A 72,089-nucleotide genomic window follows, 5' to 3' on the forward strand; every position below is an offset into this window, starting at 1 on the left:
TTCATTAAACTCAGAAGTCAAAACAAGGCAAAGATCGAGCTGACATGGCCATTGTGACCCAGCCGGTTGCTCATTATGGTTGGTTGGGTTAATCGACCGACTTGACTGACCGCCCCCTTCTCGGGCAAAATCTCAAGTTCGAATTCAAACTTTTGATCACCTATCCTCGATCTGATTTTGGGATGATCCAAATCTGAATTTCGTCCTTAATATTCCAAAGAGTTCATCTCATTCTAGAAATACAGAAGAGGAAGATTTAGAATCTGCATCATCTCTTTCAACTAAACCAACCCTTGATTCGGATATAGAAATTCATCTTCAGGCGTGATCTAGTCGCGATCATCGATAGGAAAGATCCTAACCATCTCAACTCACTATCTAAAGAATCCTAGAGGAAAGAAAGGCACACTAATAACAAAGAGAGACAAGTAGGAAGAGTGTGTAATTAACTAAGCTCCAAAAGATTTGAAAGACCGAGTGAGAATCAGACCTTCTCCGTGATTCGAGCATTCTTCACCACCAAACACGTGTACTTTACCTCCTAACCGCTCACAATAGCCTCCACGAATAAAATAATAAGAAATTAGGTCATGGATGGCTATTTATAGAGAGTCGGGGGGCAAAATAAGATTTAAAACTCGTAAATAGACCTGGCCGGTCGCTTGGGGCGGTTGGTTGGATCAATATGCCGCCTTAAGCAATCGCCCCTAGTACTTTTCAATACTTGGGTGCTTTGCTCAACCGGTTGATCCTCGACACCAATCTAACTTAAACCAACACATGGGGGGGGGGTCCTTACCTTGATTTCAAACATCTTCAAACCCAACTTGTGTGAAATCCCCCGGATTTCTAACCCGTTAGCCCGTGATTTCAGAACCGCAAACCCGGGCCTCAAGTAGGCAACAACTGTCGACCATGTGAGTCGAGCCCAAAGGTTCGGAAGAGGACCTAATGATCATGGATGAACCTAGTGATGATTTGATAACTCTCATGGAGTTTAAAAGAATAGAGAAGATTAATCACGATGGTGTTAAAAGGCGATTTTGGCACGTCCATAGATCGGCGAAGGAAAATCCAATTGACGCGAATAAGGTATCAAATCAAAGATCGTTGAAAGACCTTTCCAACAAGCCAAAAATCACTGTCCAACTGGGTCGGTTGGGCCGGTTGGATGAACCAACCCCCACCCCATTTTCTGTTTCGGGGTACAAACAGAATTCCGGGTTTTTAAGCCCTATTTTAAGCTATAACTCACCCGTAACCGCATTTCTTTATGCTAGAATGAGGTTGAGGCTACCGGAAGAGGAGAAACCAAGAAGAAGAGCGGTTCCCATCCTTCCGAAGTTGTTTTGTGATGCGAATTTTCACGAAAACATTAGGAAATGTGAGATTTACTTTATCCTTCTCTTAAACATAGTTATGTGAACAACTCTCTTCTCTTTATTCGTGGAATTGTGGTTGTAGGAGCGTGTTAGGGTTATTGTTACCCTTGTTTTATTGTTTTAATATTCTTTTCTAGTTTAAGAGTAATGGTGAGTTCCATTGCGAAAGATTTTGCATTTTGACTCTCCAAGTCACCCACGAGTGACTCGGAGAGCCAATTTGGGAGATTTTGATCTAGGTCAAATAGGATCAAATTGATGACACCCTTATGATATTTCTAATGTCAATTAGACTATCTCAAGGTTTCGTTTCGTTTCGACTTCGAATCAATGGCAAATTTATAACTTTTAGCCAATTTAGGTTAAAAATGCGAGTTAAAACCTAATTTTTTTTTTGAGTTTTTATGAGAATATTTTGAGATACTTTTCTAAACCCAAATTAACTTCTACTTTATTTTTGTTAATCCTCTTGCATGATTAAGGTAAATTATCTTTTTGTCACCTTCTTGTGGGAATGAATTCTTGATATTTGGAAAAGGAATCCAGTTGAAAGGTGAGGAATAACCACATTATGTTTAATTAATTGTTGTTATTTTAAGAAAGAAAGATAGGAAATCGGAGAACAACGAAGGATCACGCTCAAAGCAGACAAGAGACAACGCACACAGGCAAAAACAAACAAGCTACATCAAGTGATTGTTTGGTTAACTGAAACATTCACTAGCTATATTATTAAGGGAAACTTAAAAATAAGGGTAATTTCATCTAGACCCCCTGAAGTTTGGTTCATGTCATTTTTAGTCCAAATAAATGAACACTTTGCATCTGCCTCCCCTAAAGTATTTAATAAGATCAATTAAGGACAATTTGTGATTTTTATGACCAAAATACCCTCACACCTATTCTACCATAAGATTTGCATATTTTCTTCACGTGGATCATTCCAATCGAATGAACATAAATCCATCTGAAAAAATATACATTTCTAAGTCCCCAATTCTCTCTCATCTCCTTCATCGTCTCCATCTTCGGTCCAACGTCGCCGCCATCTTTGCCTTTTTTTCCTCTTCAACTCCGGCAACAAAAACAAATGGAATGAAAATGTGGCTACTTCGAAATGGAACGAATGAAATTTTCAATCTTTTACCTTGAGAGGAGACAGAAATAAGAAGCCAAACTTTTCTATCCCGAGCAGGGAAAACCTTGCTTTCTAGGTTTTTTCCTGAGAAAGAAATGAAACAGCTACTGTGGGCACTGCTAAAACAAAGGGAAACAAGTAAAGAACTCCACAGAGGAAAAAAAAATTAGATTAGGAACATTAAATAGGAAATGGGGAACCTCAGGAAAAAAAGACAGTTACAGGAACAACATACAAAGAAAATGAAGGATGAAAATAAAGACAACAACATAAAACCTCTTTGTTTTTGCGGGATAAAACAAAATGCTGAACAAACAAAGGAAAGACGAAAGCAATGCCAGGTAAGAACTATAATGAAACTGAAAAACATGGAGGGCAAAGAAGGGTCATGACCGTCTAGCAACTTTCTAGTACATGAAAACAAAAATCTACCCAAATCAGCAACAGGGAAAACCCAGCTGCTCGGGAGAAAGGAAAAGAGAAGGGCAGAAAACAGGGAAAGAAGACAACATTATTACCAAAGAAACGCGCTCTATCATGCCCATATGGACAAATCCTGCAAAACCACAAGGAGAAGAAGAAGAAACATACCATGGAGGAGAAGACAGATTCTCGGACGTCTACCATGATGTGTGAGGAATAAAAAACAACCAGAAGCACTGAGACCAAAAGAGAAGCAAGAAAATGAGGGATTCTTAGAAAAAAGGCAGAGAGGGGGGGTGATGCCGGAGACGATGAAGGAGATGAGAGAGAATTGGAGAATAAGAAACGTATATTTTTTTAGATGGATTTATGTTCATCCGATTAGAATGACTCACGTGTCTAAAATCTAACGGCCCACTCTTTTGATCTTCACTGTCAGATTTAATTGTAAAGAAAATATGCAAATCTTACAGTAGAATAGATGCGAAGGTATTTTGGTCATAAAAAGCACAAATTGTTCTTAATTTATCTTATTAGATACCTCAGGGGAGGCAGATGCAAAGTGTCCATTTATTTGGACTAAAAATGTCATGGACCAAACCTCAGGGATCCAGATGAAAATTACCTTAAAAATAATTAATCACATAATTTTTCCAATTAAAATTTTAAAATTAATTAAAGATAATTTCGTGAAGTTATTGTCTATATATAGGTTTGTTGCCTATGCTAAACCCACTGCGGCATTAGGGTTTTCTAAATTTTATCATCAGTTGTTGTGAGCGCTGATCTCTGTGCAATTTCTGAAACACTTCTTTAGCAGAAGTTTTCTTTGTTTTCATTTTCTTTCGGAGGTTTCCAGGTTTGCTAGTGTGTTGCGATGATGAGTATTTGAAGATATAATCGAAAGCACCCATTTGGGTGCTGATGTGATGCTCAATCCTGAGCGGTTACCTGAGCAACACTGTTATTTTTTCCTTCCTTTGCTTTTTTCTTGTTGATCTATGTGGTGTTTTAGATTTCGTACTTCTATTTCGTTTAAATCAGGGATCTTAATCTGAGATTTTACTTTTTAATTTTTTTCTTCCTTTGAAACGTGAGATTCACTTCGTGTTCATTCTTGATTCATTTTAGTTCTGATTATTTTGCGGCCAAAAAGTCTTGAGAGTAAAGATTTTTGGCCAAAGAAATTTCTGCTTCAGTTTTGCATTTTGATTAGGTAGCTTCTTCTCGTCATTAACAGATTCTTGAATGCTGTGGTTTTTCAGATATCCTGCGTTTCCAAAACTTTCTCATGGCAACCTTTATTCAACTTCAAAGTTAATCTGTGTACTCTATTTCCTCAATTCCCCATGCCCCAATTAGTAAACTCTTCTTGCTTCTTATTTGATTTTTTATCGGTTGACCTATTAATCTGTTTTTGTGTTTTATTGAAATTTCTTGTCTCTTTCTTCTTCGATGATGCCAATTTATTCAAAAGCTGAACTTACGGAAGAACAGTTACAAATAGTAGGCAACCATGAAGAAGTAATGGGCATTGTGTCATGTTTCCATCTGACATGGTCCTCCTAGCAAGCTCAGCTATTGAATTCCCTGAATGGGTAACATGGCAAAAAACACAAAATGGAAACTTAAAGACTTCGAAAAAAGAGAGATCATGTATTAGAATGGGTTTAACAGAGAGGGTTTAACCGAGAGGTGAGCTGAGTCCCTGTTCTTGCTTAGTGGACTGAGTACTTAACAGCAGTCAAGTATATAATCCATCCCTGCTTCTAGAGCTCTAACCAGTGTCCTTACAGCAATTGCTTCCCCTTCTCTACTACTGTGATCCTTATTCTGCTACTGCAAATACCGGATTGCCTGAAGAGTCCCTACAGACGGAGACCACCAATGCTACCCTGCTAACTTTCTGGAATGCTGCCTGGCTCTTGTCTCCATTAGCTCCTCCAATGCTTCCTTCCATTCTAGATAATATCTAGAGGATGTTCATTCGCACCAAGAAACATAAAGTTATTTTGAGCCAGCTATATGTTCCACGCAATAACTCTAGCTGAACTTTTAAGTTCGACCATTTTTTTATTGATGTGTTCAAAATCTGTTTCAACCTCAGATGCCCGTGAAGATGCCCTTGAAGTTGGCCTGCAAAATAGAGTTAGACGTGGACTATGGTTGGACTGCCAACTTCGAAAGTTAAGTTAGAAAGTGGAATACCACAGAGCCATTCGATCTTAGGGTGGTAACCTTCTATAACATGATCACACGAATCCTATGGGATAACACTTATCTTCATAACTGTAAGGATCCTTTTCCTAATTGATTTTGGTTGGAATTCTGGATCGGTCTCGACCATGATCGACCTGTCCCGACCAGAGTATGCCACCCAACATGGTTAAATCCGATTTGGTGTTATGCCACCCAAAATCCTTCCAATACTTCCATTATTCCCCGTGATGTCTTGAACTAAAATCATTCTCAGCAGGAAACGCAAATAAGGCTTCCAAGCCAAATCGTCTTAGCATAAGGGTAATGTAATATAATGTGGTTTGGAGTTTCAACAAGATGACTGCAACAAGGACAGGAAGGATCCTTAGATGGTTTGCGAGCTGCCAGACTATGTCCAATTCTAATGAATCCTTAAATTTTCAAAATTCCAAATCCAAGGAAAATTCTCTTTCATCTTTAGAATCTCAAAATCTAGGTATTTCATCTTTACTATAAAGTCTCTAAACATTTAACCATGATTCAATAGATGTTTTTTCAAGATGAATATACAGATTTCATTCAAAAGATTTAGGCTAACCAAACAATTAATTTTATAAACCTGACTCCATAAATTTGAAATCTATAAATTTCAAGTCTCTAGATTTTTGAAATCTCTACACTCAAGTAACCAAACAGGCCTTTAAAGTTTTTTGACTTGGGTGTAAGGTTATGAGATGAACAAGAGTTCCATGGAAGTATATAAATGAGAAATGAAAGATGAGAAAGGGAAGACAAGAAGGAAGACAGAAGGAAACAGAAGGAGAAGACTAACCTTTGGAGCATTTTGCTCTGTTTGTAAGCTCCCTCTTTTTTCTTGTTCTTGTAGGGTTTAATCCCCATCTTTATTGAAATTGCTTAGGTCATGCACATTACTTTGTCAAATCAAGATTTTGAACCATCAGATTTGAAATCTCGGTCAAAATTGAATCTCAATCGTTGAATTTCAATGGTCGAGATATCAAAATTACGATCGAGGAGAACTCGCAAATCCCATCTTTAGGGGGACCCAAGCAAAATCCCATCTTTATGGGGGATTTTTGGTAGGGTTTTATCTCTTTGATATACTATGATGTAATAGAACCATCGAAACGAGTCTCTCCCTTGAAATAGGGGATTTGTTAGGTGTGAGAATAAAAGCCCTTCTAGTAGTTGTCTAACTGATTTTAGTCTAATGGTCTTCCACCCGTCATCATCGTTGATGTTTCCATCTAATATCCGGTCACAAAATTTTACTGATACATCCATAAGATATTGCAAGAAAAAGAAAAAAAAAAGTAACAGCTCTAATTTCTCCCTTGAAATTTGCAGAAACGAAGTTTGGTTTCATTGGAGCTGGAGCCATGAAATGAAAGTAAAATGTGGATAATAAACAAAAAAATTTGCACCTATATTTTCATTTGAATGTCTCTTGTTATCTTCTTCCAAATGTGCTTGCAAAAGTGAAGTTTGCACCAGGTAGCCTTTCCTGCCAAGAAGCATGGTCAATATAGTTTAGGATAAATAGGTACGTAAAGAGACATCTTTTTCATTCTAGCTATTGTTCTTTTTTTTGGGTTATTATATGTAGGTTTTGATTTAGTCTCTGAATTTTGTTTTGGTTAATTCAAGTGAAAGGTGAGGAATGACTAACCATGTTTTATATAATTAATTGTTTCTATTTTAAATTCTATTGTTGATATAAATTGCTGTAAATTTCTATCTACCATGATATGCTTGTGTGTGACTTTGCGCGAATGGAAGGTAAAACTTATTGTTTGAGTATTTTTCTTTGCTTTTGAATCCTATATTATTGATATGAAAATGATATGACAATGTATGAGATGAAAGATGAAGAATGATATTATTCCCCTTACTTTGCATTTTCAACTAGGGTTGTGAGTTCACCCATTACCCTAGTGACCTTATGTGGATGCATCTAGACCAAATTACATCAATGATAGACGTCTAAAAGTGTTGGGCTAGGAATCCTTATGAGTACTACTACCCTTCTGGTAGGGGTATTGAAACTTGTTAACCCATGATGTTAGTGGTTGGGTCTTGAGTATTGAGCAGGCCCACTATCATCATAGAGAGGTAAGGTTGCATATAATAAATAAGGGCTCTTGGACGCTCAAGACCGATAACCAACCCGTGAGAGGACATGGAGAACATCCTGTCTATTATATGTGGATGACTGCTTGGTTAAGGAATGAGATCCAACAGATGCCTCCCGTTGAGTATTTCATTAATAGGTGGGAAGGTATTGAACCAAAAGGCCACTAGGCATGAGGGGAGATATCTGGACCATATGTAGCACGAGACCATATGACCTTGAACTTGGTTTAGGATTATCTTTGACATGTGCTAAATCTTATACCAAACGGTGATGTGAGAGAGTGGTGACCTATACCCCATCCATGGCTCGATAAAACTTTACCCAACAACTGCGGAGAACCCAATAGATGTCTCTTGTTGAGGGAGAGTGATTGAGACCGCCCAAAGAAGATTGGTGTTTACACTTAATGCGTGTCTACCTTAGAGAATACATGATAGAGTTAGGAATATCATATCATCATCATGCATCTGTTTATTTACATTATAAATTGCATGGTTATCTTATGAATTATGATGTGGAAATTGGATGAATGTATGACATGGATGTTAGTTAACCTCATTGAGTTCTGTGAACTCACTCCTTTATTTTTGTTTGTTCCTTAGACTTTTCTATAGGTTATGAGGACCCCACTTTCATTGAAGATCCTTTGTCGAGTAGTTACCAGGAGGGTATAATCGGAGAAGAAGTGAAAGCACATGATGCTTCTTGTTCATGTTAGGATTGCATCTATGGGAGTCACATTTCCTTAGATTATTTTCCACTGCAGACTTTAGATATTCTTTCTTTCTTGAGACTCTAATGTTTAGCTTTTGATTGGAAGTTTTGGACAACTGTAACTCTTTTATTTTGGATTTGATAGTTTAATATTTGAACTTGATTTATTATTGTCCATTTTATTATGTTATATCATGTGTTGTATGGAATTGTCATTGAACCTAGATTTTGCAATGTATCACCTCCACGGGTACTCAAGTATGACCGGATCCGGTTGGGTGGGGTGTGTCAGAGGGCCTTCAACACAGTCTATTCTCCTCTTCCATTCCTTGCACCCTTCGTTTCTATTCTTAATAAATATGGGTTTTAAATTCTCCTTTTTAATAAACTCACCATCATTCCTCTCTCCCCTCAATATTGGAACCTTGGATCTCCTTCTTTATTCAAGATAATTATCAACTGTTTAGTTAGTTTTCAACTTATGATTGAATTTAGCAAATTATTTCTAATAAGTATGTTAATCCCATGCTAATCTCGTCTTTAAGCGTATTATTTGAATAACAATACAAAATGCCTAAAATATCCTTATACTTCTTTAAACCAAGGAAAAATTTTGGTCAAAACCTAAATTTCAACCCAAGCAAAGTCCGAAATTTTGATCGAAATTCCCTGAAGTTTCAAACTTCAATTTTGTATCTAGATTTTTTGCTCCTACATATTTCAAGCATAATAAACACTATAGAACTACTAGTTTACCAAAGAGACCATTGAAAAGTTAACATTCAAGTATATACCCCCATATGAGAAGAATCAAGAATATTATCAAGTACAAGTAAGAAACTATATTACATTACAAGCAACTTACAAAGTTTTATACCATCATGTGGTAGGTCTAATACATGTCTCCCTCTTCCTCTGCACCCCATACCAAGCATAATACATGTCCCATGATGTATGGTCCATACTCATCCACATGCTAAGATGTCCTGATGGTGGGAAGTTCAAAATCTCTAGATAATCAACTGATTCAATTGATGATGGAAGGGTTGGATGTGGCTATAGTATAGATATAGTGTGGAAGATTTGCTCAACAAACGAAGAAGCACCGTTTTCATTAGCAGGGACAACTTAAACTCCATGATTATAATAAGGTCCCAGTGGCTAACTTCAATAGCTAAGAGTGGGAGGGACACCATAAGCTCCATAAGCTCCATGATCATAAGGTTCCATTGGTGTCTGACTTTGAATCTGATAGCTAGGAGGGACACCATTAGGTCCATAAGTTGACCCAGAAGTAGAACCAACACTCTCCATAGCAGTATTATATGACTGAGACCCTATGGACCTATGCCATCCAGATCCTCTAGAGGTGGAGCCTCTAGAATCATCTATGCTCATCAATATCATAAAGCCCACCAAGCTCTCCGCATTAGCTGGATTGTAAGACCCATATGATGGTGGGTCCTCATGCCATATCCTTGTTGTTTCCCCCCCCTCCCTTGAATATGTCAACAAAACATTGCAACCTTAAGATGTAGCACCACCATGGTCTGAGTCCTTTGTTGCATGGGTGAACTGACTCTCAGCCATGTATCTCGATGGTTGACCTCCCCATCCCTCACTCTTATGTACTACTAGTGGTGGTGGTGGTGGCTGTCTCTAGAATCAGTTGAATCCTGATCACAAGGTCCAACATCCTCATCCTCATCGTCCTCGTTTGGGATGCCTGAGTCACATCATCCTCGGTGTCAAACCAGATAATAAATCCTCACTCTGGGTGGACGCACTAGGGTGTGGCACGAAGGGACAATAGGGCGTTGCATGTGCACTCCCCTCTTGGGCCAAGAAGTCATCCACATCAGCTCCCATCTACTCTGCAATATGTCTATTGGGACGACCTCCCTCCTCATCTAGCAAGGGTTTTCCACTGTCCCTTATCCACTCAACTATTGGGTTATCATCACCATCCATCTCAAATATGTTTGCCAACTCGATCATGTTACTCTCTCTATCCATCCCTTGTCTAATATGATCCTCCCTTAGTCTCATATTATAGTGTATGTAGACAAGGCCCTCAAGACGTTTCACACCCAATCGATTGCACCTCTTTAAGTGGATGAGGCTAAAGTGCTCCAATTTCACTCACAACCAGTGGCAAACCATGTTTGGGAGATCACTCAGCCACAACCACCATTTAGCTACAATAAACATAGACTCCAAGTCATTTCAATACTCAAGTAACTAACTGAAGAGATAAAGTATAGCTAATTAAATATATAATGAATTAACCTACCACTAGGGGTGGATTCCCGTCCTAATATGGCCATGGAATGACTAAAACTCCCAATGGCATCCCTAAATGCATTCATCTAATATATAAAATGAAAAATAATTACTAAGTTAATACTTAATAACTTGGTATAAAACTATGAATTGTGAATATTGAATCACAATCTTACTTCCATAAGGATGATTGCCTATTTAGATGGATTTGGTTCCAACCTCTCCACTATAGTTTAGACGGCATCTATCAAATCTTGCCTCATCACAAGCATGTTTTTGTAATGGTACTTGAGGTTTTAGATAGTATTTTGTGTGACTAAAAGCAAAAATAAGAGGGAATAGTCAATAATGTGGTAATATAATGACAATTAAATTGATTACTATACTTAACACCTCACCAGCCTTATAAAATGGATGCTGCAATTGTTTCTCCCACCTATTCTAGATGTGTCGAGAGGATTTTCTTGTTGCCCTATGGGTAGACCTGAGCAACTTGTTACTCCATCCTATCTACTGCAGCCCATATGTGTGGTAAAGTAGGTCTTCTCTGTTGATCTACCATCCTCAACAAATGCACCATAGGCTCAAGCATCTTCATCACTATCCTCACATTATTCCAAAAGGTCTTATTGAGTATGTCAGTTGTGCTCTCCTTCCTCCTGTGGAAGACGAACCCTCAAAGTCAAACCACTACTCTGATGCAAACATGGTCCTAAAGCTAGTCTTTCTACTCTCAAAGCTCTATAGTGCAATTCAATTGGTAGCAAATCTAGTTATGCCTTGCCTCACTAAGTCAACATGACACCTGTCTCTCATCATCTTTAGTGCATAGGTGTGGTTATAGATGAAGGTGCTAACATGCCGAGCTTATTCCATGGTTTTCTTCACAATCTTACTCTTCCCATGTCCTTTAGTATTTGGTTATTACAGTGAGCAACACATGGAGTCCAAAAGAGCCTATATTTGTCAAAATAAGAATGTCCAAATTAGTGATAATTTACTGAACCATCAAGTCATCAACATAAAGTCATAAAGTGTACATGTAATGTAATATGTATTTAAAAATTTAAATTAGTACTAGAAGTAGAAGCATGTTTTGATATCTAGAGTTCTCCATCATCTTCAACCTAGCTTTCTTGTAGTTGGAGCCATTATCAATCACAATTTGGACCACATTCTTTACTCCAACCTTTTTCGCCACTTGCTTCAACAATTTATAGATGTATTTTGCATCATTCTTCTCATTGGATGCATCTATTAACTTGAAAAACATTGTCCTGCCATCACAATTCAACATGGAATTGATGATGGACTGTCTAGTGGGACCAATCCAACCATCAGCCACCACAGTCACTCTATAATAAACCCATATGGGTTTCAATCTATCAGTGTACTCATTCAAGTCCTATTTATGCTTAGGTAAATACATATTATATATCTCGTGTGGGGTGGGCCCCTGTACACCAATCCTAGCCCTAGCTATCTCCTCAAACATTTCCTTGTAATAAGGCCCTTGGGCTATATGTACTGAAATACCATGGTATATAGCACATTTGGAGAAAACCATCCCCACTTTTTCCTTCTCACTCCTCCATAAGTGCTTCAACTTCCTTTGCATTTGCTTTGGCCTCTTAAATAGAGCTGAATCATTACAAAGAATCTCAAGATCCCAATCTATAGCATGTGCTGATGAAGCTAGGCCTTGTGTTGGGGGCTCGTGGGATAAGAATCTCCCCCCTCACACTCTGAATCCTCCTCATAAGGACTTGGGAGCTGCCTGTGCCTCCCATACTTGCTGGTTCTCTAGAGGATCCACAACCCTTAGCTTTGCCTCCCATCTCATCAATCCTCACTTGCTCCCTACTCATCATCATCGCCCTCCTTATTTGTGTGGAATTTGAGTCAAACTCACATCCATACTCTTCTGGCTCCTTTAGATCAAAATCCTGTTCTCCTAGCTCTGGAAGGTTACATAAGCATGCCTCAAATTCTTGCCTCTCTATTCTCCTCTCTTTCCCCTTTTGCTTTCCCCAACTAAGTATGAGGTCATTGCCTTTTTTATCTTTAAAGGCACATTTTTCGCATCCTATTACATCCCTATTTCTCTTTGCTAGATGCACTTTCAGTCTAGTGGCCACAACTCCTCCTATCCGTTTCTTGTAATAATTGCACTCACTCTTTCTCTTATCGGCCGTTAGTGGCCTCATGTGTTACCAGGCTATATTTGACATATTTCAAGGAGAGTATTTGATATACAAGAAAAACACACTAAATATCTTAAAAAACATTACAATAAGCTCAAAAATTGCATACATGCTTCTATAAATAATCTTATATTTTTAAATATATAACATAATTAGTATTTTTTTAATTTTAAAATATTTTAATATTTCTAAATAATTAAAATTAATAATTAACCAAAAAAAGAAAAAAAGAAAAGAAAAGAAAATTTTGATTCAACACCATCATAGCAAAAATCAAGTGATGGTGTCTCGCATTCATCAATTTGAAGCTCAAACATGAGAGTATACATGTGTATTTTAAGAATATACTTATTTTTAGAAAATAATTAAAAAAAGTAGAAATATCCAAAAAATAATTTTAACTTCACATGATTATATATCAATACTCTAGACTAAACATACTTTCATTTGAAAGTAATCTAAATTGATTTGAGGCATAAATAAAAAAAAAGGAACCTTTTATGGATTACCTTGTTTGATTCTCAAAAGCCCAACAATAGAGGAGCAAAAGTGGAGTTGGAATGCAAAAGAGTTGTTAAATTAGCTCAAATGAGGGTAGAATCCAAAAGAAACTAGAGAAAAAGACAAGAAGGGCGGAATGAATTTTGTGGATTTCGTTCGGAAAGAACCACTTTTATAACAATAATTGTAGCGTTTCGGTCGGTATCGAAATTTTATATCGTATCGATCAAAATTTTGTCCATGTTGAAACTTTATACTTTGACCAAATAAATTCAATTTTGTCTTGTTTTTTGAAAATGCATGCATTTTGACCAAAATTTCATCGTTTCAGTTGAAATTTATTCCATGCTTTAAACATTAAAGACATGAATCAAATCCAAATACCATGTATATATAATCATCATTGAGTAAATATATGAGTCTTTGTTGAAGATCACCTCTCAGGCAACTTGCAAGCTTATGCCATCAGCTTTAAATCATAGCATCTAAGGTAAATTTTCAGCTCCAACCCTTGACGTTTTTCCTAAAATTAATACCACCTATTTTGGAGATAATATTAAAAATATATAAATAAAAACTAACCCTATTATAGATATAGTATTAAAAATGTATAAATAAAAACTAATTTACAACTCTATAGGAGTTGATTGATAAATTGGAAACCTGTGGAGGTGATATTAATTTTAGGAAAACTCGGGGGTTGCTGAAAATTTCCCTATTTAAAATGGGTATTTGAACGGAAAAGAGAAATACAGTGGATGAGGTTCTTCAAGTTTGCTTACTTACCCTTCTGCAGCAGAACCAAACATGGGAAGGAAGCAGGGGAGAGATACAATTGAGCTTCAAAATGTGTTTCCCTTGATCCTAGCAGCGCTTTCTACCATTGAGAGCTCCTCCTCTCTAACCCTTTTGAAGAAATGCCTACACAAGCTTCATCTCAACCTCCTTGCGAAAAAGCCCCAAATTTCAAACCCTTCTTGCTTCTTCTATATCCTTCCAATCCTTCTCAGATCCAAGTAACCATCTTTTTTCTCTTTTTCTCTTCTTTATTGGATTCCTTTACGCTCGATTAATTCTTCGAACTTTTCAGCAGGTTCCCTGAGATTGCATTTCTGGGCGCTAAAATTGTTGGGGCTGCTTGCCTTTCATCGTTTGAAATGAATGAAGTGATTGCCTCAGATGGTGCAATTGTTGAAAGTTTGATGGCGGCTCTGTTGGGTAGGAAAAAGAGGGTTTCTGAAGCTGTTTGCAATGCTGTCTTGGATCTTTGCACGACGTCAACTGGCCAACGACGACTGTGTGAGTTCTCCGCTGTGGAGAAGCTTATGTGAGTATCTTGCTTAATTTCTATGATGTTCACTCTACTTCTTTTTACGGACTTTTCGCGGTCAATAGAAATGTTCTTCATTATGGTTTGTGTAAAATGGAAATTACTAGGATCTAGTGTTACCTCGTATAGATTTCTGCATAGTGCAAACGATCCAGTTGCTCTAGCTTCGACTTGCAAGTCCTTTAATGATGCAAATTTGCGTGATTCACAGACTTGTTAGGTTTCTTCAATGGAAAGTCCACACTCCAAGCCCAACATAACTAGATGAATCCGTAGTGAAACACAAGCAAAGAAGCATGGTTGAGTGGACCCAAACAAATTGAGATGTGAATGAGATAGATTGAGAACCAAGGGAGGAAGAGAGGCTGCTGCAGTCACACGTGTGTGTTTCCCTTCATATGTATATACAACAAGGAAAAAGAGACGTGTATTGATTCCCTGTGATGTACTTCTGACCGAGAAAAAAATATAATGTGCTCATGGCTACACGGGAACGCAAGCATTGCTAGTCGCTGGGGCAATGAGTCACACAAAACGGGTGTAATCCCTAATAGTTTCCTTTAGCCTACATGTCAATCCGACTATTTCCAATAGTGTCTTGTTGGAATGCATCATCTATGGTCCTAAGCAGCACGTTAAAGGTGGAAATTTGTTATTTCTCTTCATGACATGATTTCAGGTAGCGGTTATTTGTTGGATCAACTTAGTTGATCGAAGTGGCTCACAAAGTGTTGAAATAGGGTCCGTATGGTCTCTCTTTTGAAGGATCATAACAGAGCACATACAATTTGAAATCTAAGCTAAGGTTATTTTCCCGTTGAGGTGGACATGTCACGGGTAAAATTTAAAAGAACGCCATACGAATCAATGTCCAGTTATATTGTCAAGCGTCTGACTTGAGTCTTTCTGTCCAGCTGTCTCCATGGTGCCTCTTTGAAGTCTCAAACTTGGCTATAAGTAGGCTACACTGCATGTGGGATCTCTGTGTTTGACCATATAAGGTCTCATCTTAGCTCTGTCTTAGGTGTGAAGAAGCTTTATAGCTGTATTTTCATTTGGCTCATTTAGCTCACTATCTCCAAGCATCAAGATAAATCTAGCTCATCTAGCTTGTTATCTCCAAGTGCCACGTGAATCAATTGTGTGAATGTTTGATTGAAGCCCGGTGTGGCATTTTCAAAATAGCTGTATACACATACAAATCACTCACCATCTCTAATATAGACAAGTCAAGGAGTGAAACAAATATTTTCTTGAGGAAGTTCCTCAACTAAAAAATACAAGCGAACCATGTAAAAGACCCAAATTCCTAATGCCAATTAGGAAAGTGTCTGGAGCAATAGGCTTACTCAAAAATATTAGCCACCATGCTACTAGTGGAGATATGCGGTAGGACAACCTCCTTTTGCTCAACCATGTCTCAGATGTACTGATACTTGATGCCAATGGATTTGGCTTTCCCAATGAACTTGGGGTCCCCACAAATGCCAAAGCTTTCATGCTATTATAGTGTAGTAACATCACATCTCTCAAAAGAGTTATAATACCAAGGCGTTGTATTGACATCCTCCCCTTGCTGAACGTTGCCCCGTTCCTGTATATATATATATTTGATGTTTGTGTATTTGGCTTTCCCCAGGAGGCTAGGAACTTGGGGTCTGTAGCAAATGCTAAGGTTGTCGTACTATCATAGTATACTAATCACTCCTTTAGAATGAGGGATTATGCTGAGACACTATAGGTACCTTCTTTGACAAATGACCTCCTAAACAGCCATTGAGCACATAATGTATTTGAAGTCCATTGTGGATTAGGGCGATGTAGGCTATTGCTTCAAGTAGCAACTTGCCTCCTACTACAAATGCTTATCCTAAAGGGGATTTGTGCTCGTTTGTCACTGGCCCAATTAGCATGAAGGTAGCCTTCCAATCTCAAGTCCAAACCACAATAGGTGAGGATGGAATTAGCGATCCATATGAAGGTATGGGAGATCCTCTTCACCGGTTCTTTCGGTAACAACAGACTGCAAATTGTGAAGCATATGTCTGGACATGTGCAAATTGTGTACATGGACAATTCATTCTTTCTCCTTATTAGTCTCAGGGCAATAGTCAATGTACAAAGCACATGCTTTCTTCATTAAGAGTGTTTATGGGTGTTGAGTTGTCCATATGAAATCGCTAAAGATTTTCTTTATGTAATAGTTCTTGAAGACAAATCAAGAAATTCTTGATGCAGTCCCTCACATTCTTTAAGGCCTAACACAAAGTTAGCTTCTCTCATGCCCTTTCACATCAAAATAGTGGATAACCATTCTTTAGTAGTGACAACTGATGGCTAAGATAAGGCTGTTGATGGTATTCACTTTTGTTTATTTTTTATTTGGGGGGGGGGGTGCTTTGTAGATGGATTAAGGCTATTCATACCACTAAGGAGAATGCCATTATAGTCTACACCCCTAAGGTGTGTCTTATACTTGTCAAATGAACCTCTACTTTGCATTTGCCTTTAGGACTCACTTGATCCTAATAGCCTTGCACCTAGGTAGAGTGTTATTATAGTCTTGACCCCTAGGGTATGTCTTATACTTGTCAATTGAACCTCTACTTTGCATTTTGCCTTTAGGATCCACTTGATCCTAATAGCCTTGTGCCTAGTAGAGTGATGCAGATCAAGCTCCAATTTAGGCTTTATTATATCAAAATAAGCCTAAGGTGGACCCGGATATCAGATCTAAACGTTGAGTATGAAAATAGCTCAACTAGTTAGTTTATTTTAAAGCAGAAGTCTATTTGTTCACACATCACCTTACACCTTATAAAAAAAGGTATGTTGGGAGCTAGAGTATTATTAGGAAATATGTTTGATGTAGCCTCTTAAATGAAGGCCAATTTTTTTCCTTCCAATATCTTGTCCAAATCAACCTTTCACTATCCAAGAAAGAACTTCTTGCAATTTTCAATATGGGCTATGGGTGGATCTTGGAGCTTCAGGTAAATATTTTAGAGACGGAGAGCTGGGGGTCTATAAGTGTCAGAATGGGCTGAAACTTGGAGGAATGTGGCTAATGATATAGATAGGATCCTCCAAGTTTGGTTGGGTTTAGAGAGTCTGGATCCTCCACCCACATGGATTGGAATCCACATGGGTGGCTGGTTGCCAAGCGTCAATTTGAAAAACACGATCCTTCTTTTAAGCAAGATTAACAAAATAAACTTACTGGTGTTAAACCACCGTTGACTATTTTTTCTAATACAACAAGTTTATTTATGTTAATCTTGCTTGAAAAGGTGATCGTGTTTTTCAATTTCCAATCCACATGGGTGTAGGGTCCGGACTCGGGTTTAGATGGCTAAATTGGAAGATTTGGGTTGTCTAGATTTAGGGTTTTTGGAAGTCCAAAGTTCAAGGAAAAAGGGTGAGAGGAAAAGGAATTAGGTTTGCTGACTGCCACTTACATGGATGGAGGAGCCTTGTTTTGAACTGTGGATTGGCTGCAATGACTTGTCTAGGTTGAATCCACAACAAGATAATGACCCAGGCTCTTTGCCTTCACAAAAGAACCTTTAATCAAACACGTTAGAGATATCTTACCAACAATTGAGACTACCTTACAACTGAGAACAATAAAGAGACAATTGAACCGGGTAGCGACCTTGTCTTTGTTCTTCCCTATAGGGGGCATAAATAGAGCTAGTCATCCTTAACAACTCATAATGGAAATAGGAAGGAACTCCTAAATGTAATAGAACTTATAAACCTAAAAGACTTATGATTCCTTATCAACTTGAGTACGGACTAATTAGGTAACACACATCAGCCCCAATAAGGTATAGTAAATGTAGGAAAGATCTTCATATGGTCTTTATTGACCTAGTAAAAGCTTATGATAGTCCCTAGAGCATTAATTTGGCAAGTACTAAAGAAAAGACTTCTTGCAAGTAAATATGTGGATGCAGTTAAAGATATGTATGATAGTTCAACGACAGTTGTAAGAACGGTGGGGGAATAAGGTGGTGAATCCCCAATTATAGTTGGGTTACCTCAAGGATCAGCTTTAAGACCATGTCCGTTTGCACTTACAATAGATGAATTAACCAAAGACATTCAAGATGAAGTTCTTTGGTGTATGCTTTTTGGTGATGATATTGTTTTGATAGGTGAGACACAAGTAGGGATTAAAGCCAAGTTAGAATCATGGAGAGCAACTTTGGAATCAAAAGCTTTAAACTAAAGAACGAAGACGGAATATATAATTTGTAACTTTGGGCGTGATCTATTGGATGATGAGGTGGTGATACTTGATGAAAGAGATTCCTTAAAGTGATTATCTTAGGTACCTTGGCTCAATTATAAATAAAAATGGTGATATAGAGGATGATGATTCCTAAAGAATTAAATAGGGTGGATGAAGTGGAGAGGTGCATCTAGGGTCTTGTGTGATCGTGTATTCTTTGAAAGTTCAAAAGAAAATTCTATAGGACCGTCCTATGACTGGCTATGATGCATGGTGCATGGTGTTGTGCTGTTAAGAAGCATTATATAGATAAAGTTAGTGTAGCAGAAATGAGGATGCAAAGATGAATGAGTGACAAAACTAGGAATGATAAGATAAGGAATGATCATATAAGAGCTGTTCTTGGTGTAGTTCCAATAAGTGATAAGCTACGAGAAAGTCGTTTGTGGTGGCACGACCATGTTCAACGGACGCTTGTAGATGCTTCTATACGGAGAAGCTAGTTAATCCAGATTGAAGGAATTAGAATAACTAAGGGGAGACGGGAGACCTAAGATAGCCTTACGAGAAGTGGTGAGAAAGGATATACACACCTTAGGCATTGTATCTAGTATGGCCTTAAATAGAGTTGATTGGAATACAAGAATCCATGTAGCTGACCCCATTTAGTTGGGAAAGGCATCTTGTTGTTGTTCGTCTGCATCAACCTCAATGAGGACTAGACAACAAAAATTAAATATTGGAAATTTTCGTACTCAACTCATATACCCATGTTTTAGGTCCATCTTGGCTGATTACAAAATAAATTGATCCAATGAAGGAATTAGAATAACTAGGGGAGACGGAGACCTAAGATAGCCTTACGAGAGTGGTGAGAAAGGATATACACACCTTAGGCATTGACTGTATGGCCTTAAATGGTTGTTGGAATACAAGAATCCATGTGCTGCCCCATTGTTGGGAAGGCTCTTGTTGTGTTCGCCCCCCCCCCCGGGGGGCCCGGCCCCAAAATTAAATTTTGGGAATTTTTCGCCCACTCATATACCCATGTTTTAGGTCCATCTTGGCTGATTACAAAATAAATTGATCCAATGAAGGCCCAATAACTATATGATCCAACCCTAGGCCTATCTCTAGTTAATCCAGATTGAAGGAATTAGAATAACTAGGGGGAGACGGGAGACCTAAGATAGCCTTACGAGAAGTGGTGAGAAAGGATATACACACCTTAGGCATTGTATCTAGTATGGCCTTAAATAGAGTTGATTGGAATACAAGAATCCATGTAGCTGACCCCATTTAGTTGGGAAAGGCATCTTGTTGTTGTTCGTCTGCATCAACCTCAATGAGGACTAGACAACAAAAATTAAATATTGGAAATTTTTGTACTCAACTCATATACCCATGTTTTAGGTCCATCTTGGCTGATTACAAAATAAATTGATCCAATGAAGGCCCAATAACTATATGATCCAACCCTAGGCCTATCTCTAGGAAAATGAACCTAATTTGGGGCTAGATCTACATCAATGTTGTTTTAGAGTGTGTCCAAATGACCTCCATGCATGGGGCTGGAGTTTAAGACTTAGTAGGGCAATGCCAGTTAGGAAAGTTGGAATCCTACTATGCTTGTAAGGATTTTTAAAGCTATATGAATTACCCATCATTGAAGATTAAAATTAATTTAGTTATTGATAAAATTTGAGAGAAATTAAATTTTGAATCATGTTTCTCTTGAGTGGAAGAATTGATTTGGTGCTTCAAGTCTAGATCAGAGGTTACCTAGTGCTTCTAGTCCTAGGAGGATCAAGGTTTCTTGGTGTTTTGAGTCCAGTTACCCTAGGTTATGGAATCAGCTATCCCCTCTATTAAGGTACAGCAGTCCATCGAGGTTGCAGTTGCAGTTTATCCCACCCCTTTCCTCTTCCTTGTTCTAACATTTTTGATTCAAGGGCATAGTTGTCAAGGCGTCGCCTCGGCGTCTGGGCTCCTTTGGAGTGCCTCAAATTGGCGTCGCCTTATTTTTAGGCAATAAGGTGTCCGCTTTTTTTATTTATTTTTTATTTTTTTAAATCACGAGAAAGATGCCTAATCGAAGGCATATATTGAAATACTTAATAGATTCCGATTGTAAAGTATCTATTGTTTGAATCTATATGCATATGTATAATGATGCTACATGTGATCAAATGTGAAAATAAAAATAAAAACAAACAAAATCGAAAGAGAATAAGTTCTTGACTCAAGTCTCACACTCTCACTCTCACCCTAATCCCTAATCTCTTTCTCTCTTCCTCTCTTCCTCTCTTCTTCTCTTCCATTCCCGCGATGACACTCCGGCAAGCAGTGGCCAGCGACAAGCAACTTCCTTCTCTTCCTTTCTTCTCGCAACTTTTTATTTAGGACCTATTATGTGTGGTTTGTAGTATGTTGGATGACTTGAGGTAGTCTGATATTAGTTTTTTTTTTATTATATAAGATATGATAGATTTAGAGTGAATGAGATGTACACTAAAAATTTCACTGAAAACGCCTCAACCGCCTCAAAAGCGCCTTAGAGGGCTCCTCATCGCCTCAATTAGCCTAAGCCGTCTTGCATCGCCTTGTCACCGTGACAACTATGTTCAAGGAGACATCCTATCAGCCCCTACTTGCTGCCCCTGCCTCCAGTCATTAGGACAGCTCCAAATCAACCCCCCCTGCGGGTTGACCTTCCAAAACAGAGAAAAATCTACATCTGCAGATTTTCTAGGCCACAGTTGTTCAGAATTGGACCTTCTTTTTGGCAATCATTTTTCATTAGGATCCCTCCCTTCGGTCTGTAAGTTATGGCCCAACAGGGCCCCTGTAGACCCTTTAACCTATTGTTCGTTCATCCCGTCTACTAGCCCGTTATTATTACAGACCCTTAAGAATCAACTAAAATTTACATTAGTTCATCTCTGGGGCCTACACATCAAATCCTTAAGTCACTTTTGATCTCAGTTTTTAAATGACTACAAGTAGAGAGCTCTTATTTTTGGTTTTATTTCATTGGATGTTGACAGATTTCTGCTTTGTTTGTTCATTGCAACCAGACTGCACCCCAGAAGGTCTTTACTTTTTGGTGAAGGAGTAAGCTTACAGTTAATTAATTACTGAAGTTGATTAGTACTCATAAATCTCACATCTATAAAGCTTGCCAAATTTGCTTGGCTGGTGAGGCGAGTACTTCTCTTATTTAACCAGGCTCATCCTCATCCTTATCCTTTGAGACATAAATGAATGCATCCCCTTCAATGCAAAAATGACGACAGGAACCGTGTAATGTGTTCTCTTATGCACAACAGAATCTTCAATATCTAATGGTATACTCCCACTAGGTCGATGAGCAGTTTCACTGTCTTTGGGGATTACTTGATGGATTTATTAATTCCCCTCCTCCCAAATAGTTGGTAAGATGTTCTCGTATTCGGTTAAGATCCTACATGTATCTCAGCTATTAGGATAATGGGTTTTGTCGCATAACTTGATCTTTGTTATTCTTCCACTAGGGTGTTTATATAGATATCTTACTTTCCCCCCCACGGTAGCCTCTTAGCCCCACCCTAAATTCCTAGATTGCTGTGTCTCTTGTGCTTAGATCCAGTTGGCTTTCATTGCCCTACTTGGGCATCAAATGCAGGGATGTGTAATTTGCCCCTTGGCACTCCAGTTCAAGCTTCTCATATTGATGCATGCAGTATGTGTAAGGATGACTATTTTAGAGGCCAAGAAATGGGTAGTCCTAATGATGACTTGTAATTGTTTCTAATCCGAAAGACTACACCCAGCATCATTTCTCCACAACCCTAATGTTCTAATCCGAGAGATCTAATCTTTTCATTTTAGTGTTAGAGTCTTCTCAGAGAAAATCGATATTACTCAAAGCAGCCTTTGTGCTGCTATACCTTCTAGTTATCTACCTTTCAGCCAGTCTTGTCTGCACATTGAAGCTTATGAAAATCTCAAGTTTTTTAAAGAATGAATAATGAAGAATGTGCATATGGTGCTTCTTTTGGTACTTTTTCCTATTTTCTTGGATACTTGATGAGGACATCATTCCTATGGAGCGTCAATTTCAAGTTTATCTGTGGTGCTGGTGTAGAGATCAGCCCATTGTAGTAGCCATATGGATGTACTATGAGGTTAGAGGCTATTGGATTGTTAGGGTCCTTTGGTTTGACGAGGAGCACTGCCATAGTGTAGCTTATTCGTGTTCTATTTGGACGGATTAATTTGTCGTTTCTTGGGTTGTATTTGGTTCACTTGGGTTATTTATGTTAGTTGCACTTTGGGTTGATCCATGGGTGATAATCATCCTATGGGTTGTTTTACTAAGTGTAACTGTGTTGGATTTCCAATTTTGACCTTAGTATTAGAATATTAACAGGAAGGCTATTTAGGGTTTTGAATTTTCTTATAAAAAGAATTGTATTCATGATGAAAGGCATTGAATGAAATTGGAAATATTTTTTCTGTGCAAGAAACCCTCTCTCTCCGCATGTTGTTCCTCTCTGTTTCTCTCATCTTCCTCCTTTCTCTCTTGTCTTTCTGTAAGACTAAACCTACCCCGTCTCCGCTTCTGCCTGGCAGTTTTTACTGCCCCTGCTTCCTCCTTTTTCCCCCCCGCTCTTTTCTTTCTTTTCTTGTTGTTGTCGACAGTTCCCGGCTTCTCTTCTTTTCTTCTTTTCCCTGCAGGAGCCCTTACCCCTGATGGTTCAAGAACTCGATCTCGAGGTCATCTTGCCAACTCAAAAAGGAAAGTTAGGTTGACTTCTCGCTGAGTTGGTGGAATTTTTTTCCCAATTCTAGGGGTTAGGGGTGATTTGGGGCTGAAACTTGCTGTCCTGTTTTAGCCATTCTGAACACATTGGTGAACCCAGATTTATCAAAACGAATAGTGTAAAAGTGAGTTTCGTTTCAGACCCTAAGTGGAACCGGTATGCTGAAGTGAAACCTTAACGTGGTCTATTGTACACATCGTATACTCGTTCAATAATGTTCAAAGTTCAAAATGCAAACGAGTTTGATACATTACTCATGTTCACAGTTTGAATTACAAAGTTCAAATGATAATCCAATCTTTCCAAGTTACAAGTCGAGAGTCGAGAGCACATTGTCTCCTCTCACAGATACTTCTTGTCTCGCCAAATGGTAAAAAGAGATATATCATGAGTTCTCCTACTGTGCTTCCCCTGCATTCTTTACAGCAGCCCTTGCTGCATCTTTCTTCCATTCTTTTTCTTTTTTTTTTTCTCTTTTTTTTTGACGATGCCCTGCTGCATTTTTTCCCCCCTTCTTTCTAATTTTCGAGTTCTCTTATTCACAGCCAAAATTCCCACCCTCTGTTTATTGTAGCTCCTTTAACCCTACCCTTTGTCTCTTTTTTTTAGTTCTCTTTCTAGCTGTTGTTTTTGCAGCCATACCCCAACCAGCAGGTATTCTATTTCTCTGATTTGTTAATTAATCCCTGCCCCTGTTTTGATAAGGTAACTTACATGCTGCTGTTTAGAACGTTTAATTTTTTTTACCTTAAGCCAGCTTGTTTATATCTCTCTTTTCCAGAAGTAGGCTTATTTGCATTGAATTCTAGGATATTCTGACATTGTTATTTGCTGATTTTAATTGTTATTTATAGGATCTTCTGGTCTAACATAGCATCTATACTTTTAATTTTTTTTTTTATGAATTTGCACTTAACTAGGTCTATGTTGCCATGATCCCCACCCCATGTGTCCCCATTGAGTTTTGGCTTAGTCTTGCATGTTACTTTAGGCTGTCAATGAATATTACTGTATTTATTTTTGTCTAAGTTTCATTTTCATGTTGATCTTTTATTTACTGCTGCAATTCCCCTTTGTTTAATGTTCTCTCATTAGGACTTATGCCCACCTATAGGCTAGAGTACAGCTAACCAGTCCTTGTAGGATCCCTAGTTCCTAGGGTTCCCCTTATATCACTATCCCTTTACCTACTAATGTTGCTGACTTTTTTGAGGGATGCCTGTACTTATCTATGGAGAAACTCAATCTAATTGTGCTTCTCTTTGGTGGCTTGATTAGAACTTCTGGGCTTTTCTACAATATACAGCAAATGCTCTGGTTTTTGAGAATTTTTTTTGGCTTATCTGTCAGCTTCTTAACTCCTGCTCTAGTCAACTTTTTGCTTTGCACTTTTGGGGTTTCATTCAGCTACCAGGTACTCCCTTTGGTGGTACTATTACCCTCTTTATCCAAACAACTATGTGAATGCCGGACTAACACCAATCTGCTTCTATAAGTCCTCTGTTTTTGGTCCACGGTGGTAATCTGTGTTGGTATGTGATTTTGCGTGTATTTCATGTCCTTTATTTTTTTATGAATGTTTTGCGATAGTTAATTGGGTAGGGTTAGTGAGTATTTTAGAGAAGTGAAATGGAAAGGCTTCTTGTTACCTGGGTTCTAGATATCTCCCTTCTCTGCTAGTGAGTTTTGGTGCTTTCTTCTTTGAGCTCTTTCCTCTTACCCTTCTGGGTTTTTGATATATATATATATATATATATATATATATGCACCCCCCCAAAAAAAGAGAGAGGCTTATTTGGCTATAACAGTTTTTTGGATTATCATCCTCCGGGATATGTGACATTTTGTTCAGCCTTTTTTTTTGTTGGTATTATAATTTTTTTTATTGGGAAGCGTCAATTTTATGAAAAAATGTGTTTTCTTGATCTTTTTATTATACTCTGATCTGACATCCAGTAGGTCTGAATTTCTTCTGGTTGCAGACTGCCTTGTGGGAGCCGTTTCTCTGCACAGTATGGATGAGGGTTATGGTAACCATGCCAAAATAGGGTTCACAATAGATGGACTGCCAGTGTTACTTCTTCATGCATCAGTAACCCTCATCAACTCTTGTGATTTGGAGCAGTTGGAAATGATCCCAGTGAAGCTCTCTGAAACCTTCCGGGTTCATTTGAAACAGTTGTGGGTAAAAGCCCGAAATAAGATGTTGGGGGGTAGTGATGCAGGCGGCAGCCAAGATAGATATTACTGTAGCAATGTAAAATTGCATGACCTGGCAGAAAGCATTTTCAGGCTTTATATTGATTATGGTCAACATCCTACCACAAACTTACTGGAGGTGATTAAAAGAACTATATTTGGTCCAACCAATTCCTACTTTGAAGATTTTGTGTTAAACCATTGGGAGGACTCACCCTCTCTTTTGAGGGGTCCCATGAATAGTTTGAATTATCATGGTGATTTGGTTAGTTTCTTTTTCGATTCAGTGAATTTTAAAGGACCAATCAATTCCATCCTTTTGTCCATTTTACGCACCCTTATTTCTTGCCCTCCTATTGCTTCTGATGAACTAGACATTCTTTCTTTCCTGAAAGAGGTCAAAGATGGATTGGGTTGTCCTATGGTGTATGGGCAGGATATCCGAGTCCTGAAGACAGTGGAAGCAACTTCTGACACTAGGGAAGGGAAACTGAAAAGGGAAGTCCATTTTTTTGGAGACGCTGCAGATTCCAGCACTGATAATCCGCTTCTTTTTGATAGTTGCAACATCCAAAAATGTCTGGAGGCATGTAAACAGGGCTACACAATAGCCTTGCGTGGAATGGAATTTCGCTCTGAGAAAATTGCTGCTATTTCAGAGGGGTTGGCAGTTTTGTTTGGTCAACCTTCTGTCGGTGCCAATCTGTACCTAACTCCACCCAGTTCTCAAGGCTTGGCGAGGCATTATGATGATCATTGTGTTTTTATTTGTCAACTTCTTGGAGTTAAACTTTGGACAGTCTTCTCTAGAGATGCAGTCCTATTGCCTCAATTATATGAGCCTCTTGATAAGTTGCCAGGTACAGAGGATGATGGTGATACATCAGAATGTAAGCAGTTCTTGCTAGGAGAAGGTGATATTCTGTATATTCCGCGGGGTTGTCCTCATGAGGCTCGGACAATCACAGATAATGGTGAATCTGTTGCGAATGACTCTTCCACTGGGTATTCCTTACATTTGACACTTGGGGTTGAAGTTGAGCCTCCCTTTGAGTAAGTGATTCATCACATTTTTCTTCATTTAGTTTTAAAAATTATTTGGATAGTCAGGAAGTCTTCTCCTCTCTCCTGGAGGAAAATTTTTGTTTCATTAGTAGTTGTGTACGACTTTCTATTTTATTGTAATAGTTGCTGTAGCCATTGTTACCTGCATTTGTAAATATTGCTGCTCAAATAGTTCTTCCATTGTGGCTTCCCATGATATGGGAAATTTGCGGTGTCCCATGCGAATCAAATCACAATATTTGATAATGGTGAACTGATCGGTCCCCATTTTGTGTCATCCCCTGTTATTTTATTCCCATTTCTCTGGTCCTAGTGTCTTTTGTGACTGAAATGTTTTGGTCAAAATCAAACAACAACTTTTGGACTGATTAGGATCATTTGATTGATGTAATTTGGTGATAGGAACAAAAAATCTCCCCTTGCCCAAAACCCTAAGTTGGGCCCAAATACCCACACATAGGGGGAAGCCTCCCTAGGCTGGCTGAACCATATGGGTGGCAATTTTGTCCTTATCCCCCCCTTTCACTAATTAATCCTCTAATTTCAGCATTTTTTTTAGTTAATTTAGTTTTAATTTAAGCATGTGAGTCTTTACCTTTTTTTTCTTTTACCTCCAGTTCCGGCATATGTCAATTAGAGTCTTTAGTTAAATAGAATTCAGCTTGTATCAATTAGAGTCTTTAGTTAATTAGGATTTTATTTGAGCATGTATCAATTAGAGCCCATTAGATCTTTTATTATTTACTAGCAAAACTCCACGTGCATATGCATGTGGTTGAATTTTGTTATTATTATTATATTTTTTTTCATTTTCTAGAAATAATTTAAGATCTGTTTGAGAGTTCATTGTAAAATAATTATGGTGATTTTATGTTTGTCAGATTCAATGATGAGGTGCACAATGAAACATTATTAGTGTACATAAGCGGATAAACCACTCCATTTGGCAAAAGGGAAGTAGGGGGTGGGTGAAGCAGCATAAAACTTGAAGGAAACAATGAGTTGAACATAAATTTGTAATAGAGAAGTCACCATAATTTTGGAGATTAATCAGAGTGTACCAACAATTGTTGTGGCTGGGTCTGCTCTGTAAAAGACCAATTATGGGCTTCTATAGTTAATTGTATTTATTTAATAAGGATAGGTAAACTTGCCTCATAACACTTGATACAATCGTCAGCCATTGCCTCCCACATGATGATTTTATAGTGGAGGGGAGATGTATCGGTTTAAGGGGGAGTACTCTGAAGGGTTATGCCTCTTAAGAGTAATAAGTAGGGTTATTTATTGGAATTTGATTTCAGGACATGGACCATAAATCAAATGGTTTAAATTCTTTATTTGAATTTCTTTTGCCATGATATTGGAATGATAATATTTATTTGTAGTAGTGTAATTTTTGAGAAGCAGTATTGTCTTTCTTGGTAGGTAATTAAAGATGTGACGTTTGAGAACAAGTAAGGGCTTTTAGATTTGTACAGTTAGGTATTTCTTTTATGGGTTTTTTGCTGAAGAGATGTAATTGTTGAAAATGGTTACTTTCATGGGATGGATTAATCTGAGATGTTTGAAAGGGTATGTATACTTTGGGAATGGGTGTTTGATGTGACGTTTGAGAACAAGTAGGGGCTTTTACATTTGTAAAGTTAAGTATTTCTTTTTTGGGTTTTTTACTGAAGAGATGTAACTGTTGAAAATGAGTACTTTCAAGGGATAGATTATGAATATGAATTTGAGATGTTTGAAAGGGTATGTATACTTTGGGAAGAGGTGTTTGATGTGACATTTGAGAACAGGTAGGGACTTTTAGATTTGTATAGTTAAGTATTTCTTTTTTGGGTTTTTGGCTGAAGAGATGTAACTGCTTAAAATGGGTACTTTCAAGTGATGGATTATAAATATGAATCTGAGATGTTTGAAATGTTATGTATACTTTGGGAAGGGGTGTCTGATGTGATGTTTGAGAATAAGTAGGGGCTTTTAGATTTGTATAGTTAAAGTTAAGTATTTCTTTTTTGGGTTTTTGGCTGAAGAGATGTAACTGTTTAAAATGGGTACTTCCAAGTGATGGATTATAAATATGAATCTGAGATGTTTGAAATGTTATGTATACTTTGGGAAGGGGTGTCTGATGTGATGTTTGAGAATAAGTAGGGGCTTTTAAATTTGTACAGTTAAGTATTTCTTTTTTGAATTTTTGGCTAAAGAGATGTAACTGTTGAAAATGGGTACTTTTAAGGGATGGATTAATCTGAGATGTTTGAAAGGATATGTATACTTTGGGAAGGGGTGTCTAATGTGACTTTTGAGAACAAGTAGGGGCTTTTAGATTTGTACAATTAAGTATTTCTTTTTTGACTTTTTGGCTGAAGAGATGTAACTGTTGAAAATGGGTACTTTCAAGGGATGGATTAATCTGAGATGTTTGAAAGGGTATCTATACTTTGGGAAGGGGTGTCTGATGTGACGTTTGAGAACAATTAGGGGCTTTTAGATTTGTACAGTTAAAGTATTTCTTTTTTGAGTTTTTGGCTGAAGAGATGTAACTGTTGAAATGGTTACTTTGAAGGGATGGATTATGAATATGAATCTGAGATGTTTGAGAGGGTTGTATACTTTGGAAAGGGGTGTCTATGGTTAGGAAGGGTATTTTAGTCTAGTGAAAAAGCATATCATAATTGAATTTTGGTTTTACTTTTATATAGTAGTATGATAGTGTGATAGTAAGATAGAATGATTTGGTCGGTTGTGGATCAATGTAATATAAAGGATTCCCACTTAGGTTTAGAGTCTTTTAGTAGGCTATAAATAGCCTCTCTCTCTCTCTCTCTCTCTCTCTCTCTCTCTCTCTTTTCTGTAAAAGTTAAGCCTGATTATCTGAATAAGAATATGAAGACCATGGTTCCTGTTTGAGGGGGCCATGACGAATCTTTGAGTCAAGTTGTCTTCTTTAAAGATTAGCAACTAAGTTTAGCACTCTTCATCAGAAAATTCCAGCAAGTGTTAAAAAAAATTCTCCGAGTAAGTGAAGCATTCCCACCTTCCCCTCTTACCCTCCAATTGCAGCCACCCCCAGCCCCTTCCCCATCCCTGCACAATGCTAATTCCCTTTTGCCCTTGCTGCCATACTCTAGCAACATCATTCCCCAAGCCCCACGACATCCCAGCCCCTTCCCCCACCCACTACGATCTCCCCTAGGCCCTCCCCTACCCCTCTCCTACCCTTTCGGCGCTCTCGGCCCTCTCTGTGTCTCTTCTTCCCTACGGCAGCAGCAGCACCCCTCCCCTATTAGGTCCCTAATCCCTACCTCCTTACCTTCCCTTTCTCTCCTAGTTGGATCGCATATCACCCCTCGTCCTATTCCTACCCTTAGTTCCATCTAAAGCCTAGAACCCAGACACTTCTAAATTTCCTGCACTTCATCTTCTTCAATAAAATTCTGCAATTCATCTTCAACTCTGGACCTAAACCGTAGTTCACCCACTTTGGATTCGTGTCTCCTATACTTAATCTACTTCCCACTTAGGATTCGCATCTCCTAAGCTTGTTAGAACAAATGCAATATACAAATAAGGCTCTTGGGATTAGCACCTGCTAATCCCAATATGGTGTTTCGTTAGTCCTTTAGGGACTTCTCCTCAAGTGCTAATTCCAATAAAGCTTGTTAGAACAAACACAATATACAAATAAGGCTCTTGGGATTAGCACCTGCTAATCCCAATGTTTCGTTAGTCCTTTATGGACTTCTCCTCTAGTGTTTGGTTCTTACCCTTTATGCGTTATCCATTTGTATACAATGAAGGTTTGAGGGAGGTTTATACATCAAATGTGAAGCTTCCATTGGCCCTACTATCTTCTTCTTCCTTTCTCCTTCTCTTTTCTTCTAGTTCCAATCTCTAGTTAACATGGTTTCAAACTAGACTATTAGGGATTGCTACAACATTATATTTCTCCTGTTTCTCTTGGTTACGATTTTACTATTGGTTGAAGCTTGCAGAGATTAATGCAAAACAGAGGCCTTAATGCACTGACATCCCATTTTATGTTTAATAAGCACATAGATCCAATTCTATGAGAACTATTAGTATTGACGTTGTAAAGACCATTATATCCTCATGTATAATAGGGGATGAAGCTGAAAAGCCAGTTATACCGCCAAAATCAAGTCAATGTTGTCCCATCTATCTTCTTCCATAGGCGTTGTTCTCTCACTGCAATATTCGCAGGTGGAGAGAATCGGGATTCACACTTTCTACAAAAACTCGAGAAACTACTAGTCGAATGCTTCTCCACCATTTGTGGAAAGGCCTTCATATGCCATGAAGTGCTTCTCTAGGAGTAGGTTTCATCCCTTCCTTGGTATCAGAGCCATGAAGGTGTGGTGTATCATTACAACAATTCCGGTGTAACCAAGCTTTTCAGTGTAAGTCCGGTTACCCTCACCAATGCTCCGTTACCCTTCTCCTTGTAACCCTATCATTACATCAATGCATGAAATGGACGGCTCTGCAACCTTTCTTTCATTTTTCTTACATCATTTGCATATGGTCGGCTTGTCGCCTAAGTATCTTTCTTTCAATTCTTTTATGCATTTAGTTTTTGTTACTTCTTTGAATTCTTTTTTTTTTTTCTTTAATTTCTTTATGCATATATGCTTTCTGTAAAATTTTGTTCATGTTTCGTTTCTTTATTTTAAGTTTTAGTATATTGATAGCTGGCTTTGCCGCTTGCTTACTTATTGTTTTTGTTCATATGCTTTTGAAACACATACTTTTGTTTTCTTTCTTTTAATTTTCTTCCTAATAGTTTGGCTAGGGTATTCGAGGAGTAAAAAAGACCGTCACGGTTGGTTCCTAGAGGAGAGGCAGAAGGTGTGTAAGTCCTCTTTTGTGCTAGGTCTTAGTGACAAGTGAAGACTTCTCTAAATGGACCCTTTTCTTTTAGGAGGGAGAGAGAGAGTTTGTAAAACAATGAGTTTGTATTCTCGAAGCATGTCTTCAAGAACTGTGAGCCAGCAGGAGACCAATATGGCTACAAATATTCTAAACAAAAAGAATTAAACAACGACTTTGACCAATCTTTGGCAGAATGGAGTATGCCCAAGTCCCCAAAAGGGAAATTTACCAACAATCCATCTTCGGTTTTAGGGAAACCATTAAGACCGTTGAATAAACAATACGTGTGTCCTTTGAATTGTAAGAAATTCCTCTTCTACTCAAGCAAACAATACACAACCTTAAACAACAATACAATTGCATCCATTTTGGGTGTGTCCAAATAACATTAACTCCATCGAAAGATTAAACACTTCCTTTATTTTGGCCCTTAGGGACCAAAGGTTTACCCAATTCCATGATTCCGTTTTAAAAGTGGTCGAGACAAGTCTTTGTCATGGACCAATCTTTTTTAACCATTTTCCAAATCTAACAATATCCCTTGATGACAAAAATATTTTGGATTATTTAGTCGTTAACCTCCAATCCAGTGGTTATGACATGAAGCCCGGATCCATACCAATATCCTTAGTTTACAGAATTCAATACGAGGGTTTGAAATCTGTAGCCCCTAAGGGCCTCAAAAAATCCACCAGAGAACGAACGAAATTCTTTGAAGGCTTTGATTGCCAATCAAGAACAATTCAACCCAAATACGTTCGATGGGAAGAGGTTAGTTTTCTCGCACAATGGACCTTTCAGGATGTGCAGCCTCAGGTTAAACTTGCCTCTACCATTGCATCAATAACCCAGGACCAATCTGGACTGGTAACAATGACCTTCGACCGGATGAAACTCTCCGGCAGACTACGAGGTGAATCCTCAAAATCAATCAAATGCCAACCATCCAGAGCTTCCTGCTCTAGCATTCCCTCTGACACTAGCAGTCTATTGTCAGAATCAACAATCAGGCTTACCAAGTTAGTTACCAATAACCAAATTGCCCATGGTGTTTACACCAAGGACAAGCAATCTGAACAATCTGAGGAAAGCCAAATTGATCCCGAGTCTCCGATTCCCTCGGCTATGGAAGTTCCTCCAAGGAATTCATCATTAATGATTGATTATGTCCGATTGACCTTTTTCGATCGATAAAGTATTGCTCCGGAAAGACTTTATCAACCTGACAATGCCCTTAGAAAAGATTGGTTTAACAATAAATTTAATCTTCCTGACAAATCCAAATTCATGATGCTTGGTATCATGATATGGAATGATACAAAATTAACATTAGATTCGCGACGGCCTTTTTTACTGCTCGGATACCCTAGCCAAACTATTAGGAAGAAAATTAAAAGAGAGAAAACAAAAGTATGTGTTTCAAAAGCATATGAACAAAAACAATAAGTAAATAGGCGGCAAATCCAGCCATCAATATACTAAAACTAAAAAGAAAGAAACAAAACATGAACAAAATTTTGCCGAAAGAATACATGCATAAAGAAATTAAAGAACTAAAAGAGAAGAATTCAAAGAATTAACGAAAACTAAATGCATAAAAGAATTGAAAGAATCTGGGGGAATGTCTCGCTAAGGGGAGACTTTTTCAGTTAAAATCTGGGGGATTGGATGAGGCTTAATTTGGTGGGATCCTTTGCTAAGAGTAAGCCAGGTTGGGCGGTACAGTTTGCTTGCACGAGTTATCTTATATGGTTTTGGAGGAATCGTGATGTGCATGAGTGTGATTTTATGCGACCTCATAATGGAAGACAGTTAGATTTAGAATATGGGAAATCGGTGGTAGATGCCTGGACTTCCTGTGCTCGTCTCAAGCAGTCGGTAGGTTTTGGAGTGTTTTTGAGGTGGAGGTTTCCTCCTGGTGGTTGGATTAAAGGAAATGTGGATGCTGCCTTTCGACGTAGGGGTGCGGATGTTCGCATTGGTGGTTTATTTCGCGATTCTGCGAGTCGTTTTATTGGTGATTTTGTTAGAAGGGTTCGGTCAAGTTGTGTCCTTGAAGCAAAACTTGAAGCCATTTGCCAAGGTTTGGAGCTGGCGATGAGTAGTCATCTCTAGCCGCTACAGCTGGAGTCGGATTCCCGGAAAGCAATAGAGCTTTTGGATCCATGTTGTGTGGATTGTGGGAGGTTTGGTCGTTTAGTTGAGCGAATTGGTGTTTTGCTGCATGAGATGGTGAGTACGCGATGCGTATATGTTGGACGTGTTGCTAATAAGGCTGCTGATTGGATGTCTAAGTTTCCACTCGATTTGGAGTGCTCTTGGATGTTCTTTCAGGATGTTCCCCACGGTTTGGAGGAGATCCTTCAACGGATTGTGATGCTGCTTCCTTGTAGTTTCTCTTTGAGTCCTTGACTCTGTTGTTTTATTATCGAAAAAAAAAAAAAAAAGAGAATTGGAAGAAAGAAACTTAGACAGCAAGCCGACCATATGCAAATGATGCAAGAAAAATAAAAGAAAGACGGCAGAGCCGTCCATTTCATGCATTGATGTAATGATAGGGTTACAAGGAGAAGGGTAACGGAGCATTGGTGAGGGTAACCGGACTTACACTGGAAAGCTTAAGTTACACCGGCTCTGATACCAGGGAGAAGACAAGATCTTTTGTGGTGTTACACGTTGTTACAAAACATAGTAGATGTTACAGAGACAGGGGGAAGGGATGAAACCTACTCCTAGAGAAGCACTTCTCTAGGTTCTCTCTCTCTCTCTCTATCTATCTATCCAAAATCCTTTAATCAAACTCTTAGCTTCTCAAGTTTCCATGGTCGTTACATTTTTTGTCCATTTAGATAAACTAATCAGTATAATAAACATCACAAAACTACCTGAAACTGAGGAGCATTAGTGCCAGTTGTAGGCAAGATTTCCCAGCGGTATGGCTCGAGGTCTTGGGAAATGGGGTAGTATCCTGCAAGCATCATGTTGTTTGTTGAAGCTACGGCGGAACCAAATTCAAAGACAGTGACATTTGGCGGTCAAGGAACCTCTAATCACTACATTCATTCCCACAGTTTCTGATTTCTCTGTTGGGTTTTAGATTTTGAAGTGGATTTTGGCTTGGCATTTGCCGTTGGGATCTGTTTTAATTTCCATCAAGAAAGAATCTAATGGGGGACAGAATAGAGGAGAAAGAAGGATAAAGAAGATAGGGGGAAGAAGGGAAATCTTAGAAGAATTAGTCTTGAAGAAGGGGAAGAGGGAGAGGAAAACTCATAAGGAGAAGAGAAGAGGAGAAGAAGGGGGGGGGGGGGCTACAAACGCACAAAGCTCAAGCTTCAATTCATTTTTTCTATTCCATCCTCAATAAGCTGATTACAAGTGTTTAAATAACAAAACAAACATACTCGATACGAAAACAACTATAATAGGACTCTTGGTAATTTAAAACTAACAAAAGACTGATCCTACTAGGACTCTTAGGAATTTAAAAATTAAAACTAACTAAAACTTATCCTAGCCTAACTAGAAGGACTAATAGATTGTTATGCGAAAAAATGCTGCAGGATGATGCAGAAGTAATAATCTCACGTCGAGACGACTTCCTCCTCTCCGATGACGACTTCCCCTTCCCCTTCCCCTCCGGTGATCTCCTCTGATTTCCCACCCCTCTCTCTGCCCTCCGCCACCTCCACCACCCCCTTTCCACCCTCTTCGCTCCCTCCCACTGCTCCCTCCCCTCCCCATCCGAATGCCTGGAACACTCCTCTTTCCTCATTAGCCCCTTCATGTAAGCTATCTTTCATCCCTCCTTCTTCTGACTCCCCCATTCCTCTGGTTTGCTGCCCCTCATCTGCTACTGGACCTGAAATCCTTCGATGGAAAAATGCTGTCCTGGGGCAATTTCTTGGCCCTTGCCCTCCTATAGGCATTATCAAGGTCTCCCTAGCTAAGCAATGGAAATCCCTGGGTTCTTTGGAAACATTCGTCATTGACGATGGGATTCTCCTTGTTCAAATTTGCCTCCCCGCTTGTCAATCGAAGGCCATCAATGGTTCTCCTTGGTTTATTGGGCAATCCCCTATTTTCATCAAGCCTTGGGAACCCTCCATGCCGCTCCGCAGAGCTGACTTCAAATCCCTCCCCCTGTGGATCAATTTGCCGGGCCTCCCCTTGGAATTTTGGAACAAAGAATGCTTGAGTCGCATTGGTTCTGCCCTGGGTCGCCCTCTTCGCTCAGACCTGAAGACTTCCAATCTCGAGCGGCTGTCCTATGCTCGAATCTGCGTTGAAGTGCCTGCATCCAAGCCTCTTCCTCCATGTATATCCATTGCCAGTGACTCGGGTGTTCATTTCAATCAGGTCATCGTCTACGATTGGGTCCCTGCTTGGTGCTCCGGCTGTTTGTCGTTCGGCCATGATGCTCTCAAGTGCACTGCTGGTGTTGCTGTTCCCTCGCCTCAATTGACTGTGGTGACCAGCCCGAAGCCGACTCCTCCCTTGTTGATGCCTGAAAACCCTGAGCCCTCTACCCAACCGGGTACATCTCTCACTCGTATTCCACCATCGATCGATGTAATGTTACCTGTTCCTGCTACTGCTTCGTTGTCTTCTCATCTTATCATTGATTCATTGAAAAAATGTTCCATTGATGCTAATATAGGAATTTTTTCTGCTTCTGATAACTCACTGGCCCCATCCATCGCTTTATCTGGTTCTACCAATTCGCCCCCTGCTTCTCTAACCCCATCTCCCAAATCGCTTGACCCCCAAGCTATCGCCGGAATCTTTGCTTCAGCTCCCTCTTCCACAGCGCCAATAACCTGCACATACCGGAGGCGTCGCCCTAAACTCCAGTCCTCCCAGTCATCGAATCCCTGCCATCTCACGGCCATCGATGCCGCTGCCATCCCTGCTGCTTCTACAGAGATCGATGCCGCTGCCATCTCTCCTCCCAACCTCCTCGAGCCATCACTATTATCGCCTGAATCTCAACCTGCTGCTTTCCCCTTCCGTGTTTTCTCAGATCCTGAGTCTTCTGCAATCCCTCCCTCGTCTCTGCTCTTTACCAATTCCATCGCTGGCCTGGACGATACTCCCAATATCATCCCTAATTCCAAAGATTCCAACTTATCCATTTTAACCCCCTCTCAACCTTCGTTGTTGGGCCCCTTGCCCAATGGGCCCAAGCTTTCTTTTCCTAATTCTCTCCTTAAGTTGGCTTCTCACCCCTCTCTGGACCCTTCGGCCCATGGGCCTGATTTGCCCATTTCAGACTTTGCTTTAATATTGCCCATCTCTCCTTCTCAGAATTACCAAGCCCACTCCCCCAAATTTTCTTGTACCATTACTCCTCAGGCCTGTAGCCCGTCCACTACTGACATCGCTTTGGATCCTCAGCTCTCTCTCCAATCACCTGCCCCTGACCGTGCTGAGTGTTGTAGGAGTAATCGCCCTGCTAAAGAGCACAACCCGTTCGGAGACGATTTCTTGGTTGACCTCAAGTCTTCTAAGAAAAAGAAGAAAAAGAAGAAATCCGCAAAATAGCTGTTTGGCCTCTGTTGGCTCCGGCCCTGTTTGGCCCTTTTTTCTCTCTCTATGTGGTTTGCTAGTGTTCTTTAGCTCTTTCTCTTTGTTTGCGAAGTTGTACTTGCTTCTTTGTCTTTAATATAATTATTCATTCATCCAAAAAAAAAACTTATCCTAGATATCCTACCCAAATAAAAACTTTGATTACATGATTATCCCAATAGTAAATAACAAAATTCTAAATTATCTCTAGAACTCCCACAAAAACAGTTCCTATTTTATCTCCTTGCAAGCTGGAGTTTGGGCCCACCAAATTTGAATCTATTTCCATGCAAGCTGGACTTGGGGCCCGCCAAATATGAAATTATCATCTAAGTTACTGTTCACGCTACTGTAGCATGAACAGTAACTTCTGGTTGTGCTGCATCAGAATCCCCATGGGTAGTAACTCAGATAGGTTTCAAAAATTTCCTTTGAAATTTCACCACAGATGAGGTGCTCGTGCTAGCCTGCAGAGGCGTAGAGAGAATCTGGATGGACACTCGATGAAAGATGACTCGCTTGAATATTAACTCCTCACCATTTTAGACAAGGTTATTGTCATCACAAGTAATGTTCTCGACTGATCTCAATGCAAACAAAGAAAATCATACTTGTTCTCTCTCCTTCCCCCCCCCCCCCCTTCTTTTTTCTCTGTTTCCTTCTTTTCTCCTCTGTTTTGTTCCTCTTTTCTTCTTCTCCTTTTAACCATGTCTTTGCTTCTGGGCGGCACAAGGAATGGCCTAAGCAACACTCATGGTGATCTCAGGCGCTGCTATTCTCTTCTCTCGTTGTCCCCAGTTCCCATTGACCAGAATTCCGTCACTTTGTGTGGAATTCTACGATCCTGCCTCACTTCCAATGCATGGGCTTTCTGGGTTCTTTTTTCTTCAGATGAGAAGAAGAGACAGGAAGAAGAAAGGGTACATTTCTTTCATTTCGCTGGTGATGCAGTGGAACCGATTGGAATTTTATTTTATTTCTTGTATTTTGAAGTTCAAGAGTAATGAGGTAATCTCTAATCCAATTGTGGGTAATTTTGGAATTAGAAAAAATAAAATTACAGTTTAACAGAAGTAACAGATTGGACTAACGTGTTGAATGCAAATCCAACTTTGGGGTGTCTGTGCATGTTAAACATAAAATGGGGTGTCAACACATTAAGGCCTCCGTTTTGGGGTGTCACTGCAAATTTCTCTTATTTATTTATTTATTATTTTTAAATAATGAATACTGGGTGCATCTGGCGGCACTGTTTGACAATCCTGTGTTATTGGGTTCTGATCTGGCATGCCATTTCAAAAATGGTGGATGCTGTTTTTGACAGCAACTGCTGATGTATACTCACTATTTTGACCATAACTTTCTTGATACAAGTGTCAGTTAATCTGATTATTTTTGCGCTGGGAACTAGACTTTGAGGGGATCAATTTCATATGAACTTATGAAGACCACTTTAACATAGATTTAGTACGGTCCTTGAAATTGGGTTCAAACATGACTCATGTACAGTCATCTGTATTTCAGAAACAGTAATATGTTTGAGCAATTTACCATAACTTTCCCATCTTACCTTTGTTTATTTGATTCCTTTTTGGTAATGTAGTACTTCAAAACTATCATGTTTTAGTTTTTGCAAGTTTACAATATAAGGTCCTTAAAAATGCACTAGAAGCATACTTTGTGCCAAGAGTCCATACATCTGATGTCAGTAAGGGCTGGTCCTTTATGCAATCATTAAATGGACTAGAAGAAGGGAAGTTCAGTTGGCAACATCTAATTTTATCGTGGTTGAGTCTAACCACATTGATGTAACCTCCTATAGACCGAGGGACGGAGCTGAGAGGTTTTAAGGAGGGACAAGTCTGACAAAAAAGGCCTGGTTGAGGAGCTCTGTTAAAAGTATAAACCGCAGTGAAGAAAGAGGAAGCAATGGAATTTGGAAAAGAGCTTGATATGGATGAATTAAAGGTAAGAGGAAGATTTTTGAAGGATCCCATAAGATCCAAATATGACTATTTGTAGAGTGTAATTGGATAAAAAAAAACCATAAGTGAGCAATGGAGGAGGCAGTGCACTGACTATTCTCAAGGACATGAGTTCTGAGAAGAGCACAGAAGGAGGATTGGTTGAACTTTAAGATAGATCATAGATCTGATCTAAACTTTTTTGGCTAGGGAATTAAGATCCCTGATGTTCGAAAAGAAAAGTTGTTATACATGGAAACCTAAAGGGTTATGGGGTCAAACACCTAGAAGGGGGGCTTCTGTACCTCTTTGGGGGCATCATTGGTAATTGTCAATGGTTCAGGAAGACTGATAATTGAATTGAGAGGGGTAGAGAAGGGTTGCTTGGCTATGAGAGAAGGTGAAAGAGAATGCTGGAGGGAGGAAAGTGGGGGAGGGGTGAGCATTTATGGGCTTCCTTCCTCAATGATCCAGTCTTTTTCTCTTTCCCCATTAGATTCTTCAGACTCATATCTGGTCCATTTTTGACAAGGAAATGGACCATCCATTTCCTTGTAGAGATGTGTGACATGTGTCTCAACATCATATCAAATGGTTAAAATTCATTTATAAATCACATCAATCAACTCTTTGATGTGACTTATAAATGGATTTCAACCATTTGATGTAATGTTGGGACACATGTCACACATCTACAAGGAAATGGATGGTCCATTTCTGACAAGGAAATGGACCTGATAAATTTCCTTGATTCTTCCACCCTGTTAATTGGGCTATTGTTTGTGCCCCCCAAGGAAGAGGGTGGTTAGGAATCCAACATATCAAAGATGTGATTGGTTCAGATATCATCAAGCTGACTTGGAAGATTGCCTCAATAAAGGCATTGTATTTGGGTTGATTGGATCTAGTGGGGGCCACTTCTCTCTAACTGCCTCTCTAACTGCCTTTCGTCTGTTACTTGATGCTTCTATGGTTTGGCGTAGGATTCTTTTGCGTAGAACATCTGGCTTGGAACCTAATTGTTTAAAGACTGGGATGGCAGATCTATAGCAATTTGGTTGGACCACTGGAATCCAAGGGCTTGGATATGAGACTCCATGTTGTAGACATTATGGCCAATGATGATTGGGTCCCTTCCTCTCTTCACCCATTCCTCAATGAATTTACGGCTAGGTTTTCAGCATATCTGGTATGCACATCAGCTTACCATACAATCCAATATCATATAGTTTTGGGCCAAATTTTGTATCCTCACCATTAGATCCTAAAGTCAGTAGTTTGTAAAACATACTATAAATTATTAATGGTTCTCTTAAAAGTAAAGCTGTTAAAATTCAAGTGTAACCAGCCTAAGACAGAAAGGAGAAAGAATTGGAGAGGAAGAAGAGAGTTTGCTGCAAGCCAAAGAAGGCGGCCTGCGATTAGGTTTTTCTCCTAATTGCAGGTTATGCTTCTATATAGATTTAAATCCCATTACAATGCCAATTTTGCCACTGACTAGTTAACGGCAGAAATGAAAAACAAAAGCAAGATAACATGAGGACTGAACGTAACATTTCAGATCTGTAAATATCCTAGATTTGGTTATATTTGACCTTCCGAATATAGAAATATGCTATAAAAAGAAATAAAACCTAATCTCCTGACTCTTGATACTCGAGCTACAAGAAAAAGGAAACAAATTAAAATAGAAAGAATAGAAAGTACATGTGAAAGACTTGTTGTCAAATGTATAGTCAAAATTGTGGCCAACGATCTAGTTAAAGATTGTGGTTCATAACCCAAATGCACACCCATGGTTATGACCCCAACTTGTTGACGCTCCCCCTCAAGCTTGGAATAACAAGAAAATTTATCAAAACTTCATCAATATTAACCGCTAGTATTGATAACAGATGCTGATCAACTCTGATAGAACTTCCATAAACAATCTTTATGTCGAATGAACCATCCGACATTGAGAGTAATAAGGGGTAGTGAACATGAACCACATCCACAAACATATCAACAACAATAATATCAAAGGCACAAGAGGAAGGTAGTAGGCAGTCATCTATACAAGTATATAAAAGTGCAGCTCCAATGTCCACACAAGTAGATAGTGCAGCTTCAGTGTCCTCACATAAGCTCTTTACGAGAAGGCAAGTAGTAGGTAATAGGTAATCATTCTGCTCAAATGGCAGAAATAGTCTCAAACAAAGGTCTCTACAAGTCAAATATGGGCTATTGTGAACCATGGGTAAAAGGTAGTATGGGACCCCATGGATTCAGTGTCAAAGCGTCCGCCTAGGCGGCAAGGCGGTTTTTCAACCTCTTTGTTTTGAATTGCTTAATTGATGCGCTGTTTTTTGCCGCTTTTTCTTGTAAGTGCTACCGTTTGTCACCTTGTGTGCCTTGTTGCCGCTTAGACGCTAAAGTAGCCGCTTTTTTGACATTTTGTACATAATAAGTTTTTTTAAATCAAAATTTAGTTTACAAAGCCATATATAAATTTAATAGCTTAGTCATTTCGGAAATTGAGGCTCAAATTGCAAAGGACCCCGTGCCCGTTGGCAACAAAATGTGAAGCATGAGCCATACTCAACATTGAGAATCAATGAATCATTAAATGGACAATTACTTGGAAATTGGAATAATGAGATTTATTAATTTATCATGTTGGCCTTGATAGTACATAATCATTGTTATGATGCTTGATGAGATGAACATATGTTTGTGTTTTCTTTTGGATAATTTTTTATAATTATAATTCTTGAATGCTTTCTTTTTTGGATGAATGTGACTATTGAATGTTTGTTTAGCTTATTATAGAAAGTAGTTGTATTAAAAGTAGTTTAAAAGGAGTTGTATTAAAATTTTTTGACCCAACCGCTTTGGTTGCTTATTCGCCTAGGCGGAGTTCTAATCGCTTTGGTCACCTTGCTGCTTTGACAACCTTGCGTGGGTTACTGTAGACCAAGTAGTTAGGTAAAAGGCAGTATGGGTCATGGTTGTTGCGCCTAGGCGGCCGCCTAAGCGACAAAGTGACTTTTCAACCGCTTTGTTTTGAAACGCTTAATTGATGCCCAATCTGGAAAGGAACTCCAAGGCCCAGAGCCCCGTGCTCATCGGCAACAGAATGTGAAGCATAAGCCATACTCAACATTAAGAATCAATGAATCAGTAAATGCCTAGGCAGATGCTTTGACAACCATGGTTTGATGAGATGAACTTATGTTTGTGTTCTTTTTTTGAATAATTTTTCATAATTATGATTCTTAAATGCTTTTTTTTTGGGATGAATGTGACTATTGAATATTTGTTTAGCTTATTATAGAAAGTAGTTGTATTGAAGAGTAGTTTAAAAGTAGTTATATTGAAAAATTTTGATCCAACCACTTTGGTTGCCTTAGTACCGCTTAGGCGCCGCTTTGTTGCCTAATCGCCTAGGCGGAGCCCCAATCGCTTTGGTCGCCTTACTGCCTTGACAACCATGGTATGGGTTTCCACAGACCAAGTAAGTAGGTAAAATTGATCAAATGGGTAGGTAAAATTGATCAAGTGGATAGGTAAGTTTGACCAAGTAGGTATGTATTGCTGTAGGATACCATCTCAGGATAAAAGTCTCCACAAATAACACTCATTCAAAAAAATTCTTGAGTAGATAGAGAATAAGTTCCTAATCTCCATCTCACATGTAACATTTACACGTGGATAAATAATGACAATTAATTACCAGCAACTCAAAGTCTATACTGAGAAATTGTTTGGCAACTGAATGAACCATGTTACTTGATGAAATTAACCACAAGAACTTCCAGTTATTACTGATGTCAAACAGTTAGCCAAAAAGTGCAGAATAGTAGTGGCAAGTCAATAGAAGTGCAACACTCAATCAGTAATTGGACCTTTTTTAATCAAAGAGTAAAAACAAAAATTATAGTTGATTTTGATAAATAGGAGTATAGGACAGCAGTAACATCAATAGCCATTAGGTTATACTTCAGAACCCAGTAATGTAAGTTAGCAATAATAGGATAGCATCAATAAGGCACACCAGTAGAAACAACTTATTTTTCACCTAAAAACTTGAACAGGGCAGCAGTGAAGTATCTACCAGAATAATTTATTGGTAGCCAGTTTAAAGAAAAAAGAGCAAATTGCACTGGCACCCCAAAATAGAGGTCTTAAAGCACTGACACCCCCACTTTATGTTTAAAAAGCAGAGAGACCCCAAATTGGATTTTCATTGGATATATTTGTCCAATTTGTAACTAAAAACCTTTCGGACACTGCTTATTATAGGGATATTTTTTAAAATAAACAGTGATTTAACTGTTTTCAGTGATTAATTCGACAATTATATCCAACGGAAATCCAATTTTGGGGTCTCTATGCTTTTTAAAAACAAAGTGGGGTGTTAGTGCTTTAAGGCCTCCATTTTGGGGTGCCAGTGCAATTTGCTCAAGAAAAAAGAACAAACAGTAGTAATGAAAATAGGGCACTCAATTGCAGCAGTAAGGAAACTCAACTTGCAACATTTTCAATAGGGGCAACAACCGATGCAGTAGCTAGTATAGTATTTTTTATTGAACTGTACCTGGCCCCAAGGAGATTTGAACTCTTGAACTCTTACTAATAGGTGCTTTTTCATAACTAAAAAAAATAAAAAATAAAAAAAGACACCACTTCATGAAGGGAAGCAGCAGCGGAAATGGTTCAATCAGCAATAGATTTCTATTTCTCAGAAGATAGGGAACGGCAGTCTATTCTGATGAATAGAAAGACATGATAAACTCAGCAATAGCTCAAGTTGGGGTCATAACCGTGGATCCGCACTGTGCACATGGATTATGACCCAAAATCTTTGACTAGACATTTGACCACAATCTTTGACCAGATCTTTGATCACATGTCTTTCACATGTGCTTTCTATTCTTTCTATTTTATTTGTTTCTTTTTTGCTTGTAGCTTGAGTATCAAGCAGTATTTGGGAGATTTAGTTCTATCATAAAATACTTTCTATATTTGGAAGATTGATTGTAACCAGATTTAGGATATTTTCAGTTGTGGAATTTTAGGTTTAGTCCTCAACTTATTTTGCTTATGTCTTTTATTTCTGCTGTTAATTAGATAAGGGTAGAATTGGTAGTGTAACACTGTAATGGGGTTTAAGTCTATATAAAACATAACTTGTGATTAGGAGAAAAACCTAATCACAAGCCTTCTTCTTTGGCTTGTGGGGAACACTCTTCTTCTCCAATTCTTTCTCCTTTCCTAGTCCTTAGGCTGGTTACATGTCCTAAATTCTAACATTGTATCAGATCTGGTTGATCAGTTTGAGGAAAACCCTATTCTCTCACATTTGCTTCGTTTTTCCCTGTCTTTCTTCCTACTTGGTGTGCAGCCACCTATTGCTGTCTTATCCATGTAGTTGAGATCTTTTTTTGACAATTTATGAGGAGATCTCTACCTAACTAATGCTACTACAAAAGACCTAGAGGATAAAACTTTTTGTGCCATTGTTTTCTCCAATATGCGATCTGCTGAGGCCACAGCAATTTCAGCGCAAGTCAACTCCCATTTCTTGAGCGCTGTCAGCCCCAACATGATCCCCTGGGATGTTTGTTTTATGGCGTATGAAGTCTGTTCAGTCTACAAACTACACTGCCTACTGCCCTTATATTGGTGGAGATATTTCCTTTTTTTTTCTGCAGCTACTGCGAATCACTGCGGGGGTATTTTTTGTTTACTGCTGGTCCTATCACTGCTATTGCCATTACTGCTACGGTTTTCTGCATATATTTGTGAGTACCACCTCTGTCCTCTGGCTCTCTTTTTCATTCTCTTCATATTCTTCCTCACTCTTCTCATCTCTTCTCGCGGTTCAAGTGTTTTGAAACTGCAGGAATTGAAACAAAAGTCAACCTTTGGAATAAAGTGAACCGATTTGGTTTGTTAGACCAACTCAACATTACATGGTGTTGAACAACTTGACAAGTTTACTTCCATAAAGAAACTGAGTAAATTATAATCCTACACTATGCTCCAGATGCACAGTATTCAAAAATGCTGACAGCATCATGTTTGCATTGTGCTTGAGTAAACCACATGGTCGCTACCAAGGCTAGAGTGTCACCTGCATGATTATTTAAAAGGGGTATCCATAAGCGGTAAGCTATCATCCACAAGCTTAGTGAGGGATTGGGGCATGTGAAGGTGATGCATCCTCAATTGAATGAGGGTCAAGCTGCCAAGATCTTTAGGCCAGTCTTAACTCCAGGCCCAAAGTGGGTTCTCTTTTTTGGATAAAGGTCCAAAGGGGTTAGGTGATTCTGGTTATGGACTATGGGATGCCTTATGGATTGGAACTCCAATCGGGTTTGAATTAGTGACCTCTGAACCTCTGGTATAAACAAATAGATTGTAATGAGTGAGTTGGGGTGGTTTGTTTAGGGTTTAATGGGTTTAGGGTGGGTTTCAAGAAGATCAAGAAATAGAGTATGAGAGGGAAAAAGGGGCTGGATTTCTTGAGTTAGGTTTGGGGATCTAATGACACCGAAACGTGGTGAAGATTGTGGCAAACCTAGTGCTGGTGGCTTAGGAGATGTTCACCAAGTTTCATCAGATTTGAATGTTTGAAATTGAAGTTATGGAGAATCTTGATCTTGGAGGGGAAATAGGGGGTTAAAATCAAGAAAGTATCTTACCTAGGGTTTGGTTTAGTAGGTTAGGGCTTTTATGAGGATTGGAAGGTAGGTGGAATCGTGTTCTTTTTCCCTTCTTGTTTTGGGGGGTTGGGGGGGGGGGGGGGAGGGTTATGACTATCATTTGGACTATCATTTGGGTGAATATGGATTGCTGATTTATGAGATATGACGGTTCTTGATCAGTTGATTGTGGATGAAAGAGAAGTGTTCAAACAAGGGGATGGGGCTTTAAGTAGAAAATCAAGGGGAAAGGAGAAGGGGGATAGGGTAGGCTGTGAAATGCCTGGATTTCTTTTCCGGTGGGGTGGCTTTGTAGGCACCTGACTCGAGAGGAGTTGGAGTTGTGTAAGGCTGTTTTTTCACCCATGGTAAGAAACCAAGCTTGGCTTCACATTGGGCATTAAAATTCTACAATCTTGGACCTTCCAAATCGAATAAACACACTAGCAGCAAATACTCAGAAGGGCCCTTGAATTGAAATAAACTTGTATTAATAATCCGAGGGGTAGCCTTCGCCATTTAGTTGGGGTAAGGCTGCTACTTCTTGTTGTGAGGGGCTACCTTTCCATCGAATGTGACAAGCTATTTATGCCAGTAAATCTGGAGTTCTAATGGGAATGGAACTCCTAAGTCCTAACTAACAACAAGAGGTGTTCTATTTGAACTAGAACTACTAACTTCTAATTGACTTAAACTATGAAAATAACAACTAATGAATTAGGTCTTCAAGTCAGACCTTTACACAGACTAGGACACAAAATCATGAACTTTTCTAGAAGCTGAAAGCTGATTTCGTATAATGCACAAGAAAACCCCTTGGATTAGGCAGAATTGCTAGTCACTCCCCAATCTAAGTAAGCTAAAAGCATGGAAAAACAAAGTTTGTGCTGCTGGGCAGCAAGCCTAGGGGCTTCTTGGCCTTCCATTTGATGTGGGAAGGCTTGGCTCTCGCATCAGAAGGTCTGACATTTTGGACATGCAAATACCCTCCTTCAAGCACAACAACAAAGCCATGGAGTTTCTTCCTGCTGAGGATCTCCATGACATTAAACTCAAGAAACAAGTAGGTTCATTGCATCTCTAACAAGTTGTTTCAGATGGTCTCCTTGGTCCTTTTCCAAACTTGAGCGAGTCAAGTTCTTCTCAGAAGGAGATTCGATGGGGGTACCCAGTCTTAGCCTGGCTAGACTGATATGATCCATGATGGAAACCCAGCCCAAGTTTTGGTCCTAAACTGGTTGTCTAGTTTGGAAGGGCTTGAATTAGAAACAATGTAGTTGTCTTAAAACTGCTTGGGCAGATTATGGAGGATCAGCATGGTAGTTTCTTTTTTAAGCATTAGATTCATTTGGTAATTTCTTATTTCAGTTGTTTCTATTTTTATGCTAGGCTTATAGGATATTTTTTTCTTGCAACTGTAGGGGGCAAAGGGTAAGTGTTGGGGTCCAAAGTGCTATAAACCTTTGTTTTTTGCATTTCCTATGTCTAAAATGGACTATCAAATTTGCGGAGCTGCAACTTGGTAAATTGACCAAATTGCCCTAACTTGTTGATCGCTCCTGGTACACATTCGATGGTGGCCCCTATAGTGGCTTGTTTTGGTTAAAAAAATGCCTGGGCCTCTTACACAAAGGCCCTAAGGCTCTGCTCGTGGGGAGGTGGTCCCATGGAAAAGAAAGCGTGATTATGGAAGTTCAGACCAGGGTTTAGCTTGGAGTAGAAGAGCTAAACAACTTACAAATCATCGTTGCAGGATCACGATGGCTGAAGATGACATGACTGGCTATTTGCTAGTGGCTGACCAAAAGTTTTCGCATGTCTACAGTCTCTGGTGGAACATCTACAAGTCAATTACGGTTATTAGGTCGCTAGCAGAACATGGGTATTACAGAACTCAAAAGAGCTTGAGCTTGAAGTAGGGGAGGCTGAAGGCATGTTTGTGGATGACCCTGTTGACGCTGGTCAGATAGATCTCATGCTGGTTTCCCTTTTTTGAGGTCAATTTTTTTGCATTACACAGCCACAAACATAGGTGCTGAACACAGTATCAACTTTCACACCAGGTCTTGTCTACACAACTACATCATAGCTCAGACCATGTACACTACTAGATTAGCCACAACAATCCGGCCACATGCCATAGTGGATCTTCACAGCTATAAATTGATCCCTTGTCTTTTGTCTTAAAAACAAGGGAGCCACATCACTGATATAAAAACAAGGGAGCCACATCACTGATACTAGCACCAATTTGTTGCAGCACTCACCATTTTGAATCGGCATTGCTGACTAATATTGCTCTAATACCATGTAACAGAATCAGAGTTATATCTACAAATTTCAGGAAAAAAGAGGAGAAAAGGAAGTAAGAAGGGAGCAAAATGGAGGGGAGAAGAGAGCCGAACAATTGGGGGAGTAGAATACCCTAATTAGCTGCTAGGATTGTGTTTAGAATAATGTAAATTCTGTAAGTTACATAGGTCCTTGACTTTTGTATCAAATCCCTGGATGAATAATATGATACAGAAATCACCCCGTGAGGCATAATTTAATCTTAACAGTTTTGCCAACGGTGTAGCTTACTTGATACTCGTATGCACATTTTCATGTTAAGTATGCTCTAGTTTTCACCTTAATAAGTATGCGTATGGTATGCATATCCAAAATATTATTAAAACAACATTTGAATGGTGCATTTTTCTGAGTGTACGCTAAAAATGCACTCTGTACATGCCTGTACGATACTCTTACTAAATGTGTTCGATATGCCGTATAATGAAAACACTAACCCCTCCCCCCCCTTTCGACCTTTCATATTCTCCCTCCCTCCAACATCCGACTCCAACTTTTGGTTTTGTTTTCCCATCCTGTTCCGTTGCAGCTTACTGTCATCTACAGAAGATATGTCATCTTTCTTTCTTGTTGTTTTCAAATTCTTTTTGCTTCTTCTTGATGAGAAAGAACAGATCCAAAGAGAATCCAACATTTTTAAGTTGGTACCCGATCTTGCTTTTTCTCTCCTCTTTCTTTTTTTTTTTTTTTTGGGGGGGGGGGGGGCTAATTGTCCTCTGATCTTTTTTCATTTTCCCTCAACAAACCTCTTTCCAGGGTCCTCAGAGAATGATCGAATGATTTAAGAAAAAAAATCTAAACTTTGATTCTCTTTTGATCTGTTTTAATCTTTTTAATTCAGAGAAATAATTAGCTATTTGATTACAAGAATGAAGTAACATGTTTCCCATATGTTGGTGCACTTGGGTCCTTCACTGTCAATGTCTGATTACAACAACAAGAAACCTTATTCCGATGAAATGGGGTTGGCTGCATGGATCCTTGCCCTCCAATCGACTCTATTTGAGGTTGTAGGTAATACTCCATTAATTTTCAATTCCATAATTGATGACAAGGGAAAGATCCTTACTTGGATTCACTTTCCCAAATATGAAGTATATGCAGCAGAAGTAAATCTGGATCCACGTTCTCGTTCCACCACCAAATCTCTACCGGGATGATTCCACAATCACAAGGAAAGGGAAGTATTTCCAACAACCCAAATGCCGTGTGGAAAGAAGTTGAAAGAATGATCTAAGGCAAAGGAAGGAAACCTCTACTAGGTTTCCCTTCGTACGTTTCTTAGAGAGAGGGAGAGAGATGGGAGCCGCTTCCTTTTCAGGGAAAACTTACGTAATGTAAAACACACTCACTTATGCGGTGGTTACCAAAACATATAACCCTATTTTGTAACCGCCCTAATAGTGAGTTTCCAAATTTGCCCTTGGGCATTTAATTTATTAATTATATTAACAAATTCCAACAGCTCCCACTTGCACAAGGGTAAATGTTAATCTTTCAATGTGTCCCAGACACACATGTATATCCCAGATATACATATTCAATCTCTCTGCTATGTATCCCAGATACATAGACCTCTTGTGTCCCAGACACACATGTATATCCCGTATATACATATATATTGATCTCTTCACTATGTATCCCAGATACATAGACCACCTGTGTCCCAGACACTAATATCCACAAGTCATACTGGCAAAATGGGTTGTGCGACCGGTGATATACCTGCACGCGTGCGTGAGCCCCAAACTAGAAACCTTCCCAGAAGGCCAGAATGGCACATCACTCAAATAAACATATCAAATAAACATTAGTATAACACAGTGTCCTAGGTTTATTCAAACTCATCAGACTGAAGGTATCTCGATCCCTCTGAGAGATCACCTTCTTGTCCTTAAAATGTTCACTACTGTAACACATACGGTTGGCGCGCCAAAGAAACACTTTTAGGGTGCAGTTGAATCAAACCTTTCCTTTCGCCCCAGACCATCACTACACTTAGGATTGACTCTAGTGCCCCTTTAGGTCGAATCTATTATGACCATAGGTAACACCCCAAAGTAGCCACATCAATCCTTCATTTCATGATGTCGTCGAAAGTCACTAAGAACACTAATGGACCATAAGATCCAGGACTCACATAATGAGAGGAGCAGGGATCCATCCTCTCATTTCCAATGATCGCTAAGCACACATAGTATGATATACGTGCTATGGTGGAGCATTCTATATACAATATAACGTATGTCCATCTCAACACCATACATGTCTTAGTCTAGTCGCAACCTCTTGCGCCTAACCCGAGTTTCTTTTTTATCGCCACCCTAGCGCCACATAAAGTACTCGCACTGGCTCTTATAGGCAACATGAATAGTGGGAACATTCATGTCGAATCTCTTCACAATAGAGAAACTCATCTTGATTCCAAATCAAGGCGACATCATGATTATGAATTGACCTACACAAAGTCATTCACAATCCGTCTCATCTTTGCTCGCCTCCAAGGCGCCAGAGGCGAATGCTCGTGTGAGTGAGCCATTCTCTTGCCTATTGACATATCTTGTTTTATGCTAGAAAAACACAATCACACAGAATGTGAATAAAATAAATGCTGGAATGAACTCATATTACTCAATAATAAGAAAGTCTCAGTACAAAAATAAGTCACAATCTACGCAAGCCCAAGGATTTTTCATGAGAATAAAAACATCCTTGGCTTAGGTTTGGTAAGAGGGTCAGCTACCATCTGACTAGTAGATATGTGCTTAAGTACAACTTTCTTCCTTGATGTAATGTCTCTAACAAAGTGATATCTGAACTGTATATGTTTGGTCTTCCCATGATACTTGGGGTCCTTGACATAGCTAAGAGCGGCCGTACTATCACAGTAGACAAGGGCAACCTCTTTGGATGTCATCACAATTCCAGTATGTCGAAGGAATCTCCTCAACCAAACAGCCTCTTGAACCGCAGTGAGCATGCCACATACTCGCTTCCATGGTCGAGAGGGATATACAAGCTCGCTTCTTGCTACACCACGAAATGGCCCCGCCATTCGGTAAGAAAGCATATCCAGAGGTTGATTTGCGCTCATCAATGTCTCCAGCCCCGTCGGCATCATTATAGCCAACTAAGCACAAATCCAATCCTTGGTAACACAACATATAGTTACTCGTTCCTCTGAGATATCTCAATATCCTCTTGACTGCTTTTCAGTGCTCTATGCCTGGGTTTGATTGGTATCGACTAACCAAATCCACTGCATAACAAATATCCGGCCTAATACATATCATAGCGTACATAAGGCTACCCACTGCACTGTAATATGGAACTCTTTCCATCTTGATTTTCTCCTCTGGAGTCTTAGGACCCATCTTAAGGCTCAAATGCAAACCCTTCTCCATTGGAGCATCAATTGGTTTGCAGTTGTGCATCTGGTATCTCGTCAAGACATTGTCAATATAAGTCTCTTGAGATAAACCCAATAATCTCTTTTGCTTGTTTCTAATAATCTTGACACCAAGCACATAGCTTGCTTCACCCATGTCCTTCATATCAAATACGGAGGACAACCATTTCTTAATGGTTTCCATAGCTCCTTGCTATTGCTAGCCATAAGTATGTCATCTACATACAGTGTCAGAATGACATAATTACTATCAGATCTCTTGGTGTAAACACAGTGGTCTTCCTCAAGCATGGAAAAATCATTTTCCATCATAGCTTGGTGGAAGCGCACATTCCACTATCTAGATGCTTGCTTTAAGCCATATATGGACTTCTTAAGTTTGCACACTTTGCGCTTAAGTCCATTGGTTTCAAAGCCTTGAGGTTGATCCATATAGATCTCTTCCTCAAGTTCTCCATTGAGAAAAGTAGTTTTTACATCCATTTGATAAACCTCCAAGTCCAATTGAGCAACAATGGCTAGTATGAGGCGAATTGAGGCAAACCTAACCACAGGGGAAAAAGTTTCCACATAATCAGCACCCTCTCGTTGGGTGTAGCCCTTAGCCACTAAACGAGCCTTGTATCTCTCAATAGATCCATCCTCCTTTCTCTTGATCTTGAGAACCCACTTGTTCCCAATTGCCTTTCGGCCCGGCGGCAAGTCAACCAAGTCCCAGACATGATTAACTTTCATCGACTCCAACTCTTCCTCTATTGCTTTCAACCATTCCTTTGAGCTTGACCCCGCAAGAGCTTCCTACACGCTCTTTGGTTCATGCTCATCGACTGAAGTCATCTCACAGTCGATCTCTTCAGGAGTTACCATGTAGACTTCATCCTCTATGTCGAAACGTCGACGAGGAACTTGCCCGCGCCCACTACGGCGCAAGTGCATGTCAGATTGCTCACCCTCTGAGGTAGCTATCACATTTGCACTCCCACTCCCACTAGGATCTTCTAGATGAACCTAGGTTCATTATCCAGAATCTGAATCCCTGGAGTGACAAGACCACTATCTTGTATTAACTCCTGAAAGAGATGGAAAATCATTCTCCAAGAATGTTGCATCCCTAGATTCAAGTTCTGTTCTCCTCTCACTCTCATCCAGTCTAATGAAGACATGGCCCTTTAAGGATTCAGAATATCTCACAAAGATACACTTTCTTCCTCTGGGTCCAAGCTTTCCATATTGGTAAGAAGTAGAGTGAACATATGTTGCACATCCCCATGCGCGCAAGTAACTCAAATTTGGCTTCCTTCCGGTCCACAATTCATATGGTGTGGAAGGAACCGATTTGGTTGGAACTCTGTTGAGGATATAGGCCGCAGTCAGCAAAGCATCTCCCCAATAAGAGATGGGTAGATTTGCTTGCGCCATCATGGATCTCACCATGTCTAGCAAGGTTCTATTCCTCCTCTCAGCAACCCCATTTTGCTGTGGAGTCCCTGGAATAGTAAGTTGTCTAGATATCCCCTTTTTTTTATCACATAACCCTTTGAACATATCGGAGAGATACTCTCTACCTCTATCCGTTCTAAGAGTTTTAATCCTTTTATCTAACTGATTCTCAACTAAGCTCATGAATTTCTTAAAACATTCCAAAGCTTCTGACTTATGAAAAATTAGATAAATGTGACCATACCGTGTATAGTCATCTAAGAATATGATGAAATAAGACTGTCCTTTTCTAGTATGCACATTCATGGGTCCACACGCATCTGAATGGATAAGTTCTAAAGGAAGAGATGCTTCCAAAGCCTTTTCAAATGGTTTTCTAGTTGCTTTTCCTGCTAGACATGACTCACTGGTTGGCAAATCAGATAGTGAACCTTGGCCTAAGAGACCTTCTCTTGCCAACCTGTTCATCCTATCTAAGCCAATATGTCTTAGTCTAGCATGCCAAAAATTAGAATCAATACACACAATATCTTGGCAAACAAAAACACTACTAGAATTAAATGAATAATCAATTGTATCCAATATAATGAAACCACTCTTAAGCAAAACCATAACCATAAACTGTATCACCTAGATACAAAACCAAAGAATTGTTTTCAAATACAACTCTAAAACCATGTCTCATAAACCACTCTTGTTTCTGTTCCCACCTCTGTTACTTTGCCTAGACCACTGAGGTTGAGCTCTCTTCTTCTTGCGCTCGAAGCCTGCACCCTTACTAGTGCTTGCTTCAGCAACAAGTACTTCAGTGTGAGGGACATCGGCTAACATCCGATCCTCCTCTAGCTCAAGGTGCTTGGCAGCTTGATCAATTGTCTTGACCTCATTAACATGAGTCAAGAAGATCTTCATATGCTCCTAAGACTTAGGCAATGACCTGATGATTGCGGAGACTTGCTCCTCATCAGTCTTTTGGCGCCCACATGCGCTCAACTCACTAATCATGCTAGACATGATGGTTATATGCTGCCCCATGGTGTGACCTGGCGCATTTTATAACCGTCAAAGGTGAGTCCGAGCTGGCGGCCTCTTGTGGTGGAAGTCCCTCCGTACTGGAACTTCATAGCCTCCCACAAAGACTTTGCCGTCATATGCTTCTCAAATCGAAGCATCAGGTCATCCGTCATGGAGCTTAGGATACTAATCCTAGCTACCCGATCCTTCCTCTTCTAGGCATTGTAAAGCTCAAGGTTCCTGCGATACTGTGCAGTGGTACATTCCTCAGGTGGGGACATGGTCTAGTTTATGGTTTCTAGCATGTTCTGCTCTTCTAGGAGATACTGCACCTTTCGGTGCCAGAGGTCATAATTCCTCTCATTCAGTTTATCTCCTTTAGTGAAGTCAGCAACAATGCCTTTGGTAGCAGCCATTTATTCTAGAGACATTATATACTAGAATGAGTTCAACTATTCTAGCATAAAACACAACTCATGCAACAACAAATCACACTAGCATAGTCAACCTATGGGATAAGCACTTAAACCAAAAGAGATGCTAACAAACATTCAATCAAATTCTCATGCAAACCCACATAGACTTATACACTAGTTTCATTATGTGCAAGAAACATGATTGATATACCCATCATAAAAAACAGTTTTATTAAAATAAAACATGCAATCATGTTAATACTATGACGGTGGTTCACACAGAACACTTCTACCTCATTAGCTCCCGCTAGGCCCCATTAGGCCCTCAATGCTTAAACATCACATAGATTGTGAGCCATGGATGTCCATTCAAAACTGGACAAAAAACTCAGACGGATTCTGAGACGGATGACTGTCTGACAATCCGTCTGAGACGGATTCTGAGACGGCTCTCCGTCTGGGAGTCCATCTGCCCGCACGGACGCTGCCGTCTCACCAGACGGACAATCCGTCGGCATTCTCGTGACTAGACGGATTCTGAGACGGCGCATCGTCTGAGAGTCCGTTTGGCTTCTGTGACCAGACGGATTCTGAGACGGCGCACCGTCTGAGAGTCCGTCTGGTACACGGACGTCAATTCCCCATTTAACGATTTTTTTTTTTCAAAAAACGGAAAATCACGTTTTTTTTAAAAAAAAAAAAAATAAATCTAAAAACACATGAAAAAATCCAGCATTAAATCTTAAACAAAAATTATCATCATGGATTATCAATTAATGCAAATCTTCATTAGGGAAATTCACAAGGATCCTCCCACTCGGATCCGAAAGGGTTTTCAAAAAAAACTTTAACAAATCTCCCATGGGTTTCGCATTAAACCCTGGAATCTCCGTGGGTTTCCATAAACCCTTGATCCTCCCATTGGATCCATTCATTGAAATTAAACAATGGGGAGGAACAAAGAACCGTGGGAACCAATGGCTCTGATGCCAATTTAGGTAATACTCCATTAATTTTCAATTCCATAATTGATGACAAGGGAAAGATCCTTACTTGGATTCACTTTCCCAAATATGAAGTATACGCAGCAGAAGTAAATTTGGATCCACGTTCTCGTTCCACCACTAAATCTCTACCGGGATGATTCCACAATCACTAGGAAAGGGAAGTATTTCCACAACCCAAATGCCGTGTGGAAAGAAGTTGGAAGAATGATCTAAAGCAAAAGAAGGAATCCTCTACTAGGTTTCCCTTCGTACGTTTCTTGGAGAGAGGGAGAGAGATGGGAGCCGCTTCCTTTTCAGGGAAAACTTACGTAATGTAAAACACACTCACTTATGCAGTGGTTACCAAAATATATAACCCTATTTTGTAACCGCCCTAATAGTGAGTTTCCAAATTTGCCCTTGGGCATTTAATTTATTAATTATATTAATAAATTCCAACAGAGGTCATACTAGATACAAGGCTTAAGCTATGCATATCATTTCTCTCCATTTCTGCTGATCTTATCTTAGGTCTGCCCCTAACTTTTCTTGTTCCTTCAATCTGGTCTTTCTTGTTATGGATCTGGTTAGTTTCTGATTAGTTTTCCTGCTGAGCTCCATTATTTCCCAAAGTTAATTGGCGACGATTCTGCAACCTTGAGATTGTATATGTGCTATTTTCTGTTTAATGGGTTGTGAATGTCGATTGGAGAGGTCACCATTATTGCTTATGGAGAAGCCATATCTAACACATGGGTATCATTGTCATACGTATTTTATTATGCCGGATTTTCGAAAAGGGATTATCTCCGCCTGGCCGTTTAATTGCCATATGTATCTGCAACCATATAATTGCCTCTCCCGAACTTAGGTTTTGACAATCTAACGCTCTTGTAAATGTGGTTGCAATGTTTCTGGAATTAAATTAGAAACTGATGGTCCATGAGGTGACAATGCTTTTTCATTCCCGTATACGTTGTGTGGATATGTTACTTGTCATGGACATGAGTTTTTAATATTGTTGTCTGGGAAACTTTTAATCGTAAACTTGAAATATTTGTTTGTAGTAAGTTTTCTGTACTATATGGTACTCTTTACATATCTAACATTCTAGTATGGTGTACTGTCCACAGGTGGGAGGGACTTGCTCATGTTGCACTTCATTGTTGGGGCCAGAACCAGCAAACGACCCCATCAGCAATTGATGGTGAACCTACGGATGTTCTTAATGTCATGTTTGTAAATCTGTTGCACATTGCAATCAAACTATTAGGAGAACAGGATCCTAATTTTAGAAAAGCTTGCATGGTTGCTGCATTTTCTCTGCCATCAAATGCTGCAAGAGAATCTTGGTTTCACACCCGTGATCTGAACCAGAGAACAACTTTTAGTTACATAATTAATACAATTGAAAGAGATTCCAAGTTCTCTGAAGCATTTACAAGAATAGAGGCAGCTGTTCAGAAGAATGAAGATCCACTTCAGCAGATGAGATGGATGCAGGCCCTTCTTTGTCCAGATGGAATAAGAGTGAAAGAACTTGACTGGAGTCAATCTTTGAGTGAATGTGTAGATTTCCTTCGTTTTTGTAATGGACATAGAGAGAAAGCTGAAATTGTGTTCACACAGGTTAAATCTAATTTCTGCAGGAATATTGCATACAGTGATGCATGTGAGAACATTGGGAGACTGCTTGAAATGTACAGGAAAACCAGAAAACAGTTTATGAATGGGATGGTTTCACTGCATTATAATTAGAAGCATCACCTGTTCCCTTGTCTCTATGAATCAGGTCTCTTTTGCTGATTATTACTCTTGCTACTTTTTAGATCGCCTTCTACTAAAATGAGGAGGAGCCATACCAGAGGAGCCATACCAAGCAAGGCAATTCCTCCTAACCAGAATTCTAGAAAGGAGTACAGGTCTCATTACAATCTTTAATGAGCATGTGTTTCTACATCCTTCTGAGTTGGATCTTGAAGTTCTTGATGGAAATCCAGAGATTCCCACTGCATCTAGTTTTGCACTAGTTGAACTCTCGTCATGTAATCTGTTGGCTTCTTCTTTTCACTCCATACATGTTTGAATTTCTTATCATGGAGTAGTCAATTGGTAATATTAATTGCCAACGTAGATATTTAAAGCATTTTAAGAAGAGTTCACATTTCTATCGATAGCACCAATAGCTTTTTTCCTTTTCTGGCAGAAGATATGATAGGCCTTCATATTATTGATCTAATCATTCCGCCAAAGGTAGCTGTTGAGTCTGCTAGTTCATCATAGTTTACTGCTATAACGTCTTGTAGTTTATCGAAGCCTACAAATTTTCTCCTTGGGTCCGATTGGTACCTGACCCACGAAGTAGTTGCATTACCCCCTAACGTTCCATTTCTTTTATTTGTAAGCATTGTAAAACGCAGCTCCACACCAAGGCAGTGAAGTAATACTGGAAGAAAAGATGTCTCTGCCTAACTCTTAACCAATAGAAACAACGGCTTGCTGCAGTGGAATAATTCTTTTACTTAAGTTGTCTCTAGTTGGTAGTGTCTGTTTAAGATCTCTAGGCATGGTTTAAAGTATCCCACCGTATGATACAATATTAGTCAATACGTATCCATATTAAATACAGTCGATATGATACATAATGATCTTTTTCTTCCATTTTTTCTTGTTTAATTTTGTCCCTGAATGATATGTATTGCATTACAAGAAAATGTATTGACCAGAATGATACAACACTTTCACCAAAAAGAAAAAGAAAGAATGATACAACACTTAATAGGAGAGGATACGTCACGTATTAGATCATATCGAAATATCTATTCCATGACCAATTGACCCATAGCCCACCTTTCTTTAAGCCTACCCATCATATTTGCTTCATTATGCTAGCAAAACTTAAGTCCCCATTATGTCTTTCCTGTTGTGAACAGTGTCCCATGAAATGAAGTGCCTTTTACTCTACCAACAACAGCAAAAAAATAAAATTGGACCAATACCTGATCACAACCCACTGATACTAACCACCTCTACCTGCATTCAGTCAGGCAGAAAACTGTTTCACTACCAACTTGCCTGGCACTTGCACCCATGTTTCTCTAGTAAGGTGATCAAAGGGTCGGATGCTAGTAGAGGGGATTCGATTATTTTCAATCTCAAATCTTTCCCGTTTCCTTCGGTCCTGGAACAAACATGTGTTTGGCAATGTAAGTAATCTTTTTCATGCTTTGTCTTTGGAGATCGATGCATTGGAAAGGATGCCTTGTCATGATTGGAATCTTATTGAGGAAAAAAAAAAAAAAAAACAGTATCTTTCTTGGGCAGTAGATGCCGAGGAGTGGTTTTGGTTTCAAAAGTCAAGGACCAAATACATTTTGGATGGGGATCGAAACACCAGGTATTATCACTTACGAAAATTGATTCCATTATGACAGACGGGGTTCTCTTGACAGAACCTTTGGCTATAGCCAAATCTTTTGCCACACATATGCAGCTTCTTTTTACCACTTCCAACCCTCTAGATCTGGCTTTCATTGAACCCCTTTTCCCCCCACTAGCTAATTCCTTATCGCTCGAAGGATTAGCGGCATCATCCTCTTTGGAAGAAATTAAAAATGTCTTATTCTCCTTTGATCCTTACAAAGCACCGGAAGTGGATGGTTTCCATGCTTTTTTCTTCCAACAGCACTGGTCTCTCCTCTCTAAGGACCTTTTTATGTTTGTTGATTCTTTCTTTAAAGATGCATGCTTACCCTCGGGAGTCAATCACACTCTCTTGTGTTTCATACCAAAAAAAGACAATGCAATCTCTGTGACTGATTTTCGCCCAATCAGTCTTTGCAATGTGACCTATAAGATCTTGGCAAAAATCTTAGCCCGAAGGTTAAAACCGCTGTTAACCCATTTCATTTCTCCTCTTCAAGGTGTGTTTGTCTCGAATAGACAAATTTCTTATAATATCTTTTTGGCGCATGAAAATTTTCACTTGATGAAAAAACAAAGAGAAAGGTAGGTTTTGTTGCGCTTAAATTAGATATGTCTTAGGCTTATGATAGATCGACATGGAAGGTTATCTCTAGTATTTTTGTTTACTTGGGTTTTGACCATCATTGGTGTGACTTGGTGACCACTCTTATCAGCTCTGCTACCTACTCCATTAAATTCAATGGCTTCCCGTTTGAATGGTTCTCGGGAACGCGCGGGCTTCGATAGGGTTGTCCCCTGAGTCCCTACCTTTTTCTTTTGATCATGGAAGTGCTATCCAGATTATTACATGAGTACAAAAGGCTAAATTTGTTTAAAGGTATTAAAATTGCTCCTGCTGCCCCTGAAATTTCTCATCTATTTTTTGCGGATGATACTTTCCTCTTCTGTTGAGTGGAAGTTGAAGATGTTCTTGCAATTAAAGCCATGTTGGAGCTGTTCTCCGATGTAAGTGGCTAAGAAATTATTTTGAAAAGAGTGGAGCTTTATTTAGTCGTAATGTGGAAGCTTATGTTAAGTCGAATTCTATCTATTTTGGGCATTCCAGAGATGAGGAATGAGACTGTGTATTTGGGCACTAATCTCCTTCACAAGTTTGCTAGAACCAAGAACTTAAGTTCATTCTTGACAAGATAAGAAAGAGATTCTCTAGGTGGAAGGCCTCATCCTTGTCTTTTGCGGGGAGAGAAGTCCTTATCAAATTTGTATTACAACCGTTGTCGGTATATCACATGCAATGCTTTCGCTTCCCAAAATGTCTATGCAGGAAAATCAACCCACTTTGTCAAAGATTCTGGCTTGGCAACCCACTTAAGTAAAAAAAATCTTACTTTTATTAGCTAGGATAAGTGTTGCCACCCCAAGTCTGTTGGAGGGTTAGGGTTTAAAAGAATGGAGGATATCAATATGGCTTGCTCCGCAAGCAAGGATGGCAGCTTCTCAATGAACCTAATAGTCTCTAGGCTTTGACCATTAAGGCTAAATACTTCCTCAAGACATCTCTTTTTCATCCCAAAGTGAGAAAAAAAAAAGGGTTCATGGCCTTGGTCTAGTATCTGCAGCATAATTCCTCGGCTTGAAGGAATGGTTCAAAGAGTTGTGGAAATGGAGAGGACACTTCTTTTTGGTTTGATCCTTGGCTTAACGAGGGAGTATCTATTATGACCAAGTTTAATGATGCCCAAGTTTGGGCATCGGAAACAATGATTGCACAAATGAAGAGGAATCTAGAGCTCAATAGGGAGTATCTCTCAACTTTTAACCTCTCTTCATCTGTTTTATCTAATTTTTTACTAACCTCTTCAAATGATGGGTGGGTATCAAAAGTCTCTCCCAATGGCAAGTTCTTTGCTAAGTTGGCGGGGCGAGCATTACAAAGACAAAAATAGTCAATCAGTTCAAATACCTTTTCACAATGGTGGAAATTCTTATGGAAACTACCAATTCACCCGAAATTTAAAATTTTCTTTTGGCGTCTATTGAATGCAAGATTGCCAGTTAAGTCTAATGCAGGGTTGTCAGTTAAGTCTATCCTTGCTCGATGGTCGGAAATGATCCTGTGTGTGAACTATGCGGAGATAAGGCAGAGACTACATGGCATGTGTTCATATCTTGTGAATGGACCAAGAGGATCTGGGCGGCAGGACCCTTTGGGCTCACAACTCAACACTTAACCAACAGTGACTCAACTTGGTCCTGCCGCCCAACACTTAACCCTCTCGCTGGTTCGTTTACTGTTTTAGTGTTACTTGTAACTATTTATGGGTAGAAAGAAATAATGTGTTGTTTAAGAAATAAAAACCCAACTTGGCTCGAGTAATGAATAATACTTGTTTTTGGATAAAGGAATTTCAATCAGAATCATTATCTAAGCACCCACATGCAGAGTCACTTTTGTGTTTTTCATTTTAGCTACTATTTCAAGAAGGCTTTCTAGATGTTGTAGTGGCCACGCTGTCTTTGGATGCTTTGGCAGGAAGGCGATGATACTATCATCGTTGCACCAAATATGGATTATTGGAATATGTTACTTGTTTACCAGATCTAGGCCCATAGAGATTGCAAAAAGGGTTGCACCAATATTATCATTATCGTCCACTTCACCTGACTTCACCATCAATAGCTTTCCATTAGCGCTTATTCCTGCACTGCAACCTACTTTCTTCATGGATACATGAGTTACCCCTACACAAAATAGCATTAGTAAGTGAAGCATAGATAATCAACATCATGTAATTGGTAATGTTATGGTGGAACATCATGTACTTGGTGATTCATATTACTTTAGCACTTTTATATTTTCTTACATTTAAGCAAGTCTATTTGACAGGACATTAAACAAGTAATCCCTAAAGAAATCCTCATCTCTTGTCCATTGTATTTCGTCAACATTCTCAACCATATCTTCAAAGGAGGTTTGCAGCCTATAAAACATGATAAGCATGCATTTATCATTATTTGTTTGATTTAATTTCCCCTACTTATTCAATTAAAAGAGAGTTAATTGAGTATTTTTGTGTATTTTCCAGGAATAAGGTGATTTTGGTTATTAGAGATAATGTGGAGTAAAGTTGGCCAATATATTAGATATTGGTGGATTTTAAATTATGGGATTCAATCTTGCTGCCCAAGAAATCATGAATGCTAAGATCCAACTTAATTTAATGCAAGGAGAGCATGGATTTTAGCTAAATTGGAAACATGTTGGAGGTCCAAGGAACAAAATTGGTAATAAGATCTGAAAATCGTGTAAACAGACCCACCGTGAGTATTTTGGGCATATCTCTCTCATATGATTTTGGATTGCGGTGATTCAAGATGCTATGGAAAGATAACGAAAATATCTACAACTTCATAGTTTTGAGTTTTCCCATATTATGAAAGCATAAATGTCGAATTGATGGGTAAAGAGGACAAATGCATTGTGTGCGGGATACATAAAGGAGAAGCCAGCCACAGAGAAGAGGGGAGGACGGAAAACACAGATCTTGGCTCTTATCTCCCTCATTGCTCAAGAAGAAGACCACATAACTCTCTCTGTCTCTCTAAATTTCATCTTTATTTGTTTGATGATATTTGTTATAATGAGTAGCTAGTTCATTTTCTTTGGGATATAGATGAACCATTGCTTATTTCATTAATTTGATTGTTCTATATCTTCTAATTGATTGTGTTTGAGTCCGCCAAAGTGTTCTATAGCTAAGCAACTGTGTGCCAAGCTTCGTTGAAGGACGATAGTCTTGCAAAGATAGGGCATATCTAGGAAAGACCATCCTTTATTTTGAAGCGTAGAGTTATATCGATTAGTGAAAAGCATTGGGGATTCGAAATCCCAAAGATCTTCACGTATTCATAGTTTAAGTTTTTGCATTAATTAATAGATTTAATTTAAATTTAGTTTTGTTGAATTCAATCTTAGTAACTTAGCCTTTTAGTTCCCCATAGTTCGTCCCCATACTTTCTGCTAGCTAGATTAGTATAGGATTTTATTTTTGATTGGTTAGCGACACGATCAAAACACATTTAGAAACTTTAATTCAAATTGTGTTTTCTTTTCTAGGCATTAAAATCAGACCCATTAAAAGTCTGTAGTTTGACCATATCAATTTGAACGGCATCCATTATAATCCTGGATACAATAAATACAATTAACCAAAGAAGATACATATAATAATTTAATGTAATACTTTATTAGATAAATTGTGCAAGTTTAACTAACTACTATAGATTAATTACCCCATATGCAATACAAATTAGATAGTGTTGGAATTTATTAATATAATTAATAAATTAAATGCCCAAGGGAAAATTTGGAAACTCACTATTAGGGCGGTTACAAAATAGGGTTATATATTTTGGTAACCACTGCATTAGTGAGTGTGTTAACATTACGTAAGTTTTCAAAGAAAAGGAGGTGGCTCCCATCTCTCTCCCTCTCTCCAAGAAACGCAGGAAGGAGAAACCTAGTGGAGGTTTCCTTCATTTACCTTAGATCATTCTTCCATCTTCTTTCCACACGGCATTTGGGTTGTGGAAATACTTTCCTTTCCTTGTGATTGTGGAATCATCCTAGTAGAGATTTGGTGGTGGATCCAAATTTACTTCCGCTGCGAATACTTCATAAAAGGGAAAGTGAATCCAGGTAAGGAATCTTTCCCCCTTCAATTAATTGAATTGAACTAATTGGAGTATTACCAACATTGGTATCAGAGCCATTGGTTCCCACGGTTTTTAGTTCCTCCCCATTGTTTAATTTCATTGTATGGATCCAATGGGAGGATCAAGGGTTTATGAAAAGCCACGGAGAATCTAGGGTTTAATACGAAACCCATGGGAGAATTGATAGGATATTTTTGAAAACCCTTATGTTTTGGAGAATTCAGGGTTTAATACGAAACCCATGGGAGAATTGATAGGGTTTTTGGAAACCCTTATGTTTTGGGTTCGGATCCGAATGGGAGGATCCTTGAGAATTTCCCTTGTAAATTTTTGCATGAATTGATTATCCATGATATTATTTTTTTTTAAATTTATTGTTGGATTTTTTTGTGTGTTTTTGAATGATTTTTTTTGTGAAAAAATGTGTTTTTACTGTTTTTTGAAAAAAATTTCGTTCATGAAAAAATCAGAAAAAACGTTGTTTTTTTTGTTCAGTTTTGAATGTGTTTCTATTACTGGACATCAATGGCTCACAATCTATGTGATGTTTGAGCATTGAGGGCCTAATGGGGCCTAGTGGGAGCTAATGAGGTAGAAGTGTTTTGTGTGAACCACTTCATAGCTTTAACATGATTGCATGTTTTATTTTAATAAAACTGTTGTTTTTAATTATGGGTCTATCAATCATGTTTTTTGCATAGAATGAAACTAGTTTATAAGTCTATGTGGGTTTGCATGAGAATTTGATTGAATGCTTGTTAGCATCTCTATTGGTTTAAATGCTTATCCCATAGGTTGACTATGCTAGTGTGATTTTCTGTTGCTTGAGTTGTGTTTTATGCTAGAATAGTTGAACTCATCCCAGTATGTAATATCTCTAGAATAAATGGCTGTTACCAAGAGCATTGTTGCTAACTTCGCGAAAGGAGATAAACTGAATAAGAGGTATTATGACCTTTGGCACCGAAAGGTGCAGTATCTCCTAGAAGAACAGAACATGCTGGAAACTGTAAACTAGACCATGTCCCAACCTGAGGAAGGTACCACTGGACAGTATTGCAGGAACCTTGAGCTTTACAATGCCTGGAAGAGGAAAGACCGGGTAGCTAGGATTAGTATCCTAAGCTCCATGATGAATGACCTGATGCTTCGGTTTGAGAAACATAGGACTGCAAAGTCTTTGTGGGAAGTTGTGAAGTTCCAGTACGGAGGGACTTCCACCACAAGAGGCCGCCAGCTCAGACTCACATTTGATGGTTATAAGATGCGCTAGGGTCACACCATGAGGCAGCATATAACCATCATGTCTAACATGATTAGTGAGTTGAGCGCATGAGGGTGCCAAAAGACTGATGAGGAGCAAGTCTCTGCAGTCATCAGGTCATTGCCTAAGTCTTGGGAGCATATGAAGATCTTCTTGACTCATGTTGATGAGGTCAAGACATTTGATCAAGCTGAGCACCTTGAGCTAGGTAAGGGTGCAGGCTTCAAGTGCAAGAAGGAGAGAGCTCAACCTCAATGGTCTAGGCAAAGTAACAGAGGTGGGAACAGAAACAAGAGTGGTTTATGAGACATGGTTTTAGAGTTGTATTTGAAAACAATTTTTTGGTTTTGTATCTAGGTGATACAATTTATGGTTATGGTTTTCTTAATAATGGTTTTATTGTATTGGATACAATTGATAATTTATCTAATCCTAGTAATGCTTTTGTTTGCCAAAATACTGGGTGTATTGATTCTAATTTGTGGCATGCTAGACTAGGACATATTGGCTTAGATAGGATGAACAGGTTGGCAAGAGAAGGTCTCTTAGGCCAAGGTTCACTATCTAATTTGCCAACCTGTGAGTCATGTCTAGCAGGTAAAGCAACTAGAAAACCATTTAAAAAGGCTTTGAGAGCCTCTCTTCCTTTAGAACTTATCCATTCAAATGTATGTGGACCCATGAATGTGCATACTAGAAAAGAACAGACTTATTTCATCACATTCATAGATGACTCTACACAGTATGGTCACATTTATCTAATTTCTCATAAGTCAGAAGCTCCAGAATGTTTTAAGAAATTCATGAGCTTAGTTGAGAATCAGTTAGATAAAATGATTAAAACTCTTAGAACGGATAGAGGTAGAGAGTATCTCTCCGATATGTTCAAAAGGTTATGTGATGAAAAGGGGATATCCAGACAACTTACTATTCCAGGGACTCCACAGTAAAATGGGGTTGCTGAGAGGAGGAATAGAACCTTGCTAGACATGGTGAGATCCATGATGGCGCAGACAAATCTACCCATCTCTTATTGGGGAGATGCTTTGCTGACTGCGGCCTATATCCTCAACAGAGTTCCAATCAAATCGGTTCCTTCCACACCATATGAGTTGTGGACCGGAAGGAAGCCAGATTTGAGTTACTTGCGTGCATGGGGATGTGCAGCATATGTTCACTCTACTTCTCACCAATATGGAAAGCTTGGACCCAGAGGAAGAAAGTGTATCTTTGTGAGATATTCTGAACCCTCAAAGGGCCATGTCTTCATTGGACTAGATGAGAGTGAGAGGAAAACGGAACTTGAGTCTAGGGATGCAACATTCTTGGAGAATGATTTTCCATCTCTTTCAGGAGTTAACAAAGAATCATCGGAATTCTTTGAAATACAAGATAGTGGTCTTGTCACTCCAGGGATTCAGATTCTAGATAATGAACTTGGGGTTCATCTAGAAGATCCTAGTGGGAGTGGGAGTGCAGATGTGATAGCTACCTCAAAGGGTGAGCAATCTGACATGCACTTGCCCCGTAGTGGGCGCGGGCAAGTTCCTCGTCGACATTTTGACATAGAGGATGAAGCCTACATGGTAACTCCTGAAGAGATCGACTGTGAGATGATTTCAGTCGATGAGCATGAACTGAAGAGCGTGTAGAAAGCTCTTGCGGGGTCAAGCTCAAAGGAATGGTTGAAAGCAATAGAGAAAGAGTTGGAGTCGATGAAAGTTAATCATGTATGGGACTTGGTTGACTTGCCGCCGGGCCGAAAGGCAATTGGGAACAAGTGGGTTCTCAAGATCAAGAGAAAGGTAGATGGATCTATTGAGATATACAAGGCTCGTTTAGTGGCTAAGGGCTACACCCAACGAGAGGGTGCTGATTATGTGGAAACTTTTTCCCCTGTGGTTAGGTTTGCCTTAATTCGCCTCCTACTAGCCATTGTTGCTCAGTTGGACTTGGAGCTATATCAGATGGATGTAAAAACTGCTTTTCTCAATGGAGAACTTGAGGAAGAGATCTACATGGATCAACCTCAAGGCTTTGAAACTAATGGACTTAAGCGCAAAGTGTGCAAGCTTAAGAAGTCCATATATGGCTTAAAGCAAGCATCTAGACAGTGGAATGTGCGCTTCCACCAAGCTATGTTGGAAAATGGTTTTTCCATGCTTGAGGAAGACCAAGAGGTCTGATAGTAATTATGTCATTCTGACATTGTACGTAGATGACATACTTATGGCTAGCAATAGCAAGGAGCTATTGGAAACCATTAAGAAATGGTTGTTCTCCGTATTTGATATGAAGGACATGGGTGAAGCAAGCTATGTGCTTGGTGTCAAGATTGTCAGAAATAGGCAAAAGAGATTACTGGGTTTATCTCAAGAGACCTATATTGACAATGTCTTGACGAGATACCAGATGCACAACTGCAAACCAATTGATACTCCAGTGGATAAGGGTTTGCATTTGAACCTTGATATGGGTCCTAAGACTTTAGAGGAGAAAACCAAGATGGAAAGAGTTCCATATTTAAGTGTAGTAGGTAGCCTTATGTACGCTATGATGTGTACTAGGCCGGATATTTGTTATGCAGTGGGTTTGGTTAGTCGGTACCAATCAAACCCAGGCATAGAGCACTGAAAGCAGTCAAGAGGATATTGAGATATCTTAGAGGAACGAGTAACTACATGTTGTGTTACCAAGGATTGGATTTGCGCTTAGTTGGCTACAGTGATGCCGATTGAGTTGGAGACATTGATGAGCGCGAATCAACCTTTGGATATGCTTTCTTGCTGAATGGCGGGGCCATTTCGTGGTGTAGCAAGAAGCAGACTTGTATATCCCTCTCGACCATGGAAGCAGAGTATGTGGCATGCTCAACTGCGGTTCAAGAGGCTGTTTGGTTGAGGAGATTCCTTCGACATACTGGGATTGTGATGACATCCAAAGAGGCTGCCCTTGTCTACTGTGATAGTACGACATCTCTTAGCTATGTCAAGGACCCCAAGTATCATGGGAAGACCAAACATATACAGTTGAGATATCACTTTGTTAGAGAAATTACATCAAGGAAGAAAGTTGTACTTAAGCACATATCTACTAGTTTGATGGTAGCTGACCCTCTTACCAAACCTAAGCCAAGGATGTTTTTATTTCTCATGTAAAATCCTTGGGCTTGCGTAGATTGTGACTTACTTTTGTACTGAGACTTTCTTATTAATGAGTAATATGAGTTCATTCCAGCATTTCATTTATTCACTTTCTATGTGATTGTGTTTTTCTAGCATAAAACAAGATATGTCAATAGGCAAGAGAATGGCTCACTCACACGAGCATTCGCCTCTGGCGCCTTTGGAGGCAAGCTAAGATGAGACGGATTGTCAATGACTTTGTGTAGGTCAATTCATAATCATGATGTCGCCTTGATTTGGAATCAAGACGAGTTTCTCTATTGTGAAGAGAATTGACATGAATGTTCCCACTATTCATGTTGCCTATAGGAGCCAGGTGCGAGTACTTTATGTGGCGCTAGGGTGGTGACAATAAAGAAACTCGGGTTAGGTGCAAGAGGTTGCGACTAGACTAAGACTTGTATGGTGTTGAGATGGACATACGTTCTATTGTATATAGAATGCTCCACCATAGCATGTATATCATACTATGTGTGCTTAGTGATCATTGGAAATGAGAGGATGGATCTCTGGTCCTCTCATTGTGTGAGTCATGGACCTTATGGTCCATTAGTGTTCTTAGTGACTTTCGACGACATCATGAAACGAAGGATTGATGTGGCTACTTTGGGGTGTTACCTATGGTCATGATAGATTTGACCTAAAGGGGCACTACCGGGAAATGAGTCAATCCTAAGTGTAGTGATGGTCTGGGGCGAAAGGAAATGTTTGATTCAACTGCACCCTAAAAGTGTTTGCTGGCGCCAACTATATGTGTTATAGTAGTGAACATTTTAAGGACAAGAAGGTGATCTCTCAGAGGGATCGAGATACCTTCAGTCTAGTGAGTTTGAATAAACCTAGGACACTGTGGTATACTAATACTTATTTGATATGTTTCTTTGAGTGATGTGCCATTCTGGCCTTCTGGGAAGGTTTCTAGTTTGGGGCTCACGCGTCCAGGTATATCACCAGTCGCACGACCCATTTTTCCAGTAGGACTTGTGGATATTAGTGTCTGGGACACAGGTGGTCTATGTATCTGGGATACATAGCGAAGAGATCAATATATATGTATATCTGGGATATACATATGTGTCTCGGACACAAGAGGTCTATGTATCTGGGATACATAGCAGAGAGATTGAATATGTATATCTAGGATATACATGTGTGTCTGGGACACATTGAAAGATTAACACTTGCCCTTGTGCAAGTGGGAGCTGTTGGAATTTATTAATATAATTAATAAATTAAATGCCCAAGGGCAAATTTGAAAACTCACTATTTGGGCGGTTACAAAATAGGGTTATATATTTTGGTAACCACCGCATAAGTGAGCGTGTTAACATTACGTAAGTTTTCAAAGAAAAGGAGGTGGCTCCCATCTCTCTCCCTCTCTCCAAGAAACGCAGGAGGAGAAACCTAGTGGAGGTTTCCTTCCTTTACCTTAGATCATTCTTCCATCTTCTTTCCACACGGCATTTGGGTTGTGGAAATACTTCCATTTCCTTGTGATTGTGGAATCATCCCGGTAGAGATTTGGTGGTTGAACGAGAACGTGGATCCAAATTTACTTCCACTGCGAATACTTCATAAAAGAGAAAGCGAATCCAGGTAAGGAATCTTTCCCCCTTCAATTAATTGAATTGAACTAATTGGAGTATTACCAACAGATAGGAACAAGCCATATAGATTAATTACCAAAATTGTAAATTTGTAATAAATTCACTGCATTGTCAGAAAATATTTAATAAAGAATCAATTCACTTTAGTGTAATCATGCTTTTTCAAAATCAAAACATAAAGAATAATTTATTCGAATAATCATGACATTGTTCAGAAAATGTAATGATGATAACTTTACTTTCTCTTTCCTTAAATGTGAAACATATTTTCAAAAAACCAAAGCTCATGTTTTTGTTCTCTTCTAGTTAAAGTAACCTTTCTTTTTAGTGATGTGAGTGGTCTGGCAGGTACCGTGTGAATCAAAATCAGAAGAAAAAAAAATTCTAATCACATTCATCTTTTAGAAAATTGATTAGAATTTTAGCATCAATTTTTAAAGGTATTATGTTTTTCTAAATTTTCAAAAGAAATTCCCATTTCTCTTGTTTCTTTTAGATCAACATTAAGTAAGAAGTACTGATATCAGAAAAAGGAAACAAATGACATGCTTTGTCAAGAGAAAAGCACTGGAAAGATTATTGAAGAGATCGAGGTGGACAAGTTTTGTGACAGTACCAACGTTGAAGGGAATTGGTTCAGTGAGTTGATTGAAACTGAGATCAAGACGGAGGAGATTAGAAAAGGAAGAAAAGGTGAAGTTGTGATGCGTACCTTGCAGCTTTGTTTGGAAAAGGTTAATCTCAATGATGCTTCCAACTTTGTTGCAAGTTATGCCAAACCAGTTGCACGCTGATGATGAGGAAGTGAGGTTCCAAGAATCGAGAGCAGCAAGAGAGTAGTTTTGAAGGGTGACTTTCCATTTGAGGAGAGCCTCAGCCTCAGCCTTGACTTGGGTTGATGACTGAACAGAATAAGTTGTGCTACTTCCTGCAGCAAATGCAGATGAAGAGAAGAGGAGGAGAAGGCAAAAAAGAAATGCTGTTATGAGAGTTGGGAAGAAGAATAAGAAGGATGGAGTAGTACTAGTATTGGAGTAATGAGCCATTTGTAACTTCCACTGTGGTTTGCAGTTTGGTGGTGTGGTATTAGGCAGCTTCAAGTGTGTAATTTATAGAGAAATTAGTGTAGGCCTATAGTACTCACCATCGAAGAGGAGGTCTTGGATTGGATTGCACATTGCAATTTGCACATTGCAGTGGGTCACCTTCTTCTACTGCTCCACCTCCTACGTTCTCTTTATTCGTTTGGTCTTCAGTTCTTCCTTGTCTCCAGCGGTAGCTTTTAAAAGTAGTAGGCCCTTTTAGTAATGGTGCAAAAATTGGTATTTGACCATGCCACTTACCAACAACACCATGCTGTTTCAGTAAATGTAGGGGGACCCCTTTAATTTTTTAAATGGCATGGTGCCGTTTTTCAGGTGTTTGAAACGGCACCATGCCGTTCACTTACCCCCTTAAATTTTAAAACAGCATGGTGCCATTTCATATCTGCACGGTTAACGGCACCATGCCATTTCATCATTGTGGTCACTTTCATCACTATGATCGCAGTGATTAAACGGCATGGTGCCGTTTCGTAGGTGTTTGAAATGACACCATTCATTATATGTACTGGAACAACCCCTTTAAATTTTAAAATGGCATGGTGCCGTTTCAAATACCTTAAAAACGGCACCATGCTGTGGTGCCGTTTCACTAAATGTACTAGAACCCCTTTAAAATTTAAAATGGCATGGTGCCGTTTCAAACACCTTCGAAGACATAATACAAAAACAAATTTAGAGAATTACATATTCAATTTATTGGTTTATTAACCACATTAACATGCTAAAATAAGTAGAAAAACCATGTAGGTTAACTACCTTTCTTTAAAGTGCATACGAGAGAGACGTTTATCGCTTCACATAACTTCACGATACTATACCCTTTTTCTATGGTAGATCGATCAATGCAAAGAAAAAAAAATAGCATACTAATGTAGTATGACTTCCTTTTGTTTTTGGGTAAGAATGCAACATGACTTAATACAAGTATTTTGAAACCCTATTCAGATGGCCTTGCTTAGGACATTGCTTGGAAACCTGATGCACTCTAATTGTTTGTGAAAAGTAATTTTCATGTTGAAGACTGATATGACAAATTCGATAATTGAATGTCTAGAATATCATATATTAGATTTAAAATAGTTTTGAAAATACTTACAACAACTCTTGAAATACAATGTTTACATCTTTGTTGAATACAATACATAACAAGACAGTAAAAAAACCCAACAACTCTAATCTTGTCCTCTTATCTAGGTTACATTACTCACACTAAACAAAAAGTAGTTTTGAAATAAAACGTTTACATCCTTGATTCACATTAGGAAACAAAAATAGTTACAACAACTCTTGAAATATAAAGTTTACATCTTTGTCGAATAAAGTACATAACAAGACTGTAAAAAAACCCAACCATTCTAATCTTGTCCTCTTATCTAGGTTATAATACTCACACTGAAATAGAATATTTAAATATTT

The 72,089-nt window shown here is 39.1% G+C and overlaps 1 protein-coding gene and 1 non-coding gene across 6 annotated transcripts; both read left to right on the top strand.

Moving 5' to 3' along the window:
* The first annotated feature begins 3,815 nt into the window (after window positions 1-3,815).
* Window positions 3,816-3,902, top strand: LOC149018728 (small nucleolar RNA snoR128). Its single transcript, XR_016173287.1, has one exon. It is a non-coding gene; the product is annotated as a small nucleolar RNA snoR128 (small nucleolar RNA).
* Window positions 3,903-13,724: 9,822 nt separating this feature from the next.
* Window positions 13,725-57,776, top strand: LOC149018729 (uncharacterized). 5 transcript variants are annotated; one of them, XM_089152881.1, is made up of 4 exons: window positions 13,725-14,015; window positions 14,090-14,326; window positions 25,331-26,623; window positions 56,503-57,774. In XM_089152881.1, the coding sequence occupies exons 1-4, from the start codon at window positions 13,807-13,809 to the stop codon at window positions 57,125-57,127; spliced, it is 2,364 nt and encodes a 787-aa protein (XP_089009007.1). In that variant the 5' UTR covers window positions 13,725-13,806; the 3' UTR covers window positions 57,128-57,774. The 5 variants fall into 5 exon arrangements, with proteins under 5 accessions (XP_089009007.1, XP_089009008.1, XP_089009011.1 ...); XM_089152882.1 differs by having other exon boundaries at window positions 14,093-14,326; window positions 56,503-57,773; XM_089152885.1 differs by lacking the exon at window positions 56,503-57,774 and adding an exon at window positions 44,760-45,480.
* The last annotated feature ends 14,313 nt before the right edge of the window (window positions 57,777-72,089 follow it).

The sequence above is a fragment of the Hakea prostrata genome, chromosome 4 (assembly GCF_041222555.1).
Source record: "Hakea prostrata isolate BN-2017 chromosome 4, UWA_Hpros_2, whole genome shotgun sequence".
NCBI lineage: Eukaryota > Viridiplantae > Streptophyta > Magnoliopsida > Proteales > Proteaceae > Hakea > Hakea prostrata.

What these genes read in the sequence shown, in the direction of transcription:
- LOC149018729 (XM_089152881.1), top strand. Translation starts at nt 13,807, where the DNA reads ATGGGAAGGAAGCAGGGGAGAGATACAATTGAGCTTCAAAATGTGTTT. An exon ending in TCCGCTGTGGAGAAGCTTAT is followed by an intron (nt 14,327 to 25,330) that starts GTGAGTATCTTG and finishes GACATCCAGTAG; the next exon opens with GTCTGAATTTCTTCTGGTTG. An exon ending in GAAGTTGAGCCTCCCTTTGA is followed by an intron (nt 26,624 to 56,502) that starts GTAAGTGATTCA and finishes TACTGTCCACAG; the next exon opens with GTGGGAGGGACTTGCTCATG.